Source organism: Schistocerca nitens, chromosome 7 (genome assembly GCF_023898315.1).
Source record: "Schistocerca nitens isolate TAMUIC-IGC-003100 chromosome 7, iqSchNite1.1, whole genome shotgun sequence".
Taxonomy (NCBI): domain Eukaryota; kingdom Metazoa; phylum Arthropoda; class Insecta; order Orthoptera; family Acrididae; genus Schistocerca; species Schistocerca nitens.
In genome coordinates, this window is record NC_064620.1 from 526,474,933 (window position 1) to 526,547,021 (window position 72,089).

The window sequence follows — 72,089 nt, forward strand, 5'->3', positions numbered from 1 at the left end:
TAAATCGGAACTCATCTGTGAAAACAACATTGTCCGCTTTTCTACCGCCCAGCTGGCATGTTGATGACTCCACTCCTCCCTTCTGTGAAAATGCGTCAGAGACGCATACAGCAAGTCTCTGACAGTAAAGGCCATTCTGATGAAGCCCCCTGCACGCCGTTTGCCTCGATACAACATCTAAAGTGGATGCTGTGAGCTCACACGTCAGTTGCTGCGCAGTACTAAGGCGGTAATGTCGTGCCCTTACAGCCAAATAACGGTCCTCTCTTCAGAAGTCACACGTGAATGGCCCTGCTCTCGTCTTGGGGAACCTTGAAATATTTTCGATATCATTATCCGTTAACGAGATCAGGGGCTCAAAGATACCGCGCTTATGCATGTAAAATATGCAAGTAATATCCGGTCTGAGGCACAAATGTTGTCTTAAATGATGTAGTCAACACGTAACAGGTTTTCTAATGTGCTGTGTATACTGTAAGACCTTCAGTTCACACACCATCAGATTATTTGACTTGTCGCTCTAACGAAGTAGACGAGTGCCAGCAATATGTCTCGTGGTCTTATCTTGGCGTGTTTATCTTCTGCCATTAGGTCAGACAATAGAAACGCCACTTGCATGCTTAGAGTAGCAGATTGACAGTGACCAACTGTAAACAGAACTTGATTAATTTTCACACACATTTATTAAAATAATAACAAGCTTAAAAATTACTTAACTTGGTTCTGGATGCTATTTACATTTGACAATCTGAAGTTCCTTTGGTATTGGTACGTTAATCTTGTTCTCACATATATCTCTGATACTTGACAAAAGTGTCTATACATTTATCTCATGGCTATGCACAGGAATATAGTAATCTTATAAGGCGCAGACTGAAACTTGATTATAGACTGGTACAGACAAATGTAGAACTTGTACCAACTGTAACAGACTATTGCAGACTGGTACAGACTGGTGCCGACAAATGCAGACTGACTGATCGGAGGTCTGTACACCCATTATAATACCTCGCACGTTCATGTATCACTGCGCGAGTGTGATCCATGAGGAGAAAAGGTTCTACGTTTGCAGCAATCTCACTGGCTGCGTTACATATTAATACGCGGATCGGCGGAAGCAGAATTTGGTCCATCTCTATGGCAGCGCCATCTCGTAGTGCGGAAACGGACGAGTGCTGCGCCTGCGCTGTTGTGCTTAGCGGGGCGCGCTCTAGTGGGAAAGTTGTGTACTCGCTGACTACGCGGAACTATGTACACAACATCTAAGATCTTCGCAACGGTTCTGAGGTCACCAAACTAAGTTTTTAGTTGGCATTTTCTTTACCAATAAAACTTTTTGGCACTCTGCATAACAGGAACTTCACGCCTATACAAGTGTGGTCAAATCTGTACTGCAGTGACGAGAAATGCTCTAAAAGCGGTCACTTTTGTGTCACTGTCTCTTAAAGAGCAACTTATCCGCCATTTTTGGACTCCGACAGGAGCATGTTTCCGCTGGTTTTTACGTTTAAAAGACGAAAATAGAACCTTAAAAAAACAATAACGATACATTTAGAATGCGATGTCAAAAGCATTGCTCTTAGAGATGAAGCATTGTACTGTCATTAAAAGTTGAAGGACTTGCCGAGGTAGGAACGATGTTTTGTTGGGCGGGAAAATGTTAAGTGCTTAGTTTCGCGTGTGTGTATAGGCATGGAGGACGGGTGAGTAGTACCGATGGAGGCGGAGTGGTTGTTGGGTAGACAAGAGGGGAGCAGTAGTTGCGGGTGTCAGAAAGGCCCGAATGTGGAGGGGGAGAAGAGGTACGATAGGATAGGATGGAATGAGGAAAAAGGGTGGGGAATGTTGGGGAAAGAAATGAAAAGGGAGGCCTGATGATGTTTCATGTATGAGTTGGAATTATACTCGGTAAGATGGATAAATGTTGGGACGAATTTCATTGCATGGGAGAAGGTTGAAATTGTGTTGAAACTATGTAAAGAGTGCATACGTGTAGGAATGGTAGAATATGTCGCTATAGACGCGGCCTACTACACTACTGGCCATTAAAATTGTTACACCACGAAGATGACGTGCTACATACGCGAAATTGAACCGACAGGAAGAAGATGCTGCGATATGCAAATGATTAGCTTTTCACAGCATTCACACAAGGTTGCCGTCGGTGGCGACACCTACAACGTGCTGACATGAGGAAAGTTTCCAACCGATTTCTCATACACAAACAGCAGTTGACCGGCGTTGCCTGGTCAAACGTTGTTGTGATGCCTCGTGTAAGGAGGAGAAATGCGTACCATCACGTTTCTGACTTTGATAAAGGTTGGATTGTAGCCTATCGCGATTGCTGTCTGTCGTATCGCGACATTGCTGCTCGCGTTGGTCGAGATCCAATGACTGTTAGCAGAATATGGAATCGGTAGGTTCAGGAGGATAATACGGAACGCCTTGCTGGATCCCAATGACCTATCACTAGCAGTCGAGATGACAGGCATCTTATCCGCATTGCTGTAACGGATTGTGCAGCCACATCTCGATCCCTGAGTCAACAGATGGGGATGTTTGCAAGACAACAACCATCTGAACGAACAGTTCGACGGCGTTTGCAGCAGCATGGACTATCAGCTCGGAGACCATGGCTGTGGTTACCCTAGACGCTGCATCACAGACAGGAGTGCCTGCGATGGTGTACTCAACGACGAACCTGGGTGCACGAATGGCGAAACATCATTTTTTTCTGTTTACAGCATCATGATGGTCGCTTCCGTGTTTGGCGACATCGCGGTGAACGCACGTTGGAAGCGAGTATTCGTCATCGCCATACTGGCGTAATACCCGGCGTGATGATATGGGGTGCCATTGGTTAACGTCTCGGTCACCTCTTGTTCAAATTGACGGCACTTTGAACAGTGGACGTTACATTTCAGATGTGTTGCGACCCGTGGCTCTACTCTTCATTCGATCGCTGCAAAACCCTATTCAGCAGAATAATGCACGACCGCATGTTGCAGGTCCTGTACGGGCCTTTCTGGATACAGAAAATGTTCGACTGCTGCCCTGGCCAGCACATTCTCCAGATCTCTCACCAATTGAAAACGTCTGGTCAATTGTGGCCGAGCAACTGTCTCGTCACAATACGCCAGTCACTACTCTTGATGAACTGTGGTGTCGTGTCGAAGCTGCATGGGCAGCTGTACCTGTACAAGCCGTCCAAGCTCTGTTTGACTCAATGCCCAGGCGTATCAAGGCCGTTATTACGGCCAGAGGTAGTGTTTCTGGGTACTGATTTCTCAGGATCTATGCACCCAAACTGCGTGAAAATGTAATCACATATCAGCTCTAGTATAATATATTTGTCCAATGAATACCCGTTTATCATCTGCATTTCTTCTTGGTGTACCAATTTTAATGGCCGGTGGTGTATGAATGGAAATTAGAGGATTATCGAAATCGAGTTTGCGAATGGTGTGGGTTGGTCGAAGATGTCCAACGTGGGTGAGGAGAGACGGGAATTTGGTGAGATGGTAAAGGACCCTTGTGGCGGATGGGAAACGGATGTGTAAAGTGGGGCGGAGAGCTTAACGTTCAAGGATTAAGAGGACGTGACAGATCTGGAGAGGATGTCCGTGCAACATTTGCATAGGGGATAATTGGTAGATTTAAGCTTCTGCGGGTGTAGTGGTTTTATGTCGTACGAAGTTGCAGCTGTTGGAAGGAGGGCAGTTCTGAGAAAACCTGCTCAGCTGCGTAGTTTGTGGGCTGTGGAGGGCCCATTGCCACCTAAGCGACCCGTGACAGCGCCGGGCAAGGCAGGGATCAAACGTTAAGCGGGTCAGTGTGCTCAGCGCGGTCTGCTGGGCTCGGCTTAATGAAAGGCTCTTTACGACACCGCATTAGGGCCCTAATGGTCGCACCTGCCACGGGGCATGTTGGGAGCCACAGACAACTGGCGCTAAGCCGCAGGCTCCGGGCTGTACGCCACCGCTGTGGCTGCTGACCCGAAGCGCTTTTGCGTCCCTGCGCTCTGCCGGGAGAATGCGAGCATCGTCTCCAGGGAACCCTCTTCAGGTGCAAGGAGGCTACCGATGGAACGGAATCTGCATTTCACTATTGTGTGCAAGTGTACAGCACAAGGCAGGCAGGAAAAATATGGGGCGGTCGAAACGTTTCCATTCGAAGGCCGTACAGTCCAAAATCGGTATGCCAATCAGGCAAAATTGCTGTCATTGAGGCAATCATCCCACCAAAGCACAAGGCTGAAGATACTTGTTTGGTAACCTGCTCGGTCAAGATAACCTTAATTGCTTGTTGCACATCCTCGTGAGGCTGGCGTCTTGTGTCGAACTGCGACCAGTACAGAACTCGGCGCACAACGCTGGATTACGACAGACATGCTGCCCGATACACATTCTTGATCCTCCGGTGGATGTCCACCAGTGTTTGTACTTCGGCAACCAAGAGAAGAATAACGGTGCACCGAGCGAGGTGGCGCAGTGGTTAGCACACTGGACTCGCATTCGGGAGGACGACGGTTCAATCCCGTCTCCGGCCATCCTGATTTAGGTTTTCCGTGATTTCCCTAAATCGTTTCAGGCAAATGCCGGGATGGTTCCTTTGAAAGGGCACGGCCGATTTCCTTCCCAATCCTCCCCTAACCCGAGCTTGCGCTCCGTCTCTAATGACCTCGTTGTCGACGGGACGTTAAACACTAACCACCAACACCAATAACGGTGCATTGGTCGTCCTTGGACGCATTGGTAATTAAGTCGCCATAGTTCACGTTTGCGCATGTACTGCAACACGTCAGAAAGACACGAATGTGGACTAATTATCCGTGCTTTCAATTCGGTGCTTACAAAAGGTGTCTCTCCCGAGAGTCGTCGGACGCTTTTTCCCTGGTGTTTCGTCAGATATTTTTAATTTTGTTTTTCCTGCGTGTAGCTGGGGTCAGCTCAAAGAAACACTGCTCGTCACGTATTTCATGCGTTGCCCTTTGTCAATGGAAAGCGTCGGTATATTTCTCGTCACAAAGAAAATGATTTTTAAAGTGGTGTTTTATGTGCCCATTCGACAGAGCGGAGTCAAATTAGTCCAGTGCGATGTTCGTTTTACCTGTATGTATTCCACAGCTACTTCCTATACCATCTGCCTCATATAGCCCCAGGGGAAGAAATACAGACACGCGAGGTCAGATGACCTGGGTGGCCAGGCGACAGGGCCATCTCGGCCGACCCATTGATACCAGAAATTGGCTCTCAGATGTTTCCTCACAGCCGTGTTCAAGCGAGCTGTCGTCCCATGCTTTCTCTAAAATTCATAGGTACATCGCCCATCGTTCTGGCAACGTACATTGTACAAAGACGCAGTATCCCTTTCCGTTGAAGTGTAAGTAGGCTGTTTAGATTTTATGTTGGTAACGCCGCGTAGTGCTCTGTATTAAAATCGTTCACTGCGCTGTGTGCAGTCTGTGGCTGGTTGGTCTCATTGTAGGAATATTCGCTTGTGTAGTGTTGGGCAGTTGGATGTGAAGAGCGCGTAGCGTTGGGCAATTGGAGGTGAGCCACCAGCAGTGGTGGATGTGGGCAGAGAGATGCCAGAGTGCCAGAGTTTTGAGCGGACGATCTGGACGTGTATCCGTCAGAAAAAGGAAATATATACAGGGTGACTCACCTAACGTTACCGCTGGATATATTTCGTAAACCACATCAAATACTGACGAATCGATTCCACAGACCGAACGTGAGGAGAGGGGCTAGTGTAATTGGTTAATACAAACCTTAAAAAAATGCACGGTGTAAGGTGTCAGACAAATCCAACACCTTCCATGAAAACTCTGACAAGATAATCAAATCCAGTAGTATGTCACATAGCTCCGAATACATCGTGACATTAAATTAACCAAAGTAATACGAGTAACGAGTGAGCAAATGGAATACCACAGACTAACACAAGAATGCCTAAATGCATGTCATACCTTCCCACCGTGAGACATACGCAGTTCCGAGGGGAGAAACGAGAACAGAAGCCGAGAGCAGAACCGTGTTAAGCGAGAAGGCCCTACGATAAGGGACGGACACCCACGTCGCCAGATAACCGCTACGACCACACCACCCGCAAGTTTTTAGCGTGAGAGTTTTTCGCGTCTCTGTTACATTAGGACCACCCTCCAGCCCATGTTAAAAGCTAGAGCCCTCCAGAAGAACAGTATAGATCTTACGATAACACAAAAAAGGGCCACACCACCCGCAAGTTTTAGCGTGAGACTTTTTCGCGTCTCTGTTAGTTTGCAAACTTTAAAAACCTTGCCCCACCACGAAAAGTATAACGTTTCTCATTGGACAGACAGAATTTTTGTAGGCGGCGCTTAAGGTTAACATCGAGACCCTGATTGGTCAGATGAAAAAACAGCCAGATAGTTTTTTTTTAAACCAACTTCGGTAAATTGTAGTAAGGAGAAGTTAGGACGAGAGTTGCTTCGGAGACGGCGAGGTGAGCGGAGCTGTGCTGTCCGCCGCCCCCTGACGAATACCGACAAGGTAATGAACGCACGCGATGCCGCATTTTTGAGAGCATACGGCTTCACTCAGAACTGCAGAAGTCTCATCTGTTACACCCCCTTTACGTAATACTAGTGTCGATCGTCAATTAAAGCTCATGGTGTTCACATTTGCCACTTGAAGTAAAAATCTGAAACACGATGATTTCTCTGTTATATACTTATTGAGAAGCCACATCAGCCACTGTAATTTACGACAAGTTAGATAAGTAATTAAAGATAATTGAGGGTCACTGTAGACCATTTTGATAATTTGCTTTTTGTGAAACTTAATTTAAACCTAGATTATAGATGTGATATGGCATAGGTCATCCTTCGATCCATTGTAGAACTTGGAAACCCGTTCAGGGGATATTCGCTCACATTTTTGTTGAACGCAGTTGGTTTTTACCATCCTGTATTAAAATATTTCCTTTTATCAATAGTGCAATTTATAAACGATGTTTTGTGAGTAGAATAAAATTTCCAATGGTAAACTTAACTGCTTTTTCGACGTTATTTTACCAGCTAACTAAAAATAGGAAAGCCTTGAACCCCTTCCACTAAATTTAGTTAGTATTAAGATTCTTTTACAAGGAGTGCAGTGGAGCTGACGCTGAAATCATTAAGTATTTGGTTATATCATCGCTAGTCTCACTGAACTCTTCTGAATTCTACATGTCATGTGTGGTCTGGCGTCTCTTTACCAGCAACAGGTCCCAGGTTCAAACTAGTCAATTCCCTAAAAAACACGCTCAGAGCGTCGTTGCGCGAAAGTGCTAGGGAGACACGATATAGAACAGACACCACGCAGCATGTTTAGAATGGAAGTATGTTTTTGAACACAAACCTACGTTTTTTAAATGGAATCCCGTTAGTTTTGTTAGCACATCTGAACATATAAACAAATACGTAATCAGTGCCGTTTGTTGCATTGTAAAATGTTAATTACATCCGGAGATATTGTAATCTAAAGTTGACGCTTGAGTACCACTCCTCCGCTGTTCGATCGTGTGTATCGGAGAGCACCGAATTACGTAGGGATCCAAAGGGACCGGTGATGGACCTTAGGTACAGAAGAGACTGGAACACATGCTAACACCTTTTTATTGGTCTTTTTCACTGACGCACATGTACATTACCATGAGGGGTGAGGTACACGTGCACACGTGGTTTCCGTTTTCAATTACGGAGTGGAATAGAGTGTGTCCCAACATGTCAGGCCAATAGATGTTCAATGTGGTGGCCATCATTAGCTGAACACAATTGCAATCTCTGCCGTAATGAATGTCGTACACGCCGCAGTACATCTGGTGTAATGTCGCCGCAGGCTGCCAAAATACGTTGTTTCATATCCTCTGGGGTTGTAGGCACATCACGGTACACATTCTCCTTTAACGTACCCCACAGAAAGAAGTCCAGAGGTGTAAGATCAGGAGAACGGGCTGGCCAATTTATGCGTCCTCCACGTCCTATGTAACGCCCGTCGAACGGATATACACTCCTGGAAATTGAAATAAGAACACCGTGAATTCATTGTCCCAGGAAGGGGAAACTTTATTGACACATTCCTGGGGTCAGATACATCACATGATCACACTGACAGAACCACAGGCACATAGACACAGGCAACAGAGCATGCACAATGTCGGCACTAGTACAGTGTATATCCACCTTTCGCAGCAATGCAGGCTGCTATTCTCCCATGGAGACGATCGTAGAGATGCTGGATGTAGTCCTGTGGAACGGCTTGCCATTCCATTTCCACCTGGCGCCTCAGTTGGACCAGCGTTCGTGCTGGACGTGCAGACCGCGTGAGACGACGCTTCATCCAGTCCCAAACATGCTCAATGGGGGACAGATCCGGAGATCTTGCTGGCCAGGGTAGTTGACTTACACCTTCTAGAGCACGTTGGGTGGCACGGGATACATGCGGACGTGCATTGTCCTGTTGGAACAGCACGTTCCCTTGCCGGTCTAGGAATGGTAGAACGATGGGTTCGATGACGGTTTGGATGTACCGTGCACTATTCAGTGTCCCCTCGACGATCACCAGTGGTGTACGGCCAGTGTAGGAGATCGCTCCCCACACCATGATGCCGGGTGTTGGCCCTGTGTGCCTCGGTCGTATGCAGTCCTGATTGTGGCGCTCACCTGCACGGCACCAAACACGCATATGACCATCATTGGCACCAAGGCTGAAGCGACTCTCATCGCTGAAGACGACACGTCTCCATTCGTCCCTCCATTCACGCCTGTCGCGACACCACTGGAGGCGGGCTGCATGATGTTGGGGCGTGAGCGGAAGACGGCCTAACGGTGTGCGGGACCATAGCCCAGCTTCATGGAGGCGGTTGCGAATGGTCCTCGCCGATACCCCAGGAGCAACAGTGTCCCTAATTTGCTGGGAAGTGGCGGTGCGGTCCCCTACGACACTGCGTAGGATCCTACGGTCTTGGCGTGCATCCGTGCGTCGCTGCGGTCCGGTCCCAGGTCGACGGGCACGTGCACCTTCCGCCGACCACTGGCGACAACATCGATGTACTGTGGAGACCTCACGCCCCACGTGTTGAGCAATTCGGCGGTACGTCCACCCGGCCTTCCGCATGCCCACTATACGCCCTCGCTCAAAGTCCGTCAACTGCACATACGGTTCATGTCCACGCTGTCGCGGCATGCTACCAGTGTTAAAGACTGCGATGGAGCTCCGTATGCCACGGCAAACTGGCTGATACTGACGGCGGCGGTGCACAAATGCTGCGCAGCTAGCGCCATTCGACGGCCAACACCGCGGTTCCTGGTGTGTCCGCTGTGCCGTGCGTGTGATCATTGCTTGTACAGCCCTCTCGCAGTGTCCGGAGCAAGTATGGTGGGTCTGACACACCGGTGTCAATGTGTTCTTTTTTCCATTTCCAGGAGTGTATATATATAGGGTGAAATCTATAATGACTTTTGAACGCTGTTAAGGTAAATGCATTGTTTGTTCTCTATCAAAATCTTATATTTGCTAAGTATACCTACCAGTAGTTAGCGCCTTTAGAAGTTTATTTAGCTGGCAGTATTGGCGTTTGCTGTATTGCAGTAGTTCGAGTAACGAAGATTTTTGTGAGGTAAGTGATTCATGAAAGGTATAGGTTATTGTTAATCAGGGCCATTCTTTTGTAGGGATTATTGAAAGTCAGATTGCGTTGCGCTAAAAATATTGTGTGTCAGTTTAGTGCTGATCAGAATAAGTAAAGAGAGAAATATCTGTGTACGTTCAGTTTTGCTGAGCTGTTTGAAAATCAAATAACTTAAGAGTTTTCCCAGCACTGCCACTCCTAATTTTTCAAAGGGGACGTTTCAGAAGCAGAATGGAAGAATGTATGTATGTATGTATGTATGTATGACGTAGCAATGGAGTGGTGGGGCTGGTGTTTACCGGCATACGTAATGACATTCCAATAAACAAAGTACCATGCTTTTATTATACATAAATATTCACACAGAAAACTCACGAGATGAACCACAGGTAGCCTCACAATAGACCCTTCAAAACAATTTTATCATACAATGTTTCTTTTAATACCACCTTTAAGATCAATGAACAGGGAAAATTTGAATTCAAACTTTCATTCAGCTTTTACCTTCGAAAACGTTGAAAAACAACTTATATGAGCACAGCAACTAATAAACTAGCATGACACACACGTACTTGGAATCAACGAAAACAAATTGCACTTCCCTGCATTTAGAACAAAAAATTTTAAAAGGCCCTACAGATAACCTTTACATGAAAAACAAATCCAGTCAAGTAACGTGGCAGACAGAAATCGCACAGATCTCACTAGCAATTAAGAAGAAAGATTTAAATATACGCACTGAGTTCAAAATGGTTCAAATGGCTCTGAGCACAATGGGACTTAACTTCTAAGGTCATCAGTCCCCTAGAACTTAGAACTACTTAAACCTAACTAACCTAAGGACATCACACATATCCATGCCCGAGGCAGGATTCGAACCTGCGATCGTAGCGTTCGCGCGGTTCCAGACTGTAGCACCTAGTACTGCTCGGCCACCACGGCCGGCCACTGCGTTCACCGCCCTGCACTTCAGAATAAATATTATTAAAATAACCACAGGTATTCCTTACACAAGAGATAAGGGCCTCTGGCACATTCAGTCTTGATCCAACTCCGTTGTTGCTGTTTCGAAATCATAGTGACCCCGTTACGTTAGACCGCTCGCTCGCGTGTGAATGCTTTTCCTTCGATTGTGCGCACGCCAGTGACGTGGGACGGGTGAGTCCATTTGCTCGGAAGTAAGACGCCAACAACGTGTGCTACCAGCGACAATAGTAGGTACCATTGCATAGTGTCTCCACAGCAGTGTTGCCACTACTTAAGTTCCAACCTACGTATGCTTCTTGTCAAGACAAGCACGGCATCCAAAAGGATAATCACGATCCTCACTAATAATACGCTGCACTACTAGCACGTGAGTCATTCAATCATCTGTGCAGTAAATGAGCCTTTACGGCCTGTAACGGCCAGGCCACGCCAATCCACATACGCTAACAGCTGCAAACGGCCGTCTCGACCAACATCACCTTTCTTTTATGTGGCTGTTTAAGGTCGCTCAGAGTCCACAATCCGGCGAATGGCGATATGCAGCAGTTCCAGCGAGCCCGTTTATAAAACTCTTCATTCCCACTCGATCATGGCCGGCCAGTGTGGCCGAGCGGTTCTAGGCTCTTCAGTCTGGAAAGGCACGACCGCTACGGTCGCAGGTTCGAATCCTATCCCGGGCATGGATGTGTGTGATGACCTTGGGTTTGTTAGGTTTAAGTAGTTCGGAGTTCTATTGGACTGATGACCTCAGATGTTTAGTCCCATAGTGCTCAGAGCCATTTGAACCATTTGATTCACATGCGTCCATAGATGCGAATTGTAGATATGTGAATGTTAGTACTAATTCCCAGCCAGCGACAATGAAACAACAGCTTACGCCAGCACCACTAACAAATACTCCCTAACTTTACAAATTGACTTCAGAGAAACTATGTTCCGCATGTAAATACACGCATCAATAAAAGTTTTGCATCACCTCAGTTCCGAGAGTTCCGGAACCTGTACAGAAAACTGGAATAGAGATCAACATAAGTATCTTTTCCGCCCTTTCTATTGCAAGTGAAAAACACACATTGCTTGTTGTACCACCACATAGCGAGACCCTTAGAGGTGGTGATCCAGATTGCTGTACACACAGGTACCTCTAATACCCAGTAGCACGTTCTCTTGCATTGATGGATGCCTGTGTTCGTCGTGGCATACTACCAAGTTCATCAATGCACTGTTGGTCCAGATTGTCCCACTCACCAATGGCGAAAAAAATGGTTCAAATGGGTCTGAGCACTATGGGACTTAACTTCCGAGGTCATCAGTCCCCTAGAACTTAGTACTACTTAAACCTATCTAACCCAAGGACAGAACACACATCCATGCCCGAGGCAGGATTCGAACCTGCGACCGTAGCAGTCACGCAGTTCCAGACTGAAGCGCCTAGAACCGCTCGGCCACCCCGGCCGGCTTTGCTGCACTCGCTGGATAGTGTCTCTAAGGCGTTCAGCCTGATCGGACTGCCTCCAAACACGACTCCGACGATTGTCTAGTTGAAGGCATATTCTACACTCATCGGTGAAGAGAACGTGATGTTAATCATGAGCGGTCCATTCGGTATGTTGTTCGGCGTATCTGTACCGCGCTGCACGGTGTCGTGGTTGCAAAGATGGACCCTGCCATGGACCTCGGGAGTGAAGTAGCGCATCATGCAGCCTATTGCGCATAGAGTCGTAACACGACGTCCTGTGGCTGCACGAAAAGCATTATTCAACGCGGTGGTGTTGCTGTCAGGGTTCGTGGAAGCCATAATACGTAGGTAGCGGTCATCCACTGTAGTAGTAGCCCTTGGGCGTCCTCAGCGAGGCATGTCATCGACAGTTCCTGTCTCTCTGTATCTCTGTATCTCCTCCAAGTCCGAACAACATCGCTTTGGTTCACTCCGAGACGGCCGGACACTTTGAAAGGTTCCTCCTGTTTAGTTATGCATCGTTATCTTTTTTGTATCTCTCCCTCTGTTTCCTTCTATTAATGGTAGAGCGTGCCGGACGTGTGTGTGGCCAAGTCGCCTCATTGTCACGTGCTTGCCCGCTTGATACATTGCTCGGGAGGATTGAATTTAAGTGGCCGGCCCGACGTTTAGTTAAATGATCTGATGATTATTATGTTAATATTACGCAACGGATAACGCGGGGGAGGGCTCAAACAATCAAGTGGGCAAGTCAGTAAAGGCCACGCACTATCATGATCTATAAGGACACCACTTTGTTGGTAACATTGCTCTCTACACAGGACTGGGGTTTGTAATGACCACTAAATCCATGAGATCCAGTTTATAGGTCATTTATTGTCTAGATCCCAGAAATTTTACAAACTTAATATGACATTTATTATCTATATTCCCCAAAACTTTACGAATTTAATAATTTCAGGAAACAAAGTCAAGTCAAATATCTTCTAGTTTTGTCTCACACTGAAGGTGCTTAAACTAACAGGCATCTCGTTTCTACTTAAGCACTGGGAAAGAGAATGGGACTACGTTGCTGCCTTGTGGCCCGTCTGCTGGGACAGTGATCGAAATTCGCACCCAAGATTACTACTAAGACAGAATAACAAATTCTCGTTGGCGGAAAAACGGGGGAACAAAGACAACAAACATCTCCCATATTCACATTTGAAAGCAAATTCTAAAAGAATAAAACGTCATGTGAGATACGGCACACGCAAATAATCAATTAGCAGCACACGTAAGCACCCTCACCTGAACTATTTTCCAAGAACGAACTGGTAGCTCGCTGGTAGTGCAATTCGGCACCACTTGGGTGACCGATACCAACAGCTAATTTCTTTGTACTCACCCGTCTGTTCGTTCTTGCTTTCCATACTATACAATCATTCACACGCTCAACCTATTCTTTATCTTAGTAGTTAGGACGTGCTGCTTGCAAATGGGGGTTAAAAACGAACCGTGAACAAAATTTAGGAGATGTCCTCGAAAAATTTTACGTTGCACGCTTAGAGACTTAAGTATGTCACACACGCATCTCCTACCAGGTTTCACACGGAACCTTCATCCAAATTACTCATCAGCCGTTACGACAACGTGTTAACTAGGCGGGGTGGGGCCCCAGGTTACTTTAACATTGCAAAAAACTGCTGCTTCTAAAAGTGAAACTATACAATTTTTTTAGAGCTATTGCTGCCCTCGTGTGCTGAAGGCACCAAGTGATTGCAGCACTATAAAGGGACAAAGCGAGCCCCCATGCTCGCCTCTGAAAAAGAAACCCTAAGTGAAAAGGCAAAATTTCTAAAAAAAATGAATGAATGGCGGTAACGACACGCTATTTCAATCCTGAAAAAGAGCGGATTAGTAACAGTGCAAAATATAATACGCTGAAATTGGAGGCAAAGACTGAGATCGCCCTCGATTCCGTCCGCTCAGTTCAGCCGCTACCCCAAGAGTGACTATCATGGCGGCTCTCAACGGCCGTTACCTTGTATGGAGGGGAGGGGGACCTGTCACCGACCCCGGACTACCCCCTGACAAACAGGTGCATCATCTCTGTCTTTACTCCAGGCTTAGGTTGGCACTAACCGACCTACAGGGTGACCACATCTCTACCTTGGCATTACCAGCAAACGAACTCTTAATACAAACCCCAAACTTAATCAACTCAAGGCAACGCAGTGGGATTAGGGAAAGGAAGTGCATTTATGTAATTATGAATTGAATTAAATAAACAGGTAGTCCAGTTCTTCACTCGACATATCACACTATTTAAACTAAAAAAATGTTGGAACTGTATTCAGTATAATGCAACACAAACTAATTGTAATGAGATGGAACGAACTGTTCCCTCTCAACTTCCCTTGTTGTGAACACTTCCTGGGCCAAAGTAACAATGCGGAGGCGATCGAACCGCGGTAATGACCGTCTAGGGATGGTTAACTACAGACAGCACGAGCCGTGTACCTCCTTCCTGGTGTTATGATCGGAACTGATCGGCTGTCGGATCCCCTTTCCGTCTAATAGGCGCTGCTCATGCATGGTTGTTTACATCTGTGGGCGGGTTTAGCGACATCTCCGAGCAGTCAAATGGACTGTGACTGTGATACAACATCCACAGTCAACCTCTATCTTCAGGAGTTCTGGGAACCGGGGTGTCGTGATGACTGGGTGTTGTGTGATGTCCTTAGGTATGTTAGGTTTAAGTAGTTCTAAGTTCTAGGGGACTGATCACCATAGATGTTAAGTCCCATAGTGCTCAGAGCCATTTGAACCATTTTTTTGAACCGGGGTGATGCAGGACTTTTCTAGCTTCTTTATTAATTTGAATGTATATTATCGGAACACCCTTTATTACAGGGTTATCGTAAGTACCAATGGGATCTCAGATAACTTCTTCGGCCGGCCTGGGTGGTCGAGCGGTTCTAGGCGCTACAGTCCGGTACTGCGTGACTGCTACGGTCGCAGGTTCGAATCTTGCCTCAGGCATGGATGTGTGTGATGTCCTTGGGTTAGTTAGGTTTAATTAGTTGTAAGTTCTAGGGGACTGATGACCTTAGAAGTTAAGTACCATAGTGCTCAGAGCCATTTAAACCATTTGACTTCTTCGGCTAATCTACCAGACGCGCAGAAAACAGACACACAGCTATGAATAGAGCATCTCCTGACTTGCCTCACATTACAGTTGCTCGATATGGTCGTTCGCTGAGGCAGTCAAACTCCTTCCATACATGTTCCAATATGTCATATTCGACATTAGCGATCGCATCTCTACATTAATAAACGATCTGACGCACTGAGTGAGCAGCGGTCTGAGACGCCCTGCTAAACCTGCAGGACAGGGCAAACATTACAAGAGAAAAAAAAAAATTCTTAAAAAAAATCACAGCTTTAGTTTTGGAACTTAATTAGCGGCTGAATGCGCCGTACAATCTCATGTCTTAAGGGAAAGACCACTTTAATTTAAAAACGGCTGAAAGCCAAAAACTTAAAGCTCAACCAAAATCAGAAATTTAAAAAGCAGAGCCTTACCTTAAAACAGTTCCTTAATTAGGCTGAAGGCCCAAAGCATCTGACACTTTAACAGTAAACAACTTAAATTCAAAATCAGCTGAAGGCCCAAAACTTAAGACTCAATAACATTAATTCTAAAAATGTCAGAGGCTTCACATAAAACAATTCTTAAATTAGCTGAAGGCCCAAACCATATGACGCTTTAAGGGCAAAACAATCTTAATCTAAAAATCGGCTAGAAGCCATACAAGTGCAAACAACAAGAACAAACAAGAGAAGGCAGTACACCCAAGGGCGCTCAGAAGTTCCGAGGTTCGGTGTGGAATTCAAACACTAACGCTCGCTTAGGTGAGACAGGCAGTCGGGCCGACCATTGTCGATCCGACGACAACCCAACCAACAGACAGTCAATGGACCCACCGACAAGATAACCTCAGCTTCATCCAACCAGCACACAACAGGAAGTTCAATGGAACAGCGTAGAAGGTATCGGCGTCCACAACCAATTATGAATTGAGCTGTCAAATTACGCACCATACTGTACAGCGACAACACTACGAGGAAAATACACTGCCTGAATTTACGTCAACGGTCAGGGCAGGTAAATGGAACGTTAACGGCCACAAGGCAGAAGATTCCGCTGGTGCACCTCAATTCAAATAACCAAGTACAGTTAGACTCCACCGGAGGGTGGTTAAAATTTGCCAACTTGAAAACACACGTTGTTGCTCACGAGAATGGCCCAACAACCGACAACGAAATCCAAACGACACAATGTGAACAGTCGTGACTTGCGGGTAGATTAAGTCAAAACTCAACATTCATGTCCAGGATCGGTGAGCCACGCAACTCGTAGCAATGGGAACAGCACCACACACTCCGACACCGCATAGAGGCCACCAGCAGGCCTGGCCAAACTTCGCGCCGCCGAGATTTCCTCGCTGCTCCATGCCAACTGACCAACAGGCCCAGAAACGGTGAAAGTACCAAATATACGTCGGCCGATGAGACGACCAATTGAACGACCCACCAACAGTCGTCCCGCTCCAATCTCCCTCCGTCGGACAGTTCATATGTGTCGCCAGCGGTCGGCGAGCACTGGCTGTCGGCGCCTCACCGGCGCTCCGTCCCCGACTTCACTGCTGCTGCGTCCCGACTGCACTGCCGGTCCGAACTGACTGCCAGATACACGACGACCCAGAAATACCATCGGTCGCTCCAGAGATGGTACGACAGTGCACTTATCGATACACGCCTCTGCTGGTGCTCGCGGGCAAGTAAGGTAGCAAGTTAGTGACGCCAGTAAATGGAATAAGAAAACGGGGCCGCAGTACCGTAATAGAAGATGACAAACAATAAATGGGATAATGGCGAGCCGTGCGCCGCTCACGGTCTGCTGCTGTTTGCTGATGATGCCATGATGTGCGGGAAGGTGTCGTAGTTGAATTACTGTACGAGTATACAAGACGTCTTTGACCAAATTTATAATTGGTGCGTTGAATGGCAGCTAGTTCTAAATGCAGAAAATTTTAATTTTATGTATATGAGTAGAAGAAACAACTATCTAATGTTCGAATACAGCACTGGAAGCGCGCTGTTTGACACAGACACGTCGATTAAGTATCTAGCCGTAATGTTGTAAAGCGATTCGAAGTGGAATGAACGTGTTAAGGAAGGCAGTAGGGAAGGCGAATGGTAGGTTCACTGAGAATTTTTTTAAGAAATTGCGGTTCATCTGCAAAGGAGTCCTCCTATGAAACATTGGTGTGAAATTTTCTTGAATACTGCTTTAGTCTCTGGGATAGTGCTTGGGATCCCACCAGGTTGGATTAAAGAGAGATATCGGGGCAATTTAAAGGCGGGTAGCTAGTTTTGTTGTCGGTAGGTTCAATCATGGAATGGGTATTACGGAGATGCTTCGTGAAATTGGTTGGGAATCCTTGGGGGGGATTACGACGTTCTTTTCACGGAATGCTAGTGAGAAAATTTAAAGAAGCGGCATTTGAATCTGACTGCAGAACGATTCTTCTGCCGCCAACGTACGATGAGAGAAATTAGGGCTCGTACGGAGATACACAGACCGTCGTTTTCCCCTAACTCTGTTTGTGAGTGAAAAAGGATTAAGGCCCAAGGTAGCCTCCACCATGCACAATACGGTACCTTGCTGAGTACGTATGTAGATGTAGATGCAGATACTTCATTGCAACTGCTCCAGATTAAGTGATAGTTGAGGTAGAAACACACGATCTTTGATGTAACCCCATGAAATCACGTGAGGTGAAGTCAGGTGAGCACGTGGGCCAGTGAAGAAGATCTGAATCATGACGGGAAGCACGTCCAATGCAGCGCAGCACCGTCTTGTTACGAGATGAAGGTAATTGAGGTGTTAGACGTTGCTCCAGCACTTCCAGGTACATGAAATAGTCACAGCTCTCTTTACAAATAAAAACAGACTAATAAACTTTTGAAAGGACACTCTAGGTGAATCACAAATGTTCTCAATTACATCATGTGGATGTTCTGTGCCATAAATACTCACGTTATGACGACTCGCCTATCGACACACATGAAACTTGACTGACATCACAGACAGCTAACTTGTGCGAAAACCATTTTCCTCCAGAAACTGCCATATGCCATAGGGCCCCAGGGCGATGAATTGACAATACAGAAAAAAAATTCCCATATTAGTTCCCCGTTCACTAAGCAGGTGAACGCCAGATGACCTCAGATGGAAGTGTATCTCCATCTTCTCCAGGAGGTCCATGACTGCCTATCTGAGCTTTTTGCAACAACTTGACACCCGACCTCCAAGAGGGGAGGATGTGTCCACTCTCCACCACGTGGACAGCGAAGTTGAATCTCTCAACTGTATCATGCCTATGCAAAGCTACATGCTCACCATACCTGATCTCAAGTCTTCCACCTCGCTGTCCCATATAACAGGCGTTACAGTCTGGGCATTCCATTCTGTACGCACCAGATTCGTGGACTATATTTCTTTTATCAACCCCGTCAGCCAAAATAGACCCAAGGATTTTTGTAGTTGAGAAGGAGACCTATGCTATTTTTGTGCTAAAGGTGCCATAGTATGACAAGAAAATGTATTTGTTATTTGTATCTTCCATTTTGTTGTTACCTACAATTCCTCTTAGAATTCGGATTTTTTTACATTATTTTTGTAAATTTTATGAAGATAATGAGGGGGATAGTAGTGAGCTCTGGCAGTGTGTTGAATCGTGCCTAATTCTTTTTTCTTGTTAGTTGGAGATGGCGGGACTTTAAGAATAGACAGTTCATAGAAAAAAATAAAAGAAGGAATTGTAATGCTGATTTTAGTGATTTGAATGAAAGTCAGCAATAATAGCAGAATAAGTATTTTTTTCTGAAAGTCCCGAATCCGTGTTTCCCCTTGACATTCCTGATATTTACAGTCTACGGTCGCTGTGCGTAACAGTTCCTTATGGAATCAAATTTGGCTAACAAAGTCTCCATTCTTGCATTGACTAGAGCCACTCCAGCTAGTTGTCGGGTCGTTCTATTGTTGGTGTCGTCCAGGAGGGACATGCCGAAAGATCTCAGTATCTTCATTTCGATGACATGCAGTGTTTGCTCTGTACTTCTAGATGTGGACCAAAGCATGGAACCGTATAATGCAACTGGCCTCGTCATTGTGCGGTACATCTTTCATTGTAGGTTTATAGGCTACTCCTTATTAGAAAGAATACCTGTGACGTCTACGAATCACATACAGGTCGCTTTGATTCTTGCTCGTACATACTCACTCGTAGACGTTGCTCTGTAGTCGAGAACCTAGATATCAGAATTTGTCCACTTTGGTAAGAGAAACTGCAGTAATTTATATAGTTCCAGGAGGTGGAATCCTTTCGAGGTACTCAGGCTTGAGGGTGTCTAAAGGAATGTCAAATGTTTATAGAGGATAATACCACGTTTGGATTTGAGTTTCATGATTCTCCCTGGTATCCGTCGCAAGCATCACATCATCAGCGCACAGTGCTGTTCATGGTACACACTTCCGTAAGCCGCACGTTACGGTACCATTACTGCAACAAAAAGCAGCTGCCACAAGGAGGCTATCAGTCAGTACTGCAGAGCAACACAGTTGGCTGCCGATGTTTTTGTATAGCATTTCTACCCTGTTGACGTAGGTTTCAGGAACTTGACGATCGCGAAGAGCAAACCAAATCATCTGCAGTACTCGATCAAATGCCTTCTTGATATCAATAAAGGAAAGATTTGGTGATTTCCTTTCCTCGCGAAATTTCTCCAACATCAGCAGTGCAGCAAAATTTGCGTCTATCGTTCCACATCCCTTCACAAAACCTCTTCCATGTATTGAGAACTGAGTTACGTTCCGCAGCCTGTCATCAAGGATACGATGGAATATCTTCATTATATGGTGGAGGAGCCGGATTGGGCGGTAGTTGGTACATTCAACAGGGTCACCCTTCCCTTTAAAACAGTTACTGACATCCTAAATGACCAACTGGTGGGTAAATGGCTGAAATGAATGACGGAGTTGAAAATTCTGCCAGCCTATTGGTCGCTTTATCGTCAAGTCACTCAGTTTTCCATATGTCTGCAGGGAGGCCACCTGGTCCTGGAGTCTTTCCATTTTTCGTGTTACGAATGGAAAGTCTGACCTCACATGTTGTAATGCGTGGACCTGGTCCAGTCGTGACATTGTCTTTTGACAGTGGGAGGTGAGGGAGTTCAATATTGAATCTTCTTCTTCCTTTGCTTGTGCTTTTTTTCCCGCAATGACGCAGGGTCGGCATGATTAATCGGATTTGGCAAGGTTAATTGAAGGGGTGGCCGGATGCCCTTCCTGCCGCCACCCCGTACCCCCCAGGACAGAATCAGTGTACCCCAAGTGTCTGAGTCTAGTGTAATCCATGGAATAGTGCGAATGTGTTCAGATGTCTGCGAGTCGTGTAAGTGAGGCGGGACGTGGGGACCAGGCCGGTATTCACCTGGTGGGATGTGGAAAACCGCCTAAAAACCAAATCCAGGCTGGCTGGCACACCGGCCTCCGTCGTTAAGCCGCCGGGCGGATTCGATCCAGGGCCTGCGCGCTTACCCAAGTCCAGGAAGCAGCGCATTAGCGCCCTCGGCTAACCATCTTGCTGTCGTCGAGCTACCAAACATTCTTATCTTTTACACACATGTAGAGTTCTACATCCTGACGTGCCTGCATCAAGCTCGGGCCAATCGGTAGACGATTTTGTCCTCTTCTTTAGTTATTAGGTCGTTACATAAATGTTGGTGGTGATTTGCTTTAGCCTCTGCGAATGCTCGTCTCGCCTCCTTCTTGGTGGTTTTGCAATTCTGAAGGTTCTTCTCAGTCTGGTAAACTTGTAATGTGGTATCGTCCAGAGATCGCGGTGCCGCACTCAAGTCGGCAACGCACGTCGATACCATAGATATCAGGGATGTCTCGTTGCCATCTGCAACGACGAATGAGAGACCCTGAAGAAGACAAACCCTCCCTCTTAGCACAGAGGTCAACACAGAGCCGAGCATGGATGCGCTCTGCCCCAGTTGTCATCTCGGATGAATTAGTGAACATCATCGACTAGGACTAGAGAGTTATTAATGTCTGAGATGAAAATGTTCTTTTGTAAATGTTGAACATTATACTTCAAGAGAAGAGTTTGTAATTGCATGGATTAAGTGATGCTTTAGTAGTTAATGACAGCTGTAAACTGTCTAGCACTCCAGTGGCAAAGAATTGTAAAAAGTTAAGTAATTCATTTCATCATTCCTGTAATAAAGTGAACTAATATTTCATCTGCTATAATTCCAGTGAGCCATCTCCCCGAACCATCAATGAACCCACTATTGGCCAGACGAATGTAGTTTCGTCTGGTCATTAGATGCATCTGTTTGAAAGCTCCATTTTTGCGTGCATTTTTTCTTTCACTTTGGCTGTCCGCAACTATGTCTGTTTATAAATTCTGCGTGTACCTGAATGTGTTACACCAAGCTCAGCTTCTGCTATACTAGTTGCAAAGTTGCTGTACGCTGACCTTGTTTGATCAGTATGTACAGAATCAACGGGAAGCAACAATATCTTCTCACATCGTCGGTTTACGCTGTTGCAGCTTCTACTACATGGTTTTGGCTTAACCTTTCTCACAGGACGTTTTTATATAATCCTTCATTCAGATGTCGATAACCAGCAGGTTATACTGAGGGGGTAGGCATTCAGATAATGTGCCACTTTTGATGACACTTCTGCAGAGTTATAGGTTGTCAATCTCAGTTGTGTCCACTGGAATTGTAGGCGAACAGGTGCGTTTCTTACAGAATGTAATCATGATATCTAGGCCAATTACTTCAGCGAATTCTAGAATTCTGTACCCATCTTCATTTCTGATGCCATAGCCGGAGTTTCCATGGCACCCATACTCCTAACTGGTACCGCCAACATGCCCGTTAAGACCTCCAAAGAGTATAGAAAGATTTTCTTCATTGCATGTTATAACACCACCTTGAAGCTCATTCCAGAATATGTCTTCAGTTTGTGTCATAGCAGCCTGTTTTTGGGGAATAAGTGGGAAACTTTTGAACTGTAGTGTCGATGGCTACTGACATACGAGGATCGGAGTATCGATATAGAGCTGATACCTATCAGTGGAGTTTTTGACTCATTGTCACAGTGACTCCTTGATCTTAGTTGTTCCACGATAGATCAATTTGTTGTGGTCTTCAGTCCAGAGACTGGTTTGATACAGCTCTCCATGCTACTCTATCGTGAGCAAGCTTCATCTCCCAGTACTGCAACCTACTTCCTTCTGAATCTGTTTAGTGTATTCATCTGCCGGCCGATGTGGCCGTGCGTTTCTAGGCGCTTCAGTCTGAAGCAGCGTGACCGCTACGGTCTCAGGTTCGAATCCTGCCTCGGGCATGGATGTGTGTGATGTCCTTAGGTTAGTTAGGTTTAAGTAGTTCTAAGTTCTAGGGGACTGATGACCACAGATGTTAAGTCCCATAGTGCTCAGAGCCATTTGAACCATTTTTTTATTCATCTCTTGGTCTCCCTCTGCGATTTTTACCCTCCACGCTGCCCTCCAATACTAAATTGGTGATCCCTTGATGCCTCAGAATATGCCCTACCAACCGATCCCTTCTTCTAGTCAAGTTGTGTCACAAATTTCTCTTCCCTCCAGTTCTATTCAATACCTCCTCATTAGTTATGTGATCTACCCATCTAATCTTCAGCATTCTTCTGTAGCACCACATTTCGAAATCTTCTATTTTCTTCCTGTCCAAACTATTTATCGTCCATGTTTCACTTCCATACGTGGCTACACTACATACAAATACTTTCGGAAACGACTTCCTGACACTTAAATCTATTCTCGATGTTAACAAATTTCTCTTCTTCAGAAATTCTTTCCTTGCCATTGCCCGTCTACATTTTATATCCTCTCTACTTCGACCATCATCAGTTATTTTGCTCCCGAAATAGCAATTCTCATTTACTACTTTAAGCGTCTCATATCCTAATCTAATTCCCGCAGCATCACCCAATTTAATTCGACTACATTCCATTATTTTCGTTTTGCTTTTGTTGATGTTCATCTTATATCCTCCTTTCAAGACCATGTCCATTCCGTTCAGCTGCTCTTCCAGGTCCTTTGCTGTATCTGACAGAATTACAATGTCATCGACGAACCTCAAAGTTTTTATTTCTTCTCCGTGGATTTTAACTCCTACTCTAAATTTTTCTTTTGTTTCCTTTACTGCTTGCTCAATATACAGATTGAATAACATCGGGGAGAGGCTCAATATACCATTCTTCAATGTGTTTTGATTTCTGTCCTTCCATCGTGTGTCTTGTAGGCAGGCAAAGTCGACATGATGAAGTTTTAGGATTCCTGCCATTTCGCGAGTACGGTGTCCCAGTGTTCCAAGAAGCAATATGTAATGATTAATTGGGACGTACTTCTTTAACCAACGTCGTCTTTGCTCTCTTCTCAAGTTAGGCGGCCGAGACCATCGCCCGCTATTTGAACTATGAGTTGCGACAGGGGTTGACCGACCGACTTGTCGCAATGGCCTATCGTCGAGTATTTCATACCTTCTGAAGGTTTAAATTACGCCACCCCTAACATCGTATCTGACGCCTGTTGCAGCCGCTCCGCTGGAATACAAATGCTACAGGTTTGCCTCTTCTGCACCAACACCTTGTTAAGGTCTACATCCTCCGCCTCCGCCACATATGTTGCTAACATCTCCACTATAACCATGGCGAGGAGCCGTATGACAGGGTGTTACCATCCAGATCCAGATGGGACATAGTATTTTAGCGATTTTTATACTCCTCTTTTCTCAGCACTTGCGAGATGAGGCCATGTGCTTGCGACCGGTGTAGCAGAATTATTGAAAAAGGTCTATGTTGGAATTTACAACGAAGGACCAAAAAGGGCAGGAAGCATCAGATCAGTTATTGACGTTAAAGATATACAGGAGTGAAGAACCACTACGAAATAACAATGGGCTGGCCATGTCACCAGAAGAAATGTTGACTGATGGACAAATGCGGTGTTTGAGTGGAGTCCAAGAGATAGAGACCTTGAGGGGAGAGCAGACCGCCAGATCGATGGAACAAAGACCTGTGCAAGATCGATATATAATGTCTACCATTAAACGTTGTGGCCTCCAGAAGTACTGAGATCAGGTATGCCTGCAACTTCTTCTTCTGTAAGGAAGGGTCTTGGGCGACGTTAAGCCAGATAATACCATCGATCTTCCGTAGGGGTCTGCTGGTCTGATTTCCATCATGGTCTCTCTCTCCTGGACTCGACACCAGCATCGCATTTGTCCATCGGTCACTATTTATTCTGGCAACAGGACCGGTGCATTGTTTAATAATTCTGACTACAAAATAATAACAACACCAAGAAGGAGTTGTATAACATAAATGAAAGTTGGTAGGCGTGTTTCCACGTCTGAAATATTATGTCTATTCAAGTTTCACGATAGTCGCACTAGAGTGGCGCTAGTAATGGGACTATGACAGGGCTTAACAACTGGCCGGTTTTGAGCGCGAGTACTCGTGTCTGCTCAGGCACGTGCTCACGAGCAGGTGCAAGGTCGCGGAGTAGGGAGGGAGGGGAGGGAGGGGAAATGCGCGCGCACGTTTGAATGTGATCTCGCGTTCGTAGCAGATTTACCTAGCCATCTGAATGCTTTGAACATTTTACTACAAGGTAAAGATCTGCTAATTACTCATTTCATAGATCGAATACGAGGTTTTAAAATGAAATTGACACTTTGGGTGAGTCAGCTGGAAGCAGGAAACCTAGCTCATTTTCCTAAATTATCATCCATGCAAGATGTCACAAAGACTGTGAACGTTATTCACATAGTTTAGTTGATCAGCGCTTTCAAGATCCGACAGCACTAGACAGTGATTTTGATCTGTTCTCTCCATATTCAGCGAATATTTAAGAGATTCGTCCTGAGCTGCAGCAAGAAATTATTGACCTGCAGTGTGACAGAGAATACAGAGACAACTTTCAGAACAATAAAAATAATTTTGGAATTCTACAGACACTTCCCTCAGGATAGATTTCCTCGTTTGCACAAACTGGCGGCGACAATAATATCAATGTTCGGTTCCACGTATGTTTGTGAACAACTGTTTTCTGCAATGAAATGTAACAAGACGCGCCTGAGAAACGCATTGTCTGATCGAAATTTAAACTGCACGCTGCGCCTAAAATGCACAAGAACAATTACTCAAAACATAGACGCAATTGTAAAGGGCAAAAAGTACAAGATAACCGAGAATCACACACTTCAGTGACACCTTTTATTGTGTAACAGTTCACAAATTAATGCGAAGCTAATAAAATTATGTGGCATGTGTACATTCACCTTTATTTGTTTCATTTGTCGCAGTAATAATTCGTGAGTGATATCCCTGCAGGTGGCCGCGGATTTACATTGACTGGCGGCAGCTGTTGTGTGCCCCACGTGACTTTCCCCACTCTCCGCTCTGGTCCGGTAGTGGGGGTAGCGTGCTCGCGCTGCTCCGTGCTCGCGCCTTGCTGCTCACAGCTTGCTCCGCGACCACGTATGTTGTGAAGCCCTGCACTATGAGGTTGCAAATTAGGTTTGCTCGAAGTAGCTGCTGTAACAGTCATGAGCGTTAGTTACCTTTGAGATTGAACATGGTCAGTTGATGCTAGTCACGAATGCATCTAAGGCATCTCAACACCTCACAGAGTCTGAAAAAGGTCGTGTAATAGGGCTACAAGAAACTGGATGCGCCTACTGCGATACTGGAGAAAGACGTTGCAGAAATTTAGACACTGTACATGACTGCTGGCAGCAATGGTCACGAGAATGTACGATCGCAAGAAGACCGGGCTTCAGGCGGCCATGTGTCACTACCGAGAGGGAAGACCATCGTGTTCGGCGTACGGCTCTGGTGCATCGTACTGCATCTGCAGCACCATTTTGAGCGGCCGTTGTCACCATAGTTACAGAACGAACTGTTAGACATTGGTTAACTCAAGGACTGCTTCGAGCCAGACGTCCTGTAGCGTGCATTCCACTGACCCCAAATTACCACCATTTTCGATTTGAGTGGTGTCAAGCGAGAACTCATTGTAGGGCAGGGTGGACGGACGTTGTGTTTTCTGATGAAGCTGGTTTTGCCTCAGAGCCAGCGAGGCCATGTGTTGGTTAGATGGAGGCCAGTAGCCGGTCTGCAACCAATCTGTCGGCGTGCTAAACACACTAGACATGCACCTGGAGTTATGGTCTGGAGTGCGATTTCGTATGACAGCAGGAGCACTCTCGTGGTTGTCCCACGCACGCTGACTGCAAATTTGTACGTCAACTTGGCGACTGGACCTGTTGTTCTGCCATTCATAGAAGCACTTCTAGGGTTGTTTCCCGACAGTATCCCGCCCGTCCACATGCCGCTGTTGTAAAACAATATGCTCTACAGAGTGTCGACAAGTTGCCTTATCCAGTTCGATCACCAAATCTGTTTCCAATCGATCACATATAGGACATCATCGGAAGACAACTACAGCCTCATCCATAAACAGCATTAACCGTCTCTGTAATGACCGACCAAGCGCTAGAGGCAGGGAGCTCAATCCCACATACTGACATGTCGCACCTGTACAAGACAACGCATGGGCGTTTGGGTTTTCATGCTTCCATTCAACATTCTGGCGGTTACACCGGTTATTAATGTAATATCACATTTGCAGTACCTTATCTCGCGCTTACATTAACTTGTGATGTTAAAATGTAAATCATTAAATACGTTCGCAGACAAATGTATTCCCGAAATTTGATTACTCTGTATTAATTATTTTATGGTATTGTGAATTTTTTCAGTCAGTATATATGAAGTGTCGGCAGAAGTGCCAACACCGTGTTGTTTGAGGAAACCGAAATGCACGCTATAAGCTCACGCAGGATGGCGTGAGGTCTGAAACAGGATACTTAATGAATGCTATAAAGAAAAGTACGTAGCTGCTGGAATACTTAACTTTAATCCTCAATTGGTGAACATTGATCTTGTTACTGTACATGCTTCATTAGATACATAGCAAAGGATAAATGGCGCCTTGCTAGGTCGTAGCAATTGACTTAGCTGAAGGCTATGCTAACTATCGTCTCGGCTAATGAGAGCGTAATTCTCAGTGAACCTTTCCTAGGAACGTCGGCTGTACAACTCGGGCGAGTGCTAGTCAGTCTCTCGAGACCTGCCGTGTGGTGGCGCTCGGTCTGCGATCACTGACAGTGGCGACACGCGGGTCCGACGTGTACTAATGGACCGCGGCCGATTTAAAGCTACCACCTAGCAAGTGTGGTGTCTGGCGGTGACACCACAATATATATACAAGGTGGTCCATTGATCGTGACGGGGCCAAATATCTCACGAAATAAGCATCAAGCGAAAAACCTACAAAGAACGAAACTTGTCTAGCTTGAAGGGGAAATCAGATGGTGCTATGGTCGGACCGCTAGATGGCGCTGCCATAGGTCAAACGGATATCAACTGCGTTTTTTTTAATAGGAACCCCCATTTTTATTACATTTTCGTGTAGTACGTAAAGGAATATGAATGTTTTAGTTAGACATTTCGCTTTGTGATAGACGGCGCTGTAATAGCCATAAACATATGGCTCACAATTTTAGATGAACAGTTGGTAACAGGTAGGTTTTTTAAAATAAAATACAGAATGTAGCTACGTTTTAACATTTCATTTCGGGTGTTCCAATGTGATACATCTACTTTTGTGAACTTGTCATTTCTGAGAACGCATGCTATTACAGCGTGATTACCTGTAAATACCACATTAATGCAATAAATGCTCAACATGATGTCCGTCAACCTCAATGCATTTGGCAATATGTGTAACGACATTCCTCTCAACAGCGAGTAGGTCGCCTTTCGTAATGTTCGCACATGCATTGACAATGCGCTCATGCATGTTGTCAGGCGTTGTCGGTTAATCACGATAGCAAATATAATTCAACTTTCTCCACACAAAGAAATACGGGGACGTCAGATCCGGTGAACGTGCGGGCCACGGTATGGTGCTTCGCCGACCAGTCCACCTGTCATGAAATACGCTATTCAATACCGCTTTAACCGCACACGAGCTATATGCCGGACATCCATCATGTTGGAAGTACATCGCCATTCTGTCATGCAGTGAAACATCTTGTAGTAAAATCGGTTGAACATTACGTAGGAAATCAGCATACATTGCACCATTGAGATTGCTATCGATAAAGTCGGGGCCAATTATCCTTCTTCCCATAATGCCGCACCATACATTAACCCGCCAAGATTGCTGATGTTCCACTTGTCGCAGCCATCGTGGATTTTCCGTTACCCAGTAGTGCATATTATGCCGGTTTACTTTACCGCTGTCGGTGAATGACGCTTCGTCGCTAAATAGAACGCGTGCAAAAAATCTGTCATCGTCCCGTAATTTCTCTTGTGCCCAGTAGCAAAACTGTACACAACGTTCCAAGTCGTCGCCAAGCAATTCCTGGAGCATAGAAACATGGTACGGGTGTAGTCGATGTTGATGTAGCATTCTCAAAGATTCACGATTCTCGCGCAGTTTGTCTGCTACTGATGTGCGGATTAGCCGCAACAGCAGCTAAAACACCTACTTGGGCATAATCATTTATTGAAGGTCGTGGGTGACGTTTCACATGTGGCTGAACACTTCCTTTTTCCCTAAATAACGTAACTATCCGGCGAACGGTGCGGACACTTGGATGATGTCGTCCAGGATACCGAACAGCATACATAGCACACGCCCGTTGGGCATTTAGATCACAATAGCCATACATCAACACGATATCGACATTTACCGCAATTGTTAAACGGTCCATTTTAACACGGGTATTGTATCACGAAGCAAATACTGTCCGCACTGGCGGAAGGTTACATGATACCACGTACTTATTCGTTTGTGACTATTACAGCGTCATCTATCACAAAGCGAAAAAAGTTGTCCACCTAGAACATTCATATTTCTATATTACTACACGAATATGTAATAAAATGGGGGTTCCTATTAAAAAAAAAAGAAGTTGATATCCGTTTGACCTATGGCAGCGCCATCTAGCGGGCCGAGCATAGCGGCATCTGGTTTCCCCCTTCAAGCTAGACGAGTCTCATTGTTTGTATTTTTTTCGTTTGATGCATATTTCGTGAGATATTTGGCCCGTTCACTATCAATGGACCGCCGTATATATATATATATATATATATATATATATATATATATATATATATATATATATATATATATATGTGTGTGTGTGTGTGTGTGTATACGAGGGTTGGAACCGCGATGTAGCTTAAAATCACTGCTACGGAAACGAAAAATTGTGATAGACCTACCAAGCAAGCTACGATAATACGTGGGTTGCAACTTAAATTGTGGCAACTATTTACTCACAACCGCTACAAAAGAGTTACATGTTTGCACTTGTTACTGTCCTTCAAAGTAGTCACCAGCGTTGTACAGTACCCGTTGCCAGCGACATGGAAGCCGTAGTATACCGTTAGCAGAGCCTGTTCTGTTGATGGTGGAATGGAGCGGTCTATTGCCTGTCGAATCTCTGGAACAGTTCTGAAGCGAATGCAACGAAGCCAAAACTGAAACGCCACGAAAGTCGAAAGTGAGTCAGAGACCCAGTATGGTGAAAGTTATGGTGATTCTCGTGTACGACTGTGATGGTGTTATCCTAACGCAGTACTTTCCTCCACGGCAGACCGTCAATGCGCAGTAATACTGTTTGTTTTTGGAGAATCACCTGCGACCAGCTTTGCTGCGCAACCCACCCATCATTTTGCACGACAATGCGCGGGCGCAAACAGCGCAAGCTGTGCCTCCTCTCTTCGGTCGATGGGACTGCGAGGTACTGTACCATCCACCATTCTCCCTTGTGACTTTGATTCCGAAGATGAACAACTTCTTGGGATTCGCTTGAGAACTGTTCCAGAGATCAGACAGGCAGTAGACCGCTCCAGTCGCACCGTCGATAGAACAGGCTCTGCTAACGGTATACTAAGCCTTCCACATCGCTGACAACGGGCTCTACACAACGCTGGTGACTACTTTGAAGGACAGTAACAGGTGCAAACATGTAACTCTTGTGTATCGGTTGTGAATAAATAGTTGCCACTATTTAAGTTCCAACCCTCGTATATACTCTCTCCTACCAACAGTCAGGCTTATTTTCTCTAGTGTTTCGGCAGATATTTGCAGTTTCGTTTTTGCAATGCGTAGCTAGAATCTGCCCTAAGAAATATAGCCCATCACGTTTTTCATGCGACGCCCAGCGTCGACGGGAAGCGTCGGTTTGTTCATCGTCCTAAGCAAAGCGGTTTTTAAAGCGGAGTCTCATTTGCCCATTCGATCCAGTGTGGTATTTATTTTATCGATACGTATTAACAATATGTGTTTCTGTGTCAACATAGCGCTGGCACTCGAGGATAAGGTTTAAATTTCAGTCAAATTACGTACTGATGTGACTTGGGTAATATACCTTTATTATCATTAGTGATGGTGTGGGAACGTGAATGGGGTGATGCAGAAACAATGAAAAACGGATCGTGTGTATATCTGTGTCCAATCAATAACTTTCGAGGTTTTTAGACTCACTGATGACAGTCTTGATGCCCTTACGAAGGTGGTGGAAATAAAATAGTGCGGAAAAAATCTTTATCGCAAAGACACCGCTCACTCGGACGACTTTCCTGTTTAATTTTCCGAGACTGCATTTTACAATGAGACACGATTCAAAAGTGATAGGTACAGCGTATTAAGTGCTGCAAGTCGATATGAGATAGCCGTGCTCCTACGATGAACTGAGTTTCCTAGCTCAAGAGCTGGTTCATCCAAGAATACTTATTCTTACATCCAAGGGGGAGGGGGACTAGAAATTGTATGTATTTTATGAAATTTTGTGTTAAATTACAATTCAATGAAATGGTAGAAAAATTTTCTTGTATTGTTTTCACACTACATTTATACTTTTAAAATATGTAACTAATATAAGTTTGTTTTGTAAACTGAGATAAATACCTAAGTGGGGCTAACTCAGACAGTCTAGTTATTATTATTATTATTATTATTGTTATTATCGTATGAATCAATACAGTAATACACATTTCGCAAAACAAAGAAATATAAAATGAACATGTGAAATTATATATAGTACACAAGTTTTAAAACGTCTCAGACTACACTCGGATGTTGATGATCCAGCGGAGTGCCTCGTGGGATGCTTGATGGAGCTTCTCAATGCCACCAGGGAAGCGTCTGATTGGACAGTCATTCACAATGGGCTCATTGTTTGGGTGTCACCACAGTCACACACACTGTCACTTGAAAAGCCCCAGTGGTGCATGTTGTATTTGCACCTACCCCCTTCGGTCCGATATCTCTTTAACTGCACCCACACCTCCCTTGGTTGGTGGAAGCCTGGAACTGGAACTGTTGGATTGTCTGCAAGTACGTGGTTTCGGGATCTTGTAGCTTGCCACTCACGTTTCCATTCTGCGTCCTGGTCGAATCCTGTGGATAGCATTTGGACTCTCATTTCATATGCTGGTCGTCTAGATTTGAGGCGTTTCCTGGGCAGTGATAGCAAATCGTCATGAAGAGGGAGCGAGTTGTTTTCAGAAACTTGCTGACTGACGTTGTAATGAGCAACTTTTCGACGGAGTTTTGGTGGACAGATGTTTGAAAGCACTGGTAGCCAGCAAGTAGGTGTAAACCGGACTGCCGGCCGCAGTGGCCGTGCGGTTCTGGCGCTGCAGTCCGGAACCGCGGGACTGCTACGGTCGCGGGTTCGAATCCTGCGTCGGGCATGGTTGTGTGTGATGTCCTTAGGTTAGTTAGGTTTAAGTAGTTCAAAGTTCTAGGGGACTTATGACCTAAGATGTTGAGTCCCATAGAGTGCTCAGAGCCATTTGAACCATTTTTTAAACCGGACTGTACCACTAATTACTCTCATAACTGATTTCAGTTGGACGTCTACTTTCACTACGTGGGTGCTTCGGAGCCATACTGGTGCACAGTAATCTGCTGCAGAAAATACCAGGGCAAGGGATGCTCCTCGTAGAACTAATGTGGTGGCCCCCCACGTACTGCTTGACAGCTTTCTCACGTGGTTCACTCGTGTTTGTATCTTCTTGGCCAAGCTGGAAAGGTGTTTTTTGTATGTTAAAGTTGTGTCCAGAGTGACTCCCAGGTATTTTGGGCTTTCGTTGTACCTGACTGTACCAAGAGGGCCGAACTGTGGACTGATATTTGCTGATGAAAGGCGATTAGAGAGGTGGAACAGACTTATCTCGGTTTTAGAAATATTTGGTTTCAGTCGCCATGTCTCAAAATACTCATAAAGTTTAGTAAGGCTGTTCGTTAGGTGTTCTTCACATTCAGAAAGGTCTTCACTCTGGTAGTAAATAATAAGTAAAGTATGGCACCGTAATTTTTAAATAATATTCTGCATTCGGGGTCGGTACGAGGAAGTGCAGAGGAGTTAGTCTTTCCAACTGCGCCAGACGCCTTTTCCTGTTTCCTTTCCTCTGGAATGTCGCAGAAGCGTCATCAGGGCCTCATCAAAAAATCTATTTCACATTTCGCAGTAATTAAAAGTGTCTCGATTCGCACATTCAGACACAAGGAACGGGAAAGCTGCGCAGGGGGAAAACAGCTGCGCTGCTGGCAGCACAGCATGTTTATGCGACGGCGCCTTACTGCCGTCTTGCTTCGGCGCTGTATCGCACCCCGCTTCTCCGCTCACTTGTTGTGCAACCGAAGCGGCTTATGAAGCTTTTTAACAGATGCATATTTCAGCACTCTGGCAGAGAGGTGCTCCCGTCCCATGCAAGAAAAGGGGGGGAGGGAGGGAGGAGGAGGAGGAGGAGGAGAGGAGAGAGAGCGAGCGGCGGAGAGGTAGGGGTGGGAGTCATGGTGGCGGGGTGAGGGGAGGGGGGTAAGAATGTACGAAGAGAGAGGTGCCGTGTGGTGGCGGAGCGCCGACGTGGTAGCGGCGAGACGACAGCGGCGCCAACTAAGAAATTAATCTTAATGAATGTGTCTCTGCTTCGCGCGCGGCTAAGACGGCAAATGCGGAGCAAAAATAAGGAACCTTCGGCAAGGGAAGCGTACGACAGAGAGAGAGAGAGAGAGGGGGGGGGGGGGGATGGACGGAAAAAAATGGAGTGGGGCTTGTATAACGGGATGTATGTATTCAGGGGCACGCAGCGCCGCGCGTCGCCCTGCCACAGAGGGCGGTCGCTAACGAATACCCTAACAACCAGCCCGGCGGCTTTATAATAAAACACAAATATATTTGTGCAAGCCGAGCGGGGCGGCTAATGAATTCCGCGCCGGCTTCCGACCTCTCCAATTACGCAGCAAAATCACAAGGCGGCCGCCTGGGCGGATCCTGACGGCGTCGAGGGCGTCCTTTAAGGCGCTGCTGGAGGCGTGAGGCTCCAGGCGGCCGCTGGAGCCCTGGCCTGGAGCCGGCAGGCGCACACCTGCGGCCCACCGTTGCGGTTACTCCCTCCACCAGCAGAACTGAATGCTCCACAGCGTAGCGTGAGACAACGATCACACTCTCTCAGAGGATGTAGAAATCCTAAAGGCTGTCTACACAGGTTGAAATTTAGAAATTTTTAATTTTTGTTTTTTTCGTCGATCATAATCTACAAGATTTCCCCTTTCCAATGATATACACTCCTGGTAATGGAAAAAAGAACACATTGACACCGGTGTGTCAGACCCACCATACTTGCTCCGGACACTGCGAGAGGGCTGTACAAGCAATGATCACACGCACGGCACAGCGGACACACCAGGAACCGCGGTGTTGGCCGTCGAATGGCGCTAGCTGCGCAGCATTTGTGCACCGCCACCGTCAGTCTCAGCCAGTTTGCCGTGGCATACGGAGCTCCATCGCAGTCTTTAACACTGGTAGCATGCCGCGACAGCGTGGACGTGAACCGTATGTGCAGTTGACGGACTTTGAGCGAGGGCGTATAGTGGGCATGCGGGAGGCCGGGTGAACGTACCGCCGAATTGCTCAACACGTGGGGCGTGAGGTCTCCACAGTACATCGATGTTGTCGCCAGTGGTCGGCGGAAGGTGCACGTGCCCGTCGACCTGGGACCGGACCGCAGCGACGCACGGATGCACGCCAAGACCGTAGGATCCTACGCAGTGCCGTAGGGGACCGCACCGCCACTTCCCAGCAAATTAGGGACACTGTTGCTCCTGGGGTATCGGCGAGGACCATTCGCAACCGTCTCCATGAAGCTGGGCTACGGTCCCGCACACCGTTAGGCCGTCTTCCGCTCACGCCCCAACATCGTGCAGCCCGCCTCCAGTGGTGTCGCGACAGGCGTGAATGGAGGGACGAATGGAGACGTGTCGTCTTCAGCGATGAGAGTCGCTTCTGCCTTGGTGCCAATGATGGTCGTATGCGTGTTTGGCGCCGTGCAGGTGAGCGCCACAATCAGGACTGCATACGACCGAGGCACACAGGGCCAACACCCGGCATCATGGTGTGGGGAGCGATCTCCTACACTGGCCGTACACCACTGGTGATCGTCGAGGGGACACTGAATAGTGCACGGTACATCCAAACCGTCATCGAACCCATCGTTCTACCATTCCTAGACCGGCAAGGGAACTTGCTGTTCCAACAGGACAATGCACGTCCGCATGTATCCCGTGCCACCCAACGTGCTCTAGAAGGTGTAAGTCAACTACCCTGGCCAGCAAGATCTCCGGATCTGTCCCCCATTGAGCATGTTTGGGACTGGATGAAGCGTCGTCTCACGCGGTCTGCACGTCCAGCACGAACGCTGGCCCAACTGAGGCGCCAGGTGGAAATGGCATGGCAAGCCGTTCCACAGGACTACATCCAGCATCTCTACGATCGTCTCCATGGGAGAATAGCAGCCTGCATTGCTGCGAAAGGTGGATATACACTGTACTAGTGCCGACATTGTGCATGCTCTGTTGCCTGTGTCTATGTGCCTGTGGTTCTGTCAGTGTGATCATGTGATGTATCTGACCCCAGGAATGTGTCAATAAAGTTTCCCCTTCCTGGGACAATGAATTCACGGTGTTCTTATTTCAATTTCCAGGAGTGTATAATACGCTACTGGCCATTAAAATTACTACACCAAGAAGAAATGCAGATGATAAACTGGTTTTCATAAGACAAATATATTATAATAGAACTGACATGTGATTACATTTTCACGAAATTTGGGTGCATAGATCTTGAGAAATCAGTACCCAGAACAACCACCTCTGGCCGTAATAACGGCCTTGATACGCCTGGGCATTGAGTCAGAAAGAGCTTGGATGGCGTGTACAGGTACAACTGCCCATGCAGCTTCAACGTGATACCACAGTTCATCAAGAGTAGTGACTGGCATATTGTGACGGGCCAGGTGCTCGGCCACCATTGACCAGACGTTTTCAGTTAGTGAGAGATCTGGAGAACGTGCTGGCCAGGGCAGCAGTCGAACATTTTCTGTATCCAGAAAGGCCCGTACGGGACCTGCAACATGCGGTCATGCATTATTCTGCTGAAATGTAGGGTTTCGCAGGGATCGAATAAAGCGTAGAGCCGCGGGTCGCAACACATCTGAAATGTAACGTCCACTGTTCAAAGTGCCGTCAATGCGAACAAGAGGTGACCGAGACGTGTAACCAATGGCACCCAATACCATCACGCCGGGTGATACACCAGTATGGCGATGACGAATACACGCTTCCGATGTGCGTTCACCCCGATGTCGCCAAACACGGATGCGACCATCATGATGCCGTAAACAGAACCTGGATTCATCCGAAAAATGACGTTTTGCCATTCGTGCACCCAGTTTCGTCGTTGAGTACACCATCGCAGGCGTTCCTGTCTGTGATGCAGCGTCAAGGGTAACCGCAGCCATGGTCTCCGAGCTGATAGTCCATGCTACTGCTGCATCTGTTCGTGCAGATGGTTGCTGTCTTGCAAACGTCCCTATCTGTTGACTCAGGGATCGAGACGTGGCTGCACGATCCGTTACAGCCATGCAGATAAGATGCCTGTCATCTCGACTGCTAGTGATACGACGCCGTTGGGATCCAGCACGGCGTTCCGTATTACCCCTGAACCCACCGATTCCATATTCTGCTAACAGTCATTGGATCTCGACCAATGCGAGCAGCAATGTCGCGATACGATGAACCGCAATCGTGACAGGCTACAATCCGACCTTTATCAAAGTCGGAAACGTGATGGTACGCATTTCTCCTCCTTGCTCGAGGCATCACAACAACGTTTCACCAGGCAACGACGGTCAACTGCTGTTTGTGTATGAGGAATCGGTTGGAAACTTTCCTCATGTCAGCACGTTGTAGGTGTCTCCACCGGCGCCAACCTTGTGTGAATGCTCTGAAAAGTTTAGCATTTGCATATCACAGCATCTTCTTCCTGTCGGTTAAATTTGGTGTCTGAAGCACGTCATCTTCGTGGTGTAGCAATTTTAATGGCCAGTAGTGTACTTATATACTATCACCACTATTATCTTGTTTTTGGCTTATTCATTCAATAAAACAAAACACTGTGCCGGCATAACAGTACATTTGACAGTTACCAGACTGAAATTTGAGTTCTGAAGGTTCCAGTCTTCGAGAGAAATTACTTAGGAGGTGAAGATTCGAAAGCTTTCAAAGCAATGAAGAGTAGAAACCACATGGAGAAGATATAACTATCACTAACCAGCAGTGCCTAGGTCGTGCACAAAAGCGGCTGTGATGACTGCAAACTGCATACCAGGGAAAGAAATTGGAAGATGTCAGAGGATTCGATGGTAAGAAAACTCACAAAGTCTGTCATAGAAAAAATTCAAAATTATATGCCATGGCCATCAGGCAAAATGTTAGTAGCATAGAAGATACGAGATAAGCTGTGTGGGCAGGTTTTTTTCACTTCTCTTCAACAGGCAATTAAATGCCCTATGCCCTCCAGAAAGTCATTCAAAGTGCAAATACATTAGATCATAGCAAAACGGAGAGGAATGTATTCACCAACAAGCTGTTTCTCTGACCATAGAGGAAATCTTGAAAGAAACTTTAAAGAATTTGTCATATGTTAGTCTATTGAAGAAATGTCTTTATTGCCCACCCAGAATCCTAATGACTGCATCAACAGCATAATCTGGGCCAGAACTCCCAAGCCAACGCTTGTGATGACTAGAACACTACATTGTAACGTTCTTTTAATAAATAAAGAGGAAACTTTACGATTACTTTAAATGAATGCATGAACCGTTGAATGGATACTGAACTCGAACTATCGTGTAGCGTGTTGTAACTAGCCTTTTTATCAAAACCGTTTACCTACATTCAACGATTACAAATTATCAGCCAACTCATCCATACTAACGTGCTCGCAAAAACAAAAATCATAATTATCGAACATCTTTACCTTGCTTGCATGAACACTGGTGTTTGCAAATTAATCAATATTGACATACCTACATTAATCTAACACTTGGTGGCTTCACACAGCACACCACAAAAACTGCCTACTCCGTCGTCTTTCTCTCACAGACAGCTACCTACAACTGTGCGCCCAGAGCTCTCTTACTCCAACACTACAATCTCAGACCAGAAACAGTATCTTTGGCTCTGCGGTCGTGCAGTCAGCGATCCGCATTATCGAGGCTATCAGAGACATAAATGGCTCAAATGGCTCTGAGCACTATGAGACTTAACGTCTGAGGTCACCGTTCTAGGGAGAACGTAGAATTACTTAAACCTAACTAACCTAAGAACATCACATACATAAGTGCCCGAGGCAGGATTTGAACCTGCGACCGTAGCAGTCGCGCGGTTCCGGTCTGAAGCGCCTAGGGTCACTCGATCACCGCGGCCGGCCTGTCAGAGACATACATCGTTCATAGTACACTATTTCCACTTTCATTTAGATTAATATTTTTATCATATTCTGGTGCCACACACAAGTGTGCCGCAGTGAACTCCTTTCAACATTTCGGTGTCTTTGACGCAACGACGAAGTCCAATGAAGCAAAAGTTAAAAGGTGTGAAGTCCTGAAAAGATGCTACAAACCGTTTGTCGTTTCACAGTGAAACACGACTTATGGCATCAGAGAGATCTGTTTGAGAACTTGAAACATGGCTAAGACAGCGCAGACAAGCAGGAAACAAGATATTGCAAGATGAGAGGGAAGAGGATGCAAACAATCCTTCATTTGAAGCTGGGATGCAATGGCAACTTTAATGGCTTTTTCCCGAAAGCTGTATTTTTTAAGAATAAAATATACTTTTTCTCGGTTTCTATTTGCCATAATTTGTTCAAAATTACAAGGTATACTCATCGTAGAATCGAGCATATTTTAACACAGGAATTTTCTTATCTTGTAAATTTCAAAGATGTTAGAGCCTTACATTCATAAAAAAGTGCAGAAAATTTTTAAATTTTAGGTCCACTTTCAACAAAAATAAGTATAATCTTAAAAATAGTAATTATTTTTAGGAGTACATCTGTTAAAGTGGTTATAACTATGTAACCGAAAAGTCACATTTTTAAAAAAAATTTACTACCAAAAGTTTTTGAGGAAAGGTACCTTTTATAGGAACAAATTTTACATTGCTTAAGACAGGAGTTTTCCAAGCGGTTCGAACCACCTTAAAGAGAGTAACATACGGGAGATGGAGAAAAATACGGTAATTCCAAAAACGCAAGACCTTACTGTGCCTAATGTGGAGCAGCAAAACCGCTGGCGTTCAGTACAGCTTCCAGTCGTATCGTAATGGATAAATAAAGGTCGTTTATGATATCAAGGGAATCTATACCAAATAGTGGCAACTATAGGAAACGAAGAAAGGGGTGGAAAGCGGTCACGTGCCCTTCTCTCGAAAGTAAACCGCAGATGGACGATCATGTCGACACCCAGTGACTGGCAGCCAGGGGAGATGGGATAATTCATCCTCGTGCTCACAAAAGTAGTCCTGGACAAAGCGAGCTCTGTGAACAGGGGCATGATAGTCTTCGAACATAACATCACTATTGGGGAACATTGTACCATAGTAGACACGTTCAGCCAAAATGGTCACATAATCCTTGGATGTAATGCAGCTTTGCAGAGAGACCATGGGGCGTATGGAATACGACAGTATGGATGCCCAAACGATCACCATACCCCCACTCTTGGGGCGTAAAAATCCGCCAGAATTTGAGAACAGTTGTGAAGCAAGACTCTCTTCGGTTGCTCCATAGCCCAGGTTTTACGGCTTCGACACCAAATTCTCCTGTCACAGCCATTTGCGTCACTGATGAGTGATTTTGGAATTCCAGCTAGTCCTGCAATTTCCTGCTTATGGAGCACCCTTCATGTTGTTTTGTTGCTGGCAGGAGTGCGACATTCAGTTCTGCACAAACTTTTGCGACTGTCGTCCTCTTATTTTTCGTCATAATCATGTTCAATGACCTCTTGTCACTATCACTCAACAAACAATTTGGTCTGCGTTGTGACTTAGCGGATAATGTTTGTCAGCTTTCCCTGTGTGTTGTATAAATCTTCGATATGGTAACTCCTGAAACACCGAACATATTGGCGACCTTGGTTACGATACTACTACTGTAAGACATCAACAATTTGCACATGTTCGAAATTACTTAACTCCAACACAGTGCACTCGCAACTACACAGTCCTGACCGCGACTGAGACTTGGAAAGTTTTGAGGACACTGCAGGGGTGCCAATCGTGATCAAATGCAAAAACGCAACCAGCAGGCTTGTCTGTCATTTGCATTGTAACCTCCCCGAAAAAATGAAAAATGTGAAATGGAAAATGGAGCCAAGCGTAACCTCCGCACAAAAATTAAGGAATGATAATTGACCATAAAGCACACAATAATATTAATTAAATAATGAACCATGAACCAAATGTAACCTCTCAACAGAAATAATAATATCTGGTAAATTTTATAAGGACAGCAGCATTGACCTTCGGCCCTGTATTCTGAATAAAAAAGCAAAAGGCAAAAATTCTTACCTCAATAAAACTACAATTATATCTGCTCTTAATTATACATTCTTCGACACAGCTTCGTGCAATGCTGGCGTATACTTTTTTTTTTTTTTTTTTTTGATTCTTGGAAGCAGTGATAATGCATTGGAGATTGAAATGAATGCTTTTCTTTTAAAGAGTTACTTTATGTTATAAAAATTATTATTGGGGTATTTTTTGTGAACAAATTAAATTACAATTAACGTACATTATTAATTATGTGCAAGGCTGCTTCTTTACCTGGTACAACAATACTCATCCTCCAGAGTCCTGACCAGAGTCGCGACCAGAGCACACAGCCGACGCATGCCGACTCCCGCAGACTACTACTGTCCACTCGCTACTAAAGCCGACCGACTACTACTGTATCCGACTGACTACTACTGTCGACTCGCGCAGACTAGCGCAGACTCGCGACAAGCAACAACTAACAATAAACTACTCTCTGGTCAGAGATTCTGTCATGCCTCGCCCATCGCCGGCGAAGCATACGCCTTACATAACCTTCCACTGGGGGGGGGGGGGGGGGGGGCAAAAATTTGGCAGCGATGGTGAGTCAATTGGACTTGCCATGAGCAACAAATTTTTCTTAATTAACTAAGTTTACAATCACAGAATATTTACAGATATATAAGTGCAGAACATGAAATAAAACATAGTGCACACGCACTGAGTACAGAACACATCAGCAAATCACAAAATGTATACGGAATGAGAAGAAATCACATTAACAAATGGCATAAAGTGCAAACGCACTGTAAAACTCTCTAATATTTTTACAACAAATAAACATAATGAGTACAAATCATATTGACAAATGACAAAAGTGCACACGCACTGAAGTTCAGAACATATCAAGTAAAGACAAAATGTATACACAATGAGTACAAAACATATTAACAAATGGCAAAAGTGCACACGCACTGTAGTTCAGAACATATCAGCAAATCACAAAATGTATAAGCAATGAATACAAATCATGTTAACAAAATGACGAAAGTGCACACGCACTGTAATACAGAACATATCTGGGAATCACAAAATGTATACGTAATGAGTACAAATCATATTAACAAATGGCATAGAGTGCACACGCACTGTAAAACTCTCTAGCGTTTTTTTACAACAAATAAACATATCAAGGAGTGAAATAAAGTGCACATGCACTATAGAAGTCTTTAGTATTTTTAGGACAACTGAACTTATTAACAAATGAAATGAAGTGCACACGCACTGTATATGTCTTTATCATTTGACAAGAATTAGGAAAGGAATGGGAAGGATTGCGTCATGGTTGCAGCACTTTAGTTTGCACGCAGCTGCACTGAAAGTCCATACCTTTCTACAGAAGCACAACACCAAGTGAGACAATCTGAAGTTCTTTTCCTTGAAGTATTAATCAGTGTAGCCAAGACACTGAAATGTCGTAATAATATTCCATGCTATCATTTTGGTAGTACACTAGGTACACCAAACAGTGGGACCGTAATAACATCTCCATCACTCAAGGTGGTTGACACCATGTCGTGTCAACACCATGTTCTTGTAAAGTAGACCAACGTAGAATTAGTGCACAAACCAAATATAGTGCTCCATGATCATGAGGATAGACAGGACAAATGGATATTGCAGTAATTTCTAGAAATTAGGTCAGAAGGTGAAGGACATTAAGTCACATAGTAGTCTTCATTGAGAATTACACTAGTCTAACAACTGATTTGAGTAATTGGTGGCACTCATCGCCCAGTTACTGAACATTTCTGTACCATGTATGTAGTATTACAGAATAATGTTCATAAATTATCTGAACATAGTAATTATTGGCACTCATTGCCCAGTTACAAACCATCAGAAGTCATCATTCAAAACAGAAGCTAATGAATGGCATAGTATTAACATAATTCACTTAATTATAGTAATCATTGGCATCATAGGTCATCTTATTACAGTAATCAGTGGCATTCATTGGCCAGCTTCAAAGCATTTTTTTTATGCATTATTCAGAAGTCATTATGCAAAATGAGTTACTTATTGGCATAGCATTTATATATAATTAATCTAATTATAGTAATCATTGGCATCATAGGTCATCTTATTACAGTAATCAGTTGCATTCATTGGCCAGTTACAAGGCATTTTTTTTGTATTATTCAGAAGTCATTATTCAAAATGAGTTAATTATTGACATAGCATTTATACATAATTAATCTAATTATAGTAATCATTGGCATCATAGGTCATCTTATTACAGGAAACAGTGGCATTCATTGGCCAGTTACAAAGAATTTTTTTTGTATGTATTATTCAGAAGTCATTATTGAAGTGACATACTATTCAGAGCTGATCAGTATTACTCAGAACTCTCTTAAACTAGTAGCATTATGTGGGACTGGTAATTCCTTTGTTTGTTTTTGAGTTATTGCTGCAAATGAAGATGTGTAACGTCATTCATCATGAGTCAGCTGTAGCAAAGTTATGAAACAAGTAGAGTATATGTGATCACATTCATAAACGACATAGGTTTAATAAACAACTGCTTATAGCACATTAATTTCATGAATAATTTCTCCTGCAAAATATACAAAATGGATTATGAAACTGAAAAAAACGCATATTATGCTGAAAAGTGAAACGTCCCCTTTGAACAATTTTACATGACTGTGCTTAAACTGACACACAATATTTTTAGCGCAACACAATCTGACTTTCAAAAAAATCCCTACAAACGAATGGCCCTGACTAACATTAAACTATACCTTTCACAAATCACTTACCTCACAAAAATCTTCGCTACTCAAGCTACTGCAATACAGCGAGCGCCACTACTGCCAGCTAAATAAAAGATTCAAAGTACTGAAGGCACTAACTACTGATAGGCATAGTTAGCAAATGAAAGATTTTGATAGAGAACAACCAATGTATTTACCTCAATAGTCATAATATATATAGCAGTTCATGACAAGTTACAAAACTCCGCCATCTCTCTCCCCACATCCACCACTGCTGGCGGCTCACCTCCAACTGCGCAACGCTACGCGCTGTTCACAGCCAGCTGCCTAACACTACAATGGTTGAGTATTACAACAATGCAAAGCAGCCACAGACTGCACACAGCACAGCCAGTGATTTTTTTATACAGAGGTGGCGTTACCAATAAAAAAACCTAAACAGCCTACTTACATAGCCCCCATGCTCCCCACAAAATATTTTACAAATTGTGTTGGACAGTGGCCAATACAGATTTGAAGAAATTTTTCATAATTACAATAACAAAGATATCAAATGCACACACTTATTGATACAATGTTGGTCAAAAGTTAAACTTTCTCACAGTCCATAAAGACAGTCCTAATCGTTCATCACAGTAAAATATCAGTGTTTTTCTCAAAGTCTGAGCAGTAAAAGAAAATGCACGCGGAAGTAGTGGATTTCCATGCAGTCTTGAAGAAGTAGTGTTGTCCTTGCAACGGAAAGACAGTGCTGACTCTTGACATGCTGACAGGTAATGGGCCACAACAGAGCAAACCCACAGCGGAGTCAGTCGAAGTTTTGAAGAGTATTGGTGGGTAGGTCATCACAGAGCAGACCCACTGTAGTCCTGGTAGAGATTACGGTATTGGTGGGCCACCAGAGGTGCAGACCCAGTGTATTCCTGGTAGAGATTGTGGTACTGGTGGGTCATCAAAGATGCAGACCCACTGTAGTCCTTGTAGAGATGGCCAGCAGCCATCTGTTGTGACTGTGCAGGTGCACAATCACCATCGAAGAGTCTTGCGGAGAATATAGCAAGTCCATAAACCACCACTTGTCCACTCACAAAAAACTTGTTTGAAATGTCCTTAGAACCAGCAATGCTGTTATCCAGTCCCTTGCTGAATTATTAACACACGCGCAAACACTAACAGTCCCTACTTCTCACATATTGTCCATATACTATGACCAACAGAAACGTGTGCAGTGAAATGTAACTTACAAGTTACTTAATTTGATGAACTGGTGTCAATTACAATTTTATAACATGCAAAGGTAGAAAGGTACAAAATACATCATTAAAGAACATAACAATACAGATAACATTTGTAGTTCAGGCTTTACAAAAGAATATAAATAGACATATACATCAGTGTTACAGGAATTATGACATAAGTAAATATATAAAATAATGAGAATAGTTTTCGAAACGTTAATTTCACACATGAGCATTAAAACAAAACAGAATAAATAATGTCTAAGCATATTTACAAGGAAAATAACATATTATCAGAAAAATTCTACAACATAACTCTTATTAGCTAAACATATTAATACAGGAAAAACATAAATACACAAGGGAACACAAACACATAGTGGGATAACACAAGGAAAGGACAGGGTTTCTTTTACTGCAGTATTTTGCAAACAAAACTTTCTTTACTTCTCGGAGATCTCCCTTTGTTCCTCACTATTTCCTTAAAGTCCTATCTGTACGTCTTTTCTGTATTCTAACCATATTTCTTTCAAAATAAATATGGCTCATTGTACAATACTCATTTAGGCCCAAATCGTTTTCATATAACTTTCAAAGCATTCTTTCCCTATTCTCCATAGTTAGGTTCTTATATAGTCTACCCCCTCTTAAGCTAACTTAAATCTACTGAGCTCAGATATTAAACTAAGGGACGAGGCAATGCAGCAGCACAAAACAATTAACACAAACAGCAATGACAAAGAAAATGGAAATTTGCTAAGCAAGCTACAGTAAATCTAAATTACCAAGCAATTCACATTACAACTAATATGAGGCAATGCGCAGCAAACAAGAAAAATAAATCCGGCTTAGCAGAGTAACACAAATTCAAATTCAGCAACACTATGCCTGGCAAACAGCAGCAGAAAATGAAATACCTAAACATGCCATAGCTCAAGCAAAAAAAAATAGTACACTAAAGATAACAATGCAGATAAGGGAAATGTATAATCACATCTTAATGTCTAAGTAATTAAAGTGGTGCACCACAAAAACTAATTCTACAAAAGATTACTAAGTACTAGAAAAGAAAATTATGTATGCAGTTCCTGTGAAGGTAAATGTCTTTTTGTGCTCCCTCATTTTTTTAAAAAAAATTATTATTTACTCGATCTGTAGACAGAAAATATTGACATTAATACATCTATAAAATTTTATTTTTACCAATGCTGCAGTGCAGCTAGAAACTAGATATTAAATGAAATAAACAATTACGCAAACCAAAGCATAAAAATATCATTCAATAGTCATGTGACATTTCATAAGTTAGAAGAAATTCTCTCAACTCTCGTAGAAAGACGCTTGTCATAATCAGGTGTGCAGATGTAAAAATATTTCTCGTCATTTCATTAGGCATTTCTGTAAATATCATAAATTAAGAGCTCCACAGTGTAAACATATGTTTTCAGGTTCGACCGTGTCGTTTTTGCGATGCTCTCTACAAAGGAACGTCAATAGCGAGGATAATGGCCTCCCTTTTTTTTTCTACCTGTGCCGCTGAAAAGGGCTCGCAATAATGGCTTTTTCTCCAGGCGTCTGACCCACCTGGCCGCTGAGCTGGGTGCCCACGACGCATTACGTGCAGGTGGTCACTGAACTTTCGTTCCGAAATATTTACGATACCAGTTTCCGCTACAGTGACAGTCTCATATAAATATATTTCACAGGTCAAGAATTTGGGTTACAAATCTGTAGAAACAAAATCCTATAAATATAACAGCGTCCAAAAAATTTTCGCCAGCATTGTGATACATTCACGCATATACACACATTTCATAACTCTTAAAGTACGATTCTAGGTTTCCAACAACCTTTTTCACAAACCATAGTCCCTAACTTCTATTCATTATTCATATACATATAAACACGTAATCATATTCCTTATATAGCATCAGCTTATTGATCATAAACATACCTCAACAGCATAATACACATCGTCGTCGTAAAAATAACATCATAACACCTCAGTCAAATCTCAAAAACGTCGTAGCTTTCTGCAATAATTTCAAACCCTAAAAAATATTCTCTGCTCATTTCAATAGTGTCATCTACCTCAAACGTACCTTAAAAATCATGATCTCATACCAAATATATCATTCAAAGCTCTCATAATATCACAATGGGTCCGAAAAAATATGAACAGTTCACTAAGTACAGACAAAATACAATTTCGTAAGTGTGAAGTAATCCAACTCTGTAATTGCGTAAACATGTGTCACTGACGTAATAAAAAAAATGTTTATCTCTCAGTTAAATGATCAGATAGCTGTGTATAATTTGTGTGTTAGAGGAATATGGTACTGATGTGTAAAGTTGTATAAGCTAATACCATATTAGCTAGGGCTCCTTGTGCTTGCCAAACACATGGTACACAAAGTAGGCGTGTACCCCCCTGAGGATAAATGAATAATACCCTCAGGTGTTACAGATTACAGCAATGGAATGAAATGTATCACGGAATACCTTTGTATCATTGTACTTCAAATATCTTTAAAAATAAATGTTTTAAGTACAAAATTAATCACTCAAATGCGTGTACTGTAGCGCTAAACTGTGCGTCTTGTTGTAAGATAATCTCTGTGGAAGTGTCGTAGTTATCGTCCTCCGAAAGCTAAGTTCTGCAGAAGTCAATGTACTTACCTCACGATAAACAAAAATGAAATGCTTTGCGAATAGATATCTTAGTTATTACGCTTATTGCCGTGATGAAGAAAGTACTGTGCTGTAACGTATTGTTGTGCTACGGAAAAGGCTGTCTCTTTGTAGCTATACCACAAAAGTTACTACTAAAACATGTTTTTCTTTCCAGAAGAATTCAGAAAACTGTGCAGATATAACACAGATACACCGCAAGAGCAACATTGTAAATTGTCACTCATTAGTAGCGTCGTGATAAAAATCGTGTAGTTGTCACATAAACTAACCTCTGTGTCATCTGGTATCTCTCAGAAAGCACTTTAAATTCAGAATGTATTTTCAAGTAAACCAAAATGTTGCATTAGCATCTCATTAGCAGTACCAGTATGTGTTCTAAGTATGTTACGTAATCGTGAAACTAACAAGCAAGAATGTACACACACAATAACACCGTGTCGTCTGTTCACTATAACAATGCACTTGAAATTACTGTTTAAATAAGTTCTCTTGGTTCTTGATTGCATATTTAACTTCAAACATTGTTGCATGGTAACAGTTTGTAAGTCTGACAAAGCTTACTAGTAACTTGAAGTGAAAAGTTTTATAGCAAAGTCAAAGTTAAAAAGCAGATTATCTTTAAATAAACGGTTTTACATGTGAAATGTAGTGTAAACCTTTACTCTTGATAGTACTCAGACTTTCAACTGATAAGCAATTGTCATGTTTTATACATCGGTAAAGAATGCTAAAAGTTTTCTCAAGGCTAGCGTCTTACGTTATTTTTCTCGGAGCCAGCGGGCGCACGCGGCTGCCTGCTGTGCGAGTCATTGTCTGTCTCTTTGTTGGCGCGCGCCGTTATTGGGATTTGGAGACCTATCTTCTACAAATTCACCGTGACGAGAGGGCCCTGCCCTGTTTAAATCCCGCCAGTTCTGATGCAATTCAGGTCTGTCGTTACGATCACATCGTCTGTCGTCATGTTGGTAGTTCCTGTAGTTTCTTTCTTGTCGGTTAAGTGGTGGAGAATTTCTCCCTGAATCGTAACTGCGCGCTGGACCGTTGCGTCTAAAGTTATTCTGTCTCCCGTAGTAATAATTATTTTGGTTCCCATATTGTCTGTTTCTCTGATTGTCTTTGTAATAGTCATTACCGCAGAGAGGTGATCTTTCCCTGTAATTATTACTACTCTGCCAACGGTTGTCATACGGGTGGTGTCTGTTTTGGTCACGATTTACGTTATAAGAATAGCCTTGTCGTGTATTATTTCTGTCATCGCGGAATTGTGACAGATATGACCTGTAATTGTTGTGTTCCTGTTTCTGCATTCCGCGACTGTCAGTGTCAATTTCTAATTCTTGTAAGAGTCCCTGAAAAGCTTCAATGTCGTCTTTGCAACGTCCTGCCAAAATAATATTTCGTAAATGTTTAGGTAATTTGATTAAGCAAATGCGGATGAGTTCTGAGGGGCTGTATGGGTTTGACAGGTACTGATTCTTGTGCAACATGTCTTCAAAATATTTCACAAGACTGGAGAATTCAGATTGTTCGAAATGTTTCATCATTATGATGCTATGTTTTACTCGGTCTTGTGTAGATTGAGACCAATACGCTGAGAGGAAGGCATGATAAAATTCTCCTTCACTGTGACAATCGTGAATGACCGATCGCATTCTTACAGCTGGTTCATTCTCCAAGTAGCCACACATAAATTCTAACCTGTGCTCCAATGACCAGTTGGGAGGAAAACAATGAGAGAATTGATGGAGCCACGCTTGTGGATGAATGTCGTTGGCAGAATTCTTAAACGTTTTGAATTTACGTGTAGTAATGAACAGCTTATAGTCAAAGTCATCATGTCGGCGAGTCGCATATCGGTCATTGTTACGTCGTTTCGGCGGTTCCATTTCAAAATTCGGTGCACCTTGCCAATTTCTTTCATAATTTCCGAAATGTCCTGTGTTATTATTTTGTGGCTGTTCCGTATTTCTACGTCCCTCTTCCCGTAATGGAGCGCCAGTGTCCTCTGAAATATGTAATTCTTGTATTACCTGCGTCAACTGATCTTGTACTTCCCGGATTTCTCTTTGGTGTTGCGTATTAATTTGATTCTGATTTTGTTTGAATTTCCTAATTTGTTCATACTCTTCTGTGTCAGTGAAGGCTACGGGTCTTGTGTCATTCAGATCATCATCTACCTTTGTAGATAAGTTAGTGACCTGATCCGAAAGTTCGGCTACTTTCTCCGATAGTGAACACATTTCCTCAGTGTGTGTTTCTGAACCAAGTTTCAGAGTATCTACTGTGTCCTTTAAGTTTTCCTGAGTTTTTGCAAGTTGCGTAACCGAATCGGTAGATGCAACTAAGTCAAATTTAGCTTGCAAGGTCTCATGATTTTCATGAACAATAGTTTGCAGTTCTTTTATGGCTGCTTCGTGATTCTGTAATGCATTTTCATGCCGCGAAAAAATAGGTTGAAAATGCTCACAAATTTGTGTTTGTACGTCATTACAGGCTTTTTGACATTTCGATTCAATGTTATGTAACTCAGTAGTTAAATCTTCACGTGTTTGTTCAAGAGTTTGTTCCAATGAGTCTAACTTTTGTAGCTGTTGCTGTGTTTGTCTCTGATTTTGTTCCACTGTGTCTAACTTTCGAAGATTTTGTTCCATTTGTTGCATTAATTGCAATAATAATGTATTAGTGTCTGGAATCTGTTTCTCTATGCTTTTTTGCAGTGCATTTTCACCGGCAACATTCACATTTTGACAAGCAGAAAATGTGTCTTGACTCATTTGAGAAAACGGTGAGGACCCAAAATCTGAGTTTGCAAAATTGTGTCCTGTCATTCCCGATTCCTGAGGCGAGCTGTTGCCGACCGATCGATCGATAACGCTTCCCTCTTCACTAATTGTTTCACTGTCCACGCCATTGTTTGCCACCCGCTCCATTTCCCTATGCACAGTTACCAAATTACTACTGTGAATTTCTGTTAATTTATTACACGGTGGCGCTAACACACTGCTTTCGTCTTCGCTGTCATTTCTCAATTTACTTTGGAGCCTAGTGTTACGTTTTTCACACGCCATTATTGTCACAATATTTCACACGACAACACAGAAAAACACAATTTGAAGAGCAAAAATAAGAGAACACATTAACATAGCACTGAAAATAATATCTAGTTAATTGCAAGCGCAGCTGCGAAATACTTGCTGCAAATCTACATGCATGCCACAACTGTTTTACTGTACAACAATGAAATACTACAACTACAAAGGAAATTCTCTCTATAATTACGCGCTAGCAATAAACAAAAGCTACACTAATTACACAATCTACAAGAAAAAAATCAGAAGATTCCAGTGAGGTATCCTCGGCTAAGGGTCGACATATGAAACGTCCCCTTTTGAACAATTTTACACGACTGTGCTTAAACTGACACACAATATTTTTAGCGCAACACAATCTGACTTTCAAAAAAATCCCTACAAAAGAATGGCCCTGACTAACATTAAACTATACCTTTCACAAATCACTTACCTCACAAAAATCTTCGCTACTCAAGCTACTGCAATACAGCGAGCGCCACTACTGCCAGCTAAATAAAAGATTCAAAGTACTGAAGGCACTAACTACTGATAGGCATAGTTAGCAAATGAAAGATTTTGATAGAGAACAACCAATGTATTTACCTCAATAGTCATAATATATATAGCAGTTCATGACAAGTTACAAAACTCCGCCATCTCTCTCCCCACATCCACCACTGCTGGCGGCTCACCTCCAACTGCGCAACGCTACGCGCTGTTCACAGCCAGCTGCCTAACACTACAATGGTTGAGTATTACAACAATGCAAAGCAGCCACAGACTGCACACAGCACAGCCAGTGATTTTTTTATACAGAGGTGGCGTTACCAATAAAAAAAACCTAAACAGCCTACTTACAAAAGTAGTGAACTTCGAATTAACAGGTAGTGAAATGTGTATAAAAATATATATGTTCTCTAGCTGTCCTTTCCAAAACCTTCAGTCATCATACCATGCGATATAAGACATACTGTCAAAACGAACTGCAACAAATACTTAAATAACTACATAACATCTCTTAACTAACAGCAAATATATAAACTTCATCATTATTTTCATCTGCAAAAAAAAAAAAAAAACTTCATTATCCATATCACCATAACTCCATTATTATCATCACCTGTAAAGAAAAACTTCATTATCCATAGTAGCACATTCTTCATCAGTATTCATTCATCACCATTCATTATCATCTGCAAAAAAGTCACTTCATTATTCATTATACAACTATTCCTTATTTCTAGCATATTTCATCACTAAAACTAAGATGTGTAGTTCTGTCTGACAGCCTGCATCAATCGCCTCGTATTCTGAAAGAAAAAAGTAGTTAAGACTGCTATTCTACGATGTGTATAGTATATTCTTGTTAATGCTTGTTAATTCTGATCCATTTACTCTTCATCACGAGGTATTGCATCATCTTTCGTTCATTCCGAAGGTGAAATTCCCATTCCTGTTTAATTTATTTCGTTTACACGTTATTTCTTCCTGAAAATGATGAACAAAGATTAATGTCTTGCATTTAATTCATATACCCATTAGATAAAAACTGGTTTATAGTAACATAATTGAGCATACAGCATAGCATGACAGAAAACGTAATATGTCAAGAACATCGACAGTGTTCAGAAGCAAAAATGTACACAGTGTATCACAATGTAGCAGCAAAAAAAAAAAAAAAAAATTAAATTGTCACGATGTTTAGCTATCATAAGGCAAAATGTTAAAGTCAACTGGTGTTTGTTATATCTTAAATATTTCATAGTACATACAAACAAAACAGGAAAAACAATCATACATACATAAAAATGGAAAATATGCACGGTCTGATGTGTAACGACAACAAAAGCGACCTGCTAACCTTACCTTGCCGGGCACTTGCCAAAAAAAAATACGACAATCATCAGTAAGTAGTCACATAAATACAGTTGCATAAGTGGTCATAAAATGTGTAAGTTCATTTGGAAAAATGTGCACGGTCTGATGTGTAACGTCAAGAAAAGCGACCTGCTAGCCTTACCTTGCCGGGCACTTGCAAAAAAAAAAAAAAAATTACGATAATCATCAGTAGGTGTTCATGTAAATATAATTGCATAAGTGGTCATAAAAAAATTAGGAAGTGGCATTACAGTGTGATAAATCATAAAGTATCTTCATTCAATATAAGGTTTGACGTTCGACACGTGGTGGTTCCCTTTGGTTTTTCTGGTTGTCAAAGTTTCGACGTGTACTACATTGGGGTGAGGAATGCTGCGAATCCGATATGGCCCTGCGTATAGAAGTTCAAATTTACTGCACCTACCTTTTCCTCTATTGGATAAATAGTGTGTACGTACTAATATCGTCTGTCCAATGTGAAAGTCACGGCGTGTACAAACCTGTTTTTGCTGTCTTCTCCGGTGCTCTGCGGCACGTTTGATGTTGTTCAGCGCAATGTCAATTATTTCATGGTGTCGTAGTCGACGAGATGTAGGAAATGTTACTAATTCTTTAATTTTGTTAGGTGGTTCAACATTTTTAAGTGTAACAGACGGAGATAGCATAGTAGATTCTTTCGGTATGGAATTAATTACATCTTGGAATGAGAGTATGTGTGTGTCCCAATCAATATGTTTTTTATGGCAGTAAATTCTACACAGTTTACCAATTTCTTTCATTAATCGTTCACAAGGGTTCGAAGAAGCATGGTACCTGGATATATAGACCGGAGAAATGTTTCCAGCTCGTAACATACGTGTCCATATAGCAGATCGAAACTGTGGTCCATTGTCGGAAATTACTTTCAACACATGACCTATATGAAATAGAAAATGTTTTACAAATGCTTTCGAAACAGTTTTAGCAGTAGCTTTGCGTAACGGAGTGCAGGTAACAAATTTTGAAGTGAGTTCAACAGCGACAAAGATGTAGCAAAAACCTCTATTAGTTCTGGGAATCGGACCAAAAATGTCCACAACGGCCATGTGTCTTAATTTAACAGGTACAATGGGATGTAATGGAGGAATATGTGAAGTCGTATCTGATTTAGCTTTCTGGCAGATTTTACATGACGCTAAAACTCGTCGAATACGTTTCTCCATGTTGGTAAAATAACAGTTCTGTCTCAATATAAGAAAACATTTACTAGCTCCGTAATGTGCGTAACTTAAATGAGTATACCAGATTAATTTGTTAACAAGTTCGTCAGGAATGCATAATAACCAATTGTTGCTGTCAGGATGAGAGCGGCGAAACAGAATGTCATTGCGTACAGTGTAATGGTTTCTAATGGTAACATTATTCCTATCTTGCCAAAGGTGTTTGATTTCTTTCCATACGTTGTCTTTACTCTGCTCTTGTGCTATGTCTTGTAATGACGACGAAAAGAAATTTTCAAATGCAACTTGTTGAATGTACATTACGCTGAAATTTGCTTTGCAGAAGTTGGTTGCGATGTCTTTCTGATTGTTGCTGAGAGAACGGGATAGTGCGTCTGCTACAATATTTTGTGTGCCGGGAATGTGAACAATTGTAAAATTAAATTCCTGCAAATTAAGTTTCCATCTACTTAATCTGTCGTGTGTAAATTTAGCGGAAAGTTAAAACTGTATCGCTCTATGGTGTGTATAAACGGAAGTGTGTCTTCCATAAAGAAAATGCCTAAATCTGGTAAAAGCCCATACAACACATAATGTTTCGAGTTCTGTAACAGAATAATTTCGTTCAGCACGTGACAGAATGCGACTTGCAGAAGCGATGTTTTTAATTACTGTACAACCATCTTCTTCAATTTCCTGAAAAATAAGTACGCCTAAAGCGGTGTTAGAACTGTCGGTGGCAATGGAAAAATTTCTGGTAAGATCTGGGTGCGATAAAAGTGGTGCATTCAACAAAGCATGTTTCAAATAACATTCTCGTGAACAAGATTCTGCGAATCAAAAGTATTGCTTGCGTTACTGGAATATGCAACCTGTACTGTATCTAGTCAAATTCCATCTGACGTGTTATTATTTTCGGAAGGATGCTGTGGCATTTCCACTATTTGTACTGTTCTGGTATTTCTTCCTGACGTCTTACGTTCTGGATGATACCTACTGTCTGGTTCATTCATGATAATATGTTGTCGCTGATGTTCTTGCTGCTGATAAGATCGACTGTTAATAAATGTACGCTGAAAATTGTGCTCATTACTTTTACTTCTGTCATGATAGTCATTGCTATACGGTGCATTGCGATAGGAATTGAAATAGTGTGTTTTCTGTACATACTGATTCCCTTGTTGCTGTGCGTTACTATTTGTTGGAGCTGATGCTATACGTGTACGCGGCGAAACATTAAAGCGTAGTTCACCTTGTAGACTGCATTGTTGGTTAGGTATGCTAACCGGCTGGTTTTGTTGCTATTGCGGTGAAAAACTTGTATTGCTACCAAAATGCATTCGCTGTTGCTGATAATTTTGACGATTGCTGAAAATGCTGTACATAATGATGATTACAATTTTTATCTGTTATTAAAATTGCGGCGGCAGTTGTCAATTCGGGAGTGTCTAAAGAGAACTGTCACTTTCGGTAAACCTTGTCTTATCAGGTTTCTTCACTCTTTCTTAATCCTAGATAGAGCAATAGTTGAAGAGCTGTTTTGATAGATATAAAGGATAGTAGAAGAGAAGGCAGCAGTGCAGAAAACTAAAGATGAAACAGCACTACTACGGCTCGGGGCCCTGTGCACGCTATGGCACATACTCATTAAAGCGTAATGAATCCCCTGAGGTCAATTACGCGCTGGAAATAAAGTTTAGCTTCTGCGTTACAGGCAATGGCGGTGAAAATTCAAAAACAAATTGCTGTATCCATGCTAATTCTAATTTCTGCATTACAGGCAATGCTGGTAAAAATTCAAGAGCAAATTGCCGTATCCAGTTCAATGCGTGTACCTGTGCTCTGTCATTTTCAAATACCTTAGATTTTTTTACGGATAAAAATTGCTCGTAATCAACGTTATCGTCTCCGACTTTGTGAACAGGTTCAGCACTGCATGAGAATCTATTTGTCTGTGTCTTTTCGGATTTCAAGTCACGTAGTTTCTGTAAATTACTCAAGTTACACTGGCTGTACGCATGTGAGAAACGATTGGAATGTGCCGTACGCTGTGACGTGCTAGTGACTGAAACATTTTGCTTGTTCTGTTGTTCACATTTCTTACCGACTTCCGTATCCAGAGTGTGTGAAAGTTCTGGTGACTAAATTAAACTCGTCGCGTATCTGTGTTGCGTTTTCTGAACATTGTTCAGTGACTGCATTAATTTCATCTCTAATTGATTCTGTTGTGGTTACATGATTATTATTTGATTCTTGTGCAACTGATCTAGTTTCTTCATTACTGTTCCTAGCATGAGCCTTACTTTCTCCACATGATTGTTCTTTCGTGTCGTGACGTTGCACGGTAACAGCTGTAATCTGTTCACTAACTTGTTTGTTCTGTTCGTCAAGGTTGTCGTGTTTTTCGGTCGACAGTTTGAAAGTTTCATTAATTATTTCAATCGACCTGTCATATTTTGCATTGAGTTGTTTGCACGATTCAATAAGTTTGTCTTGTTTTTCACTGAATTGTTTGAAATTTTCATTAAATTCTTGTCTGAGATTCTCGTTAAGTTGTATCATTAATGCTATGACTCGATCCATGTCAAAATTAGCTACTGTATTCTTTGTGCTATTTAATGGCGTACCTGCAATTGTCACGTTTTGTGTATCCATTTGGATATTCTGTGATTCTTGAAAAGGTTTGCCAATCGAATGTGCACTGCTGGTCACAAAATCGGAATCAAATAAATCTGTCGTACTTTGAGTACATTGTTCATTTTCGTTAGAAATAATTGTCTGTTCGTTATGTAAATCTTGTGTCAAGCTGGGCAGCGTTCATTGTAACAGAACGTCCCGCGTCATCAATTGTCGTCAAATTAACAGAGGACACAATTGAATTTATTTGTTCATCATTATGATCAAAATCATTACTAGTGGTCAGTACGCACTGATTGTCTGTAAATGGAGGATTGTCATCATTACACTGAGTGTCGCAAGTACTATCGGTCAAATTATTTGAGTCGGCTATTTCACTCATTACACATCGCGATGTACTGTTAACATTTTTCGCGGCATTTTCACTAATCAAAATTATTCAAAAATGAAACAAAGACAATGCAAAATGCAACAAACACTATTACAACAAAGAGCAACAAATTGCCGATGATCTGTGGAAGAAAGAGTGACAAATTAGTAAATGCGTTGCGCCAGATGCAAACTACGTTTAAGTAAATAAGAGCAGATATATGACTACTTATCAGAAGATTCCCAAAGAAATACGATCTTGGCCGGATGTCGCCAAGTGTAACCTCCCCACAAAAATGAAAAATGTGAAATGGAAAATGGAGCCAAGCGTAACCTCCCCAAAAAATTAAGGAATGATAATTGACCATAAAGCACACAATAATATTAATTAAATAATGAACCATGAACCAAATGTAACCTCTCAACAAAAATAATAATATCTGGTAAATTTTATAAGGACAGCAGCGCTGACCTTCGGCCCTGTATTCTGAATAAAAAAGCAAAAGGCAAAAATTCTTACCTCAATAAAACTGCAGTTATATCTGCTCTTAATTATACATTCTTCGACACAGCATTGTGCAATGCTGGCGTATATATATTTTTTTTTATTATTCTTGGAAGCAATGATAATGCATTGGAGATTGGAGATTGAAATGAATTCTTTTCTTTTAAAGAGTTACTTTATGTTATAAAAATTATTATTGGGCCATTTTTTGTGAACAAATTAAATTACAATTAACGTACATTATTAATTATGCGCAAGGCTGCTTCTTTACCTTCTACAACAATATTCATCCTCCAGAGTCCTGACCAGAGTCGCGACCAGTGCACACAGCCGACGCATGCCAACTCCCGCAGACTACTACTGTCCACTCGCTACTAAAACCGACCGACTACTACTGTATCCGACTGACTACTACTGTCGACTCGCGCAGACTAGCGCAGACTCGCGACAAGCAACAACTAACAATAAACTACTCTCTGGTCAGAGATTCTGTCATGCCTCGCCCATCGACGGCGAAGCATACGCGTTACAGCATTTATGTTCAAGCATGTATTTCTCGTAGTGTTTCCATATTTTTATTTAAGACTCGCCAGGTTAGGCGAGAGCGCTTATGCGCTGCTTCCTGGACTCGGGCAGGCGCGCCAGCCCCGGATCGCATCCGCCCGGCGAATTAACGTCGAGGGCCAGCCTGGATGTGGTTTTTAGGTGGTTTTCCACATCCCACTGTGTGAATACCGAGCTGGTCCCCACGTCAGTTACATGACTCGCAGACATTTGTAAACGTTCGCACTATTTCATGGTTTACACTAGACAAAGACAGCTGGGGTACACTACTTCCATCCCAGGGGGTACGGGGTGGAGACAGGAAGGGCATCCAGCCACCCTCTGACACTAACATCGCCAAATCCATAGTAACAAGGCTGACCCCACGTTGACGCGGGACAAAGCCCCGAAGAAAATGATGATGTTTCCAAATTTTTATCCAGCCTCTCTACCTCCAACAATTACCCGCTTCACACAACCTCGTGGGTTCTCAGCTGTCTGAAATGGACTCTCTGCCAATTTGTAGTGATTTATATTACCAGAGCAGTACAGGGTCTTTAGGTATACACTTACATCAGACTAACGTTTTACACATAAAAAAGTTTCGTATTTCATTTAGACTAGAAGCTAATAATTTTGGTTTTTTTTAATGGTTTTTCGGTCTGAAGACTGGGATCTTGCAGCAAGTTTATCCTGTGCAAGTGCTTCTGTCTTTGAATAACTTATGAAAGCTACATCTACTTGAAGTTGCTTACTGTGTCTAAACCTTCGCCTGCCTTAACAGTTTTTACTCCCACACATGCCCCTCAATTACCAAAATAATTAGTATTTCAAGTCTTAGGACAGGTCCTATCTAGAAATTAGTCAGTGGTTTTAAAAAGCTTCAATAGTATGGTTTGAAACAAAAAAATTGTTTTAAAAGTTACAATTGGATGGACTAGAGACAGTATAGTATCACAAGAAAAAAATTGCTTCTAGAGTTTATGTTGCGATTTTCAGGCTGAGAATCTACAGTTGCTAAATAAACATTTTAAATCCAAAAGAGTTTATTCCTGGCAGCACTGTTAGGCTCGAACTAGAAGAGGTATCTGCAGCAAACAGTAGATAATACAGCTTCCTCGGAGCTTGAACAGAGATCACTAGAAATGTAAAAAAATCACACAATTATTGCCTCAGTTTGCAGTACATAGACGGCCATACCACTCAGCACTCATCCGTTGGAAGCAAAGTACATTATGGATAATCTCGTGTATCTTCTCGATTAGAAATGTATCTGATGTTCCATTGCACCGTCTGTGTTAGAGTCAACCGGTTTCCGACTTCTGTGGGAATCCAACAATGAATCGACAATTTCCGTTCTTTCGCCCTGATGTTGGTCATACCTCTTTCTTAGTCAGGAAGACCAGATCGACAAATGTTTCATCAGAGAAAATCATTTTGCTGCGTAGGATGCATTTTTAAAAAATATACACTGTATTTCACACTTAAGTTATTACCTAATTTCGCTCCCTTGAGCATTTTCAAGTTTCCTCTCTTATTTGTGTCATAGTGATAAACTGTGGTTACGTAATATCTTAATGGGTGGAGAAAGCTCCACGTAACGGTACCCTGGGAGGCGAAATTAGCTAATAGCAAAATCGTGAAATAGTGTTTATTTCAAAAATGAAACCAGAATACATAGAAAAATGACTTCCCTCAAGAATCTCGGAGCGGCCATGGAACCACGTACACAAAAGACTGTTGACACATAAAGACAGTTTACTGCGCCGGCCGGGGTGGGCGAGCGGTTCTAGGCGCTACAGTCTGGAACCGCGCGACCGCTACGTCGCAGGTTCGAATCCTGCCTCGGGCATGGATGTGTGTGAAGTTTCTAGGTTAGTTAGGTTTAAGTAGTTCTAGGTTCTACGGGACTGATGACCTCAGAAGTTAAGTCCCATAGTGCTCAGAGCCATTTGAACCATTTGAACAGTTTACTGCTCTGCTCAAATGGTTGAAATGGCTCTGAGCACTATGGGAGTTAACATCTGAGGTCATCAGTTGCCTAGTCTTAGAACTACTTAAACCTAACTAACCTAGGAACTTCACACACATCCATGTCCGAAGCAGGATTCGAACCTACGACCGTAGCAGCAGCCTAGAACCGCTCGGTCACAACAACTACTCTGCTCCAGACGTACATTCTCAGAAATTTCTTCCTCAAATTAACAGGTATGTTTGATATTAGCAGTCTTCTCTTGGTAAGGAACAGTCTCTTAGCCTGTATTAATCTGCTTCTTATGTGCTCCTTGCTCCAAACGCACATTCAGAAATTTCTTCCTCAGATTAATGACGATGTTTGAGACTAGCAAACTTCTCTTGCCCAGAAGCGCCTGCTTTTCATATCCTCCTTGACTCGTTTCTCATCGCTTATTTTGCTGCCAAAGTAACATAATTCATTAACTCCACAGTTTTATGTTAAGCTTATCGTTAATTTCCTTTCCACAGCTCATCATTAGTTTCATCTTTCGCCCATTAATCTCAATCCATTCTCTGTGTTCATAAGTTATTTCATTCCATTCAACACATTCTGTAATTATTCTTCACTGTCACGAGGACAGCAGAGCCATCGGAAAATCTTGCCACTGGTATCTTTCACCTTGCATTTTAATCCGATTCTTCAACCTATTTTTCATTTTGTTATTGCTTTTTGACGTATAGATTGAACAGTAGTGTCAAAGACTACAATCCTACATTACACCGTTTTTAATCCTTGGTCTTCTGTTCTTAATGCTCCCTGTCCCGTCTTTCCCCTCAACGTACTCCTCTCTTTTCCCAGCAAATTGAACGTCTTCTGCCATTCAGCATTATCGTGCATTTTTTCTATGTCGGCAAATCTTATGATCGTGTCCTGATTTTTCTTATATCTTTCCTTATAACTTTCTTATGCTTGTAATAACAAGTTCGACGTCAGAACTACCTCTCTGGCTCACTTACCTTATGGAAAGCCAAATTGTTAGCCACTTAACTTATCATTAATTTTGTTTTCTCTTCTTATTGCCAGCAACTTGAATGTATGAGCTGTTAAGCTGATTGTATGATAATTCTCACACTTGTCGGCCTATTTAATCTTCAGAGTTGTGTGGATGATGTTTTTCCGAAAGTTTGATGGTGCGTCGCAAGTCTCACCCATTCTACACGCCAAAGTGAGAACTCGTTTTGTTGCAGATTCCCCCAACGATTTTAGAAATTGTGATGGATTGTTATCCATCTTTTCCGCCTTATTTTATTTTAACTCTTCCCAAGCTCTTTTTTTTCCTTCTTTCAGTCTTGTTTCCATTATCAACCGCAACGTCAGAACTGCTGCTCTTGCGCCTTTACCTTCCTGAATCCAAACTGATCTTCATCGAACTGATCCCCAACTTACTTTCCCGTTCATCTAAGTATTGTTCAGTCAGCATCTTGGATGGATGATACGTTGGGCAGATTATACAGTGGTTCTCGCACTTACCTCCCGTTCTGTCTCTGAGTATGTGTGGATGATACTTTTCCGAAAGGCCGATGGTATCTCACCATACTGCTACATTATACACGCCACCTTGAATAGTCGCTTGGTTGTCACTGCTCCCATTCATTTTTCATATTCCGATGAAGTATTATCTATCCTTTCTGCCCCTGTTGCCTTCTGCCTTGATCGGAAGTCTTCCAAAGATCAGTTAAAGTCTGATTCAAGTAATGAAACCCTATATCTTCTCTATGGACTTCCATTTATTCTGACCCGTCGACATGTCAGTCCCTTTGTAGGTGTCTTTAAATGTACTCTTTCCATCTATCTGCTCTCTCCTCTGAGCTCAACAGTGGAAATACCATTGAAAGCCTTGCTTTTACTGTCACCGTCGGCTGTTTTGACTCTTTTATATCCTGAATCAGTCCTTCCCACACCATTTCTATTTCGATTTCTTCATATTTCTCTGTAGCCATTTCGCCTTTGCTTCCCTGCATTTCCCGTTTCCTTCATTGCAAACTGACTTATACTTCCGTATTCGTTAATATCATTGAACATTTATGTGCTTACTGCTTTCGTCGGTTGACTGAAGTACTACTTCTTCTGTGCCGGACGAAGTGGCCGAGCGGTTAAAGGCGCTGCAGTCAGGAACCACGCGACCGCTGCGGTCGCGGGTTCGAGTCCTGCCTCGGGCGTGGGGTTTGTGGTGTCCTTGGGTTGGTTATGTTTAGGTAGTTCTAAGTTCTAGGGGACTAATGACCTCAGCAGTTGAGTCCCATAGTGCTCAGAGCCATTTTGAACTTCTTCTGTTACCAAAGGTTTGATGACGGGTACGTTTCTTGTATCTATTTTCGTTTGTCCACCTTTTGTGATTGGCGCTTTTATAAATGTTAGTTTATCTTCAACGGAACCGCTTATTGTAGTGTTAATTAACAAGCTGTCAAAACATATTGATACAGCAGGAACCCATCGAGGTCGAGACGAAAGTTTGAGTTTGACAAAAAATGTGCTGTATTTCTCTTTTCTCTTCGCCTCCAATGTTGCATTGCTAACATGGCTGTAGTTGATAGCATTATTTATTTATTTATTGTGCGCTGAAGTAGCTCTAGGACCGTAGAGCCGTATTAATAGCAGATTGAAGATAGGCGTACCCAATTCCAATGTTAGAAGTATTGACGCTGGCTGTTGAGACACTTCTCCCACTGTGACACAAGGTGGCGAATGGCTGTCTCATAAAATTCCTGGTGCTGCGATGTTAACCAGTTCCGCACGTACAGCTGGAGCTCGTCGTCCGAGGTGAATCGTTTGTCCCTCAGAGCCTTTTTAAGGGGACCAAAACTGGAGTAATCACAAGGAGATCAGCGTATGCCCGTCGTTACTCGCAAACCTTGACCACTCTTCGCCAAGCGATCATATCAAAACGACCAGGCAATCTCACCCGCGGGGTCATTCTGCTCCACATGCAAAGCACCGTACTGACAACACAGTAGCGGCACTCTGCAGCAATTCAGATGGGAGGTTCTCGGCCACCCTCCATACAGTCTAGCTCTCTCTCCCTGTGATTACGCCATTTTTGGTCCCCTTAAAAAGGCTCTGAGGGGCAAACGACTCTCCTCGGTCGACGACATCCAGCTATACGTGTGGAACTGGTTCACATCGCAGCCCCGGGAATTTTATGAGACAGCCATTCACCGCCTTGTTTAACAATGGGACAAGTGTCTCAAGGTTAATACCTCTAACATACAGGTAATGGTTTCTGTAATTATGGCTCTGGCTCGTTTCCTTTTGAACGCCCGTTATATATTACAGTATATCACCTTGAAATACATTATCCTTGTCATTCATGGTATAATATTGTCTAGCGTTTAGTGATCCCGTATCATACTCACCCATCTCGGGTTGTGTACTCAAACCTCTAACTACATTGTATTTCTGGTGTTAGTTACTATGTACGAGGAATATCACCTGCTGCTAACAAGTCATTGTGAATGAATTTTCTATTGAAAATGGGTACTGTATATATTTACGACAACCAAGCAAGAAAAACTGCCTAAATTTATCGTATCTAATCCAGACAATATATATCTGTAAGGCCAAGGGGACAGATAAAAATTATAGCGAGGTTCCAAGGCATGAATCTTACAGTCAGGCTAGTCATATCCATGAGCCCCATGTGACATGAGCATGGTACCTACACAAAAACATCGCATTTATCGTTTCCTATCAAGCCTCACAGTTTGCTATAATGCAGAAGTGAGTATGGCTGTAACAAAATATACGTTTAACTTAGTGCTAGGCTATTCAAAAAAAAGTTGACATTTCTTGTAATGTAAAACTTATATTTCCTATATTACAAAAATGTTATCAATAAATGACAGTGGGTGCAGCAGCACCATAACAAACTAATAGGCAGTCATATGTGGCGCACATATATATGAGGGCGACACCTTCCAAGATGTCTTACTGACCTGCGAATATTATACCACCTTTATTGTGTCGGTCAGGTGAAACAGTGGACATACAGGCTGTCATATCAATGAGTGTATTTGTTGCTCACAATTTGACTTTCTTTTATGAAGCTTTCTCCACCACATTGTGTACCTAGTTCCGGTTAATAACATAGTATGTCTGCACTCACATAAGCACTAGTCATATGGACATACATACTGATGCAGATACTTTCCGTTCCGTATGTACTTTGTAATTTTAGGCGTGTGGTGGGTGGGTCAGCCAGAAATCGGTAACCACTGCAAAAATAAATTCTATATTCGCGCGACTGTGGCGGACAAAAATAAAATTTATCGTGTTTTCCTCAATTACGATCACGATGGGCCTATTTAGAGGGTGCAGCTTAAGTTCAACTCAACCGCTTACCATAATGAGATTCAATGGTTTAAGGTACAGGCTAGATCGGCTGATGTACGTCGGCGACACTGGTCGTTACCTAACGTAATACAAGCAACAGGAACGGTTCCTAAACATGTAAGCGTGGATAATAACGTGTCCTCTCGTATGGGTCTCTCACGCCCATGCAGTTAGAATCAATTTTTCAACAACCAGTTGTCTCCACAGGGTATGTTACGTCATTTGCCATTGTTGACCCACGCTGTTATTCTTCCAGTGTTCAACAGTACTCCTTGTGATAAGCACATGTTTATTTTGGTACATTATTTCGTAACAGTTGTCTGTTCTTCAAACTGAAAATGTGGTGTCACCGCCAGACACCACACTTGCTAGGTGGTAGCCTTTAAATCGGCCGCGGTCCATTAGTATACGTCGGACCCGCGTGTCGCCACTGTCAGTGATCGCAGACCGAGCGCCGCCACACGGCAGGTCTAGAGAGACGTCCAAGCACTCGGCCCAGTTGTACAGCCAACTTTGCTAGGAAAGGTTCAATTACAAATACGCTCTCATTTGCCGAGACATTAGTTAGCATAGCCTTCAGCTACGTCATTTGCTACGACCTAGCAAGGCGCCATTACTAGTTAACATTGAAATTATAAACCTGTACCGTCAGAGCGATGTACACCAATTATGGATTAAAGTTAAGTATTCCAAGAACTACGTTCTTTTCATGTTAGACTCAACTCCTTTAATTGTTCCAGACCTCACGCCAGTCTGCGTGAGCTTAAACGCGTGTATTTCGGCCTCCTCTAGCAACACGGTGTTGTCTCTTCTGCCATCACTACAGAAAAGGTTACAGAGAAGACGACTATATAAGAAGAGCAGGTAAGGGAATTGTTGGAGCAGTTTTCTGATTCTAAAAACCCACCTAGTCAATGTGGATCTTCCAGTGATGGTGATAATGAGATAGATGTCGCTGAAAACTTAGAACTAAACGAAGATGATGATCATGAAGAATCCCTTTATGAAGATGGAGAGGAACAATTTAGTGCAAATTCTGTTGAGTGTGATTTGTTGTTGTGTCGTAATGGGAGTGAAATATGGGCTACATCTCCTCAAGCTGGAACATGTGGTAGGCAAAGCAAAAATGATGTATTGAAAGAAGACCGGGGATCTACAAATTATTCGACTAGGAACTGCGATAACGAAGAATCTTTTTTTATGTTGTTCTTTCGTGTAGCCCTCATTGACGAAGTGTGTACTCGTATGCGGACCAACAAGGGGGGTCGAATCGTTCACGAGGACTGGGTGGATAAAAATATGAATGAAATGAAAAAGGTTCTTGGTGTTCTTATCCTGACTGGAATTTACAAGTAAAGAAATGAAGATATCGACCACCTTTGCAGTGCTGAGAATGGCCGACCACAGTTCAATAAAATTATGGCTCGCAATCGTTTCCATGCTATTTAGATAGTGTTGAGCATTGACAATGCAGCAGCCCGACGTGAACACAGGTCAGGTGCCAAATTGGAACCAATCAGAACGTTTCTGACATGTGGGAAGTTACCTTTCGGCGTGCCTACTTTCCAGGATACTGCAACACCGTGGATGAACAGTTGGTCAAATTAGAGGTCGCTGTCCATTTCTGCAATACATCCCATCAAAACCCGACAGATACAAAATAAAGTTCTGGGAAATTTGTGACAATACAACTAGCTAGTGCTGGAAGATGAAGTGTATTTGGGGAAGGAGGAAGAAACCAGAGCTGTGAGACTTGGAGACATTGTTGTGAAAATCCTGGTGATTGAACTTGAAAAGTCTGGACGGAATACATCTGTAATATTTTTTTTTTGAGCTGTCATTTAGCTCATTATTTCGTGTCAAAAGATCTGACACTAGTCGGTACTATCTAAAAAATAAAGGTAAACTGCCTGCCGATTTTATTACAAACAAAGGACATGAAGTGTACTCTACATTGTTTGGTTTTCAACCAGATGTGATGAAAGCCTCCTATGTTCCTAAGCGAAGTTGTTACCGTCCATAGTTCTCTTCATGACCAACCAAGAGTGACACCATCGAAAGTAAAGAAGCCTGAAGTTATAATAACAAAAAGTCAAATTACGTCTTATAGGTGCATCACACCTGTATGCTCGGAATATTCTGCTATTGTCTGTAGACCCTGCGCAAATTTGCAATAAGAATAAAACCCACCAGGAAAAGTATAAAATTGTGGTTTTTAAAACATTAACTTTGAATAAATAAAATCATTTTAAAAGAATTGACGCCTCAAAAGTCATTCACATCATAAGTAGTCAAAATAGTATCATTTTACGTCAATTTAAAAATCACCTGCCTGAGAGGCCCGACTGGTAGGCAATGCTATATATATATTCCGGACAGCAGAGGGTTAAATAGTGATCTGTTACACGATCAGCTCTATTTGCTATTCATCCATTCACAGCTTAACGCTGACTGCTGATACATCGTGAAAGAGTACGCTGCATAGCACAGTTTTCTATTAAGGATGTATTTTATGCTATTATCTGACAACAGTGACAAATTCATGCTTGTACTATGCCAACGATTTTTTTTTCGCCTAATATGCGTGGTATTACATGAGTAATGTTTTGAACATCGATTCACTCTTTGAGTAGAAGATTCATGCGTAATGTTTTGAAAATATCACGTATCGATTTCATTCCACAGGCGTCGCGAAGTTGGCAATGGAACCGCAAGTTTCCATCTGACGCCAATAGCGATCGCGCCGGATCTGGCGGAGCCAGTAATGCGCGCCCACTGAGCTACGCATCCAGCAGCTCTAGCTACGAGCGGCCTCTGCCCCCTCTATATACACTACTGGCCATTAAGTTGCTGCACCAAGAAGAAAAGAAGATGATAAACGGGTATTCACTGGACAAATATATTATACTAGAACTAACATGTGATTACATTTTCACTCAATTTGGGGGCATAGATCCTGAGAAATCAGTAGCCAGAACAACCACCTCTGGCCGTAATAATGGCCTTGATACGCCTGGGCATTGAGTCAAACAGAGCTTGGATGACATGTACAGGTACAGCTGCCCATGCTGCTTCAACACGATACCACAGTTCATCAAGAGTAGTGACTGGCGTATTGTGACGAGCCAGTTGCTCGGCCACCATTGACCAGACGTTTTAAGTTGGTGAGAAATCTGGAGAATGTGCTGGCCAGGGCAGCAGTCGAACATTTTCTGTATCCAGAAAGGCCCATACAGGACCTGCAACATGCTGTCGTGCATTATCCTGCTGAAATGTAGAGTTTCGCAGGGATCGAGTGAATGGTAGAGCCACGGGTCGTAACACATCTGAAATGTAACGTCCACTGTTCTAAGTGCCGTCAATGCGAACAAGAGGTGACCGAGACGTGTAACCAATGGTACCCCATACCATCACGCTGGTTGATACGCCAGGATGGCGATGACGAATACACGCTTACAATGTGCGTTGACCGCGATGTCGCCAAACACGGATGCGACCATCGTGATGCTGTAAACAGAACCTGGATTCATCCGAAAAAATGACGTTTTGAGATCGGTGCGCCCAGGTTCATCGTTGAGTACACCATCGCATGCGCTCCTGTCTGTGATGCAGCGTCAAGGGTGACCGGACCGCAGCCGTGGTCTCCGAGCTGATAGTCCATGCTGCTGCAAACGTCGTCGAACTGTTCGTGCAGATGGTTGTTGTCTTGCAAACGCCCCCATCTGTTGACTCAGGGATCGAGACGTGGCTGCACGACCCGTTACAGCCATGCGGATAAGATTCCTGTCGTCTCTACTGCTAGTGAGTGATACGAGGCCGTTAGGATCCAGCACGGCGTTCCGTATTACCCTCCTAAACCCTCCGATTCCATGTTCTGCTAACAGTCATTGAATCTCGACCAAGGTGAGCAGCAATGTCGCGATATGATAAACCGCAATCGCTATAGGCTATAATCCGAATTCTGCTAACAGTCATTGAATCTCGACCAAGGTGAGCAGCAATGTCGCGATATGATAAACCGCAATCGCTGTAGGCTACAATCCGACCTTTATCAAAGTCGGAAACGTGATGGTACGCATTTCTCCTCCTTACACTAGGCATCACAACAATGTTTCACCAGGCAACGCCAGTCAACTGCTGTTTGTGTATGAGAAAATCGGTTGGAAACTTTCTTCATGTCAGCACGTTGTAGGTGTCGCCACTGGCGATAACGTCTTGTGAATGCTCTGAAAAGCTAATCATTTGCATATCACAGCATCTTCTTCCTGTCGGTTAAATTTTGCGTCTGTAGCACGACATCTTCGTGGTGTAACAATTTTAATGACCAGTAGTGTAGGACGTTCAGCAGCAGGCAGTCAACGCATTTGCACTTGGAGCCTCTTTACTAAGACACTATCGTTTATGTTTGGTACAGGGAGCCTCATCGTTGTTGCTGTTGTAATAGCTGGACTTATTTCTTGCCGCATGCAGGTTATGTAATTCTCCTGTTTACTGTGTTTATTTGTTCGCTAAACATTTCTTCACCTGTTCAGCTTTCTTATTACGGCAGCTGCTGCATATCTCTGTATCACACCTCTTCTTACCTTTTTTTTGTGTACAACAATATCATGCTGCAAATTCTTTTAAAAGCATGATGATGGCCAGTCGATCGAAACCGGTTGTTCAAATAAAGATTTTATGAGCAGTTCAAGGCAGTAATCATGATATCTGTCAGAGAATACCTCATTATAGGTAACTGCATTATCTGCAAAATTGCTAAGATTGATCTTAACATTAGATGGCTGCCTAAGTTCGTAGCGTTTTTGGTTTGAATGTTGGTATTCCGGTGTCTGCGGGTTTATTTATCGATTATCAATTTTTATTTGTACTTCGCTGTTGCTATCTGAGTTTACATACTGTCATTCTGCCGTTTTGAATGGAGCTGCGGACACTATACAGTGAAGTGCTAAGCGGAGAAATCGTAACATTTACGACATGTACCTCTGTCTTAGTTCAATTGAGGGGTGACATCAGTGGAGGCAGCCGAGAACTTTTGCACTGTGTATTGGGATAATATCATTGGACATGGCACGGCAAGAAAATGATTTTCTCGTTTTGAGGAGGATCGATTTCACATTAGTGATTCTCCACGTTCAGGAAGACCTTCGACCTTTGGTGAAGATCGATTAAGCGCATTAATCCTAGGGTGACCAGACGTCCGGATTAATCCGGACATGTCCTGTTTTTAGCTCGTTGTCCGGGGTCCGGGCGGATTTTTACAGTGTCCGGCTTTTTCGCAAAGTTTAGCGTAATACAGTTATATTTACAATACGTTCCTTTCTACTGCTCTTTTCTTAAGTACTTTAACTATTGTCACAGCCTTCGTGATAAATACGCACGAAGGTGGTGTTAGTAAGTGGCACCAGGATCGTCGATGTTATCGTTGATCTACCTATAAGCGAATGCAAATATCGATTATTTAAAATTTTCGTTTCGTATCTTTGCTTTGTATTGGCTTGACTTCCTGCAGTGCACGTGTGATTTGTGAGTGTAATTTTTAACCGAGTGAGTTACGTAAAATATTTGGGAGTGCGTAACGAAAGTGTACATTTTCTGATGTCCTTTCCTTCAAATATCCGGCTTTAACAAAGGGAGAAATGAAGTTGAAGTGGAATGTAAGATATGTGGAGCTGGAACGTACGTCTCAGTGGCCAATAAAGGTAAGAAATAAATCGACAGATTAACTGTCATGATTTAATTTCATTGTTTCATAGTCACTCAATTTATTTGTATTCGAAAGGTTAAAGTGCAGTTTACATGTCGTCAGCTGCTGCTTGAATTGTAGATGGAGAATATATTATTGATGACTAAAGTTGCTGTTATTTGTATCTGTTGTGTTCGTTAAACTTATGGAAAACCTCTAGGAACTTATGCACCAAACCAATATTATCTGCCACGTCCTTAACGCATTAAGACCGTATGGCTACAAGTGTGTGCATTAATTTTTACTGTGTCTTAGCTGCAAAACAAGTATTTTTTCCCATTGTAAATCTGAGGTATGCGTTTTTGAATGTTCAACCGTATCACTATGCGCAAGTGCAACCAACTGTTGAGCATTACTATGAAAATATCAGAGTGTCAGTGTACCAGTGCGCAGCAGTTCGTGGCCGTCAGAATACACGGATGTGGTTGGTTGACTCTGTTCAACTGTAGAGCTAAATATTGTTATTGTTATTTTGTATGGTAATTATTGAATGACCATTTAACTAATTATTAAATTAGAGATTATACAGTAATTACTTATTTTAGTTCATGAAACGAAACCTAATGTACAAAGAATGTTTTGAGAACGGGTACACATTTTTACATAGATCTTGAGTGTAAAGTCATTAAAAAATCACGTAAGAGCATCGCTATATGGAGAAAAACTTTTCTTTCTCCAGAAAAGTTTCAGGTCTGAAAGAGTTAATCCTCAAACGCAGTTGTGGGGTCCTTTTTGATACCAGTCAAACTGTACACACCTGCCGTTTCCTCTGGTGGTCATTCTATTGTTGGTGGTTCTACATACCTTCTCGGCAGTTGATAGTGAACCTCCTGACGAACTAGCAGCATTGTCGAGTTGTTCTCTTTCTCAGCGCACAGCTGTAAAGTTTGGGTGGTGCCATTATTGACCCGATGACACCGTAAGTGTTTCTGTTTGCCCTACGTCAAAAGTTTACTTATCAACGAAATGTCATTTTATTTTTAGGCTTAGTGAGCGTTTTCATTTATTTTCATTGTTACTATGGCTTCGAGCTCTCATTCGCGTATGTCAGTGCTCGATCCAAGTTTTCCAGAGTTTGTGAGAAAAATTCTAGAAGAACTAGAAGAAGGAGAAGAGGGTATTGATGCAAATGATCTGGACGATGAAAATGACCCTTCTTACAACAGTGAACATGAAACTGCTTCAGAACAAAGTCGTGACTCGAGTGAATCAAATAAATTAGAGGGAAATAAACATAGAGGGGAATCATCTAGTTTCTATGGCAGAAATATGTATAAGTGGTCCACTCTAGAACCTCAAAGGAATGTGAGAACGTTAGCCCACAACTTGATAATAAAAGTTCCTACACTGAAAGGCCCTGCAAGCCGATTGGGAGACTCATGCAGTCCATTGGAAGCGTGGGAGTGTTTGTTTACCAGAGACATGTTAGAAGAAATTGTGAGTCATACCAATGTGAAAATTTCTTCATATCGATCAAAATTTTCTATCAGCAGCGCACAGAACTACAAGACATGAACGTCAATCAACTTAGGGCACTGTTTGGATTATTACACTTCAGTGCCATTTTCAAATCTAATCATGAAAATCTGGAGTCTATGTTTGCAACAGACGGCACTGGAAGAGATACTTTCCGCGCCACACTATCCATGAAGAGAGTGCTGCTATTGCTTTACTGCCTAAGATTTGATGACATAACTGGCAGAGATGAGAGGAAGAAAAACGACCCTGCAGCAGCGATTTCTTGGATTTTCGGTAGAATGGTTCACAATTCTCAGGCATCTTATAACATATGTTCACATGCATGCGTGGATGAAATGGTGGTTGGTTTTCGTGGGAGATGCGCATTTAGAGTTTATATGGCTAGTAAACCAGCGAAATATGGGCTGAAAATAATGATTTTAGCTGATGCTCAAACAAATTACCTTCTGAATGCCTATTTATACACTGGAAAAGACAGTGATGGCGTTGGCTTGACACCAGAAGAAAAGAAATTTCAGAAACCTACTCAATCTGTCCTGAGACTAGCGAAGCCCATTTATGGTACAAACCGTAACATTACAGCTGACAACTATTTTGGCTCTATTGAATTAGTTTCCGAGTTGAAAAAACGGAAGTTGACCTATGTTGGTACATTGAGGAAAAACAAAAAAGAAATCCCACCCGAATTCCAGCCATCTAAGAGGCGTGTGGAAGGTTCAACACTTTATGGCTTCACAAATGACAAACATTGATTTCTTATGTCCCTAAAACAGGAAAAGCTGTCATTTTGATTTCCAGTATGCATCATTCGAAATGTACAGATCCAAAAACAGGAAAACCAGAAATAATTTCCTTTTACAACAGCACAAAAGGTGGCGTAGACTCTTGACCAGAAGTGTGCTACCTACAGCACAGGCAGACGAACACGCAGATGGCCTCTCGCTGTATTTTATGCAGTTCTGAACACACTCGGAGTTAACTCGTATGTAAAACAAACGTACTGCAAGAAGAACATACCTATTTCCCGGTTTGAATTCATCAGGGCACTTTCCAGGCAGCTTACTGAACCCCATCTCAATGAGAGGCTGGTGAACGGCAGACTACCAAAAGAACTAAGAGTAACAATCTCAGGACTTTTGAAGAAACCTCTACCAAAATCACAAATATCCACTCTGAATTCAAACAGGAATTGATGTGCTCTTTGTCCACGTGCCAGTGAGAAAAAGACAAACCAGTATTGTACCTGCTGCAGTCGCCCAGTTTGCCAAACCTGTCGTTCGGTTGCCTGTAAAGAGTGTGGAGAGGAGAGTGCGGGTGATTATTGACGATTTGTAAAAAACTCTGTATCAATTCATATTTGATGTT